The sequence below is a fragment of the Lolium perenne genome, chromosome 5, assembly GCF_019359855.2.
Source record: "Lolium perenne isolate Kyuss_39 chromosome 5, Kyuss_2.0, whole genome shotgun sequence".
NCBI classification, from domain to species: domain Eukaryota; kingdom Viridiplantae; phylum Streptophyta; class Magnoliopsida; order Poales; family Poaceae; genus Lolium; species Lolium perenne.
Window position 1 is genome coordinate 130,193,992 of NC_067248.2, and position 71,706 is coordinate 130,265,697.

Consider the following 71,706-nt stretch of genomic DNA (forward strand, 5'->3'; position numbering starts at 1 on the left):
TGATCTTTTTTCAGAATTAAGAATGTTGCAAATGACCTTACCAGATGAACCTATGTGTGCTGCAGAGATGTTTGAGTTTGTTAGAAGCATAAATTGTTTTCCAAACATTGCTGTTGCTTATAGAATTTTATTACCGTACCCGTGACAGTAGCTTCAGCTGAAAGAAGCTTTTCAAAACTGAAATTGTTAAAAAACTACCTACGATCAGCAATGTCACAAGAGAGATTGAATGGTCTAGCTACTATATGCATTGAGAAGGGCCTATTGGACCAGATTAATGTTGATAATATTATCAATGACTTTGCCTCAACAAATTTTAGAAAAAAACGGTTTACATAATTCTTGTCTATTTTGCAAGTCAATACAAGATCAGAGTACAAGATGGAGTGTTGGCAGGAGACCTGGAGTGCAAGAGCAAGTGTGAGCAGGAGCACGAGCTAGAATTTGAGCTGAAATGCAATAAGATGTGAGTAGCGGCCAAAATTGTATTCAATGATTAAATTTCTATGAAATAAAACATCAGAAATCATCTCTATTGCTTGTGTATGGGGGGCTTTTTTTTTGTCTTGCACCAGGGCCCTGACATGTTAAGGCCGGCCCTGCGTCTGACCCGAGAGCTCAAAAATGCTGCCGTTTACCTATCACGCCCTAAATGTTGCAATTCAGATGAAGTCGGCATGCGTGACAGTACCATGGTACGTACAGTGATGGTACTGTACTACTGTGCCGCTTTGACCATGACGCGTTTCTGCCGGGACGCCGTATAGAACTGTGCTGCTGCTCATCTAACAAACCACGTGATTATGGTTGTGATCTCTTTTTTTTTTGCGGTTGAATAGAGAGCTTTTATTCCTTAACACAAGATCCTGCCTGCTCAGCCAAAAGGCTAACGACAAGAAAATCCGGTGGTACATCAAGCCAACTACTCGTCACCTCTAGAGTGCAAGCATGTTTCGCACACAGATGAGCCGAGAGATTGGCAGTTCTAGCAACATGTTGAATAACAAAGGAAGAAAAAACACTAGCTAGCTCTCTAACTTCAGAAAGAATCGGTGTCACGGCTGAACGAGAACCATGACGAATGTTCCAGAGATCAACAATCTCCAGGCAGAGCTGCAGCTCGGCAGCTAGAGCAAACCGACATACATATCCCTAGTTCCCTACTCACCGATGTGTATACTCTTTTTTCTCGATGCCACACTCGGAGTCTATCGGAGCTACGAGAGTGTGCGGCCCATCAGGCCCAAGACGCCATGAGAGAAAACTACAGGCGGCCGTGAGCCGCCAAGTCCTATTTCCAGCCCAGCTACGGGTTAGATTAACCCCCGCACGTAGGGATGTAAACGGATCGGATCGGATCGGATATTGCTCTTACCATATCCTTTACCATATTTTTGTAACGGATTCGGATCGGAGCGGATAATGGTCGGATGCGGATTCGGATGCGGATTATATCGGATTACGGATATGGAGCGGATTCGGACCGGACTCGGATCGGATGCGGATTATTAAGAAAATATGCACATAAAAAATAGAAGTATGGTTTTTTATGTAAAATATGTTTGTAATTATAGACTATAGCTAAATGTACACACTTGTTTCTATAATAAAGCAAATTGCGTGCTAATAGAATACATATTTTGGCCGATGAACTAACTATATTATCTAAATGTTTAGGATTGGACTAGTTTTTTCGGATTATCCTCTTTGTGGACCTCGGATAATCCGCAAAAAATGGCGGATAATCCTTATCCGTCGGATAGTATCAATACCATATCCTCTACCGTATCCGTCGGATATCCGCGTGATCACTATCCGCATCCGTATCCATATCCGGCGGATTTCTAAAAATGCATACCATATCCTCAAAAACGGATATGGATGCGGATTCGGAGCGGAAATTATCGGTACCATTTACATCCCTACCCGCACGCGTGCGGAGCCAGCGAGCCGCGGCCCATCTGGGATGGCTTTTCTTTTTGTGTTTTTTGTCGGTTGTTGTTCTGGTTCTGTTTGTCTTTCTTTTGTGTTTTTTCTTCGGTTCTTGTTTGGTTCAGTTGGTTTTTCGCTTTTTCTTTGTTCTTTCTTTTTCGTCCGATTTGTCTGTTTTTCCTTTTTCTGCTTTTTTTTTTCTTTTTCTGTTCCGAGCATTTTTCATATTAGAGCAAATTTAAATTTGAGTTTTTTCAAATTCAAGCAAATTTTAAATTCATGCATTTTTCAAATTTGATTTTTTTTATTTGAGCAAATTTCGAACTCGAGCAAAATTCTAAATTTGAACATTTTTGTAATTCGATTTTTTCAAATCCGAAGTTGTTGAAATTCAGAATTTGTGTCAGATTTAAAGAAATGGTGGAAATTCGTCAGCACTAGGGTTCGAACTTGCATCTCTTCAGCCGTGGGGAGTCTCCAACCAGTGAGCTACTGCTCCGTTTTTGTACAACATGAGAAAATATTATAGTTATATCGCTACCAAATTCTGTGAGGTGTCTCTCTCTTTCCCAGGAGGCGAACCCACTTTTCGCTCTCGGCGACCAGTTTTCCGGCGGTTCCTCTTTGTTGTCGACCTCCCGATCGTCGGTGGAGGGGGACCGCCGGATCCCTCGCTCGAATTTGTGTAGCTCTAGGTGTAGATAGCCTGTGTAGATAGCATTCGTAGTTAGGTGTTCGGCCGGTCGTCGCTCACAGGCGATGTCTTCGGTTTCGAATAAATTCCCTTCAGTTATGGCTCCAATGCGGCGGTTTCTACTGCTGTCAGGATCAGATCTGGGAGGGCTTCGTTCCGGGCAGGCTCGGCGTTGCGGCGACTGTTGTATTGTGATCCAAATTCATATACTAAAGAGAGGCTAACTTCTGACGAGCGGAGCGAGGCCCGTCGCCGGAGGCTTGCCAGAAACAAGTGCCCTACAGGGACGCCTGCGGGGGCTGCAGCCCCCCACGGTACGGTACGGATCGTTGGCACCGCCTATATATATACATCTTGTAAGCCGCCGGCTAGGGTTTTATCAGAATATAAGATAACCCACGGCGTTTGTAAACACCTCCCGATATAGTGAAGTTTTGCTGGCTGGCGCCCGTGGTTTTTTCCCCTTCTGTGTTGGAAGGGGTTTTCCACGTTAAATCTTGTGTCCCCTGCGTGTGTTCTTGTTTTGTTCTTCGTTATTTGCTTGTCGCTTTTATAACAGCGGCGGCGATTCCGTGGCGGATTTTGGTTGTCCATCTCGGCCGACGCGACGAGATGTACTCCGGCATCGTCGTGGAGCTTGCAAGACTCTATACAGGAGTATCCTGACGCCCACCGCTTTCTGTGACGGGCGTGGCCGGCGGGGGTTGGTGTTTGTTCCAGAGATGGGAAAGGGTTCGTGGTCGGCGGATTGGTGCTTCTTTATCGACGACGTCGACGGAGGGAGGCTGGTCAGGAGCTCGGGGAGTGTGAGGATTTCCCTCGGCCGACACGCCACATCGACAAGTTCTCTGCCATTCACGGTGGAGCTCTCTAGAGGTCCACAAAGCAGCTTTTCTACGATGGCGCTCCGACGGGCTTGGTTTTCAAGTTCTCCACCCCTGTTCCTCCGGTCGGTGCTCCGACGGCGGTGGGGATTGGGGACGAGACATGTTGTGTTGCACAAGGATTCTAGGGGCTTCTTGGTAGTTTTTATTCTTTTGGGGTCCTTTGTGTATTTTCTCTCGGACACCTGTCCCTCTAGAGCCTTCTTTTGGCTGTGTGTGTTGTACTCATGTCTGCTTGTTAGCTGAATGAATGAACACGTGGTTTTTCTAAAAAAAATGTACTTACCTTATCAAGCTAACAAATTAACGGGCCAGCCCACCCGGGATGGCCTTCAGACGATGCGTCGTCGCTCTCGATAACGGGCGGGAGATAGACGCGCCCCCGGGAGCCCCTATTCGCCGTTGTGCGGGAGTGAAAGGACGAGATGTCGCCTACAGGGGATGAATAGGCGTTTTAAAAACTCTTACGGATTTGGCTTATAAGAATGCGGAATTAAACTAATGTTTATTTTACAAACACAAACCGTAAATATGTTAGGCTCAACTAAGTGCAACAACAACTATAGCTAAGCAAGATATGCACAATATATATATATATATGAAAAACAAGTGATAGCAAGATATAATAAATACTTCAAGCTCGATGGCTATCACAAGGGAAAGTAAACACTGATATATAAATAACCGAAGCAAGCAGAGACGAAGATGTATTCCCGTGTTCCCTTCCTTTGCGAGAAGGTACTTTACGTTTGGAGAGGTGGATATCTCACAAAGGATTTCCCAACTCCACGAAGGATCACCTACTTCTCCGAGCCTATCCCACAAAGGAATAACCCATTTCCTTATGGTTAGTGATACGTCCATAACGTATTTATAGTTTTTGATGTCTCTATGCTAATATTATGCTTTTGACACTTGTTTTTATATAAAGTTTATGATTTATTTGGACTAACCTACTAATAGTTGCAAAAGTGCACAATGTTCTTGTTTACACTTTGATGTGTAGAAATTACCAAGAATACAAGAAAAAATCTTGTTGGAGTCAAATCGGGACTTTCCAGATATCTGTCCCAGAAATTTTTGCGAAGATGGTGATGCTACGGGTCGAATACAGCGTCCAACGGAAAACTCCCCAACTACAAAATTGTTGGAAATTTCGCGAGGAACGTCTAGACATAAACTTTAACTGATTTCGAGTCCGGACGGCCGAAAAAAGCCCGATTTACTACAAACATAGATGGAATGACGGAAATCCGATAAGCTATATAAAGGGAGAAACCTAACTCGTGGGGAACCTCTCCACCCACGAATTACAGCCACCAAAATCCACGTTTTTGCCTCCCCCATGGATCCCATCTCCATGGGGAGGGTTCCCAAGAAGCCATGAAGGAAGGGGGCTATGGGGCGGCGCTCCCCCATGATGCCGGTGGCAGGAAAGGAGCTCCCCGTGCCGCCGCCCTGCACCTCTCGATGCCCCCTTCACCGTCTTCACGGCCATCTCCATCACCAACTCCTCCTTGTATACAGTGGTTCATCCTCCCACGCACCTATGTACCGTCCTATCTAAACATGGTGTTCGATGCTATAAGTTATAATCCTATGATCTATGTTATGTTTGTATAGTCTATATGTCTTTTGATTGCTTAGTTGAATGTCTTTGGTTCATTAGCGTTGTATGTTGATATGGTACAGTACTTTGGTGTCCATTATATTTGTGCGTGCATGGATTAAATATCATAGGGTTTGTATATGTGTAAGAGGAGGGGGAAGTTAGTGACGGATATCTGAGGACGCGGACCGGAACGCTGCACGCATGGGAGTAACATGACCATTAACTTAAGGCTATGGTTGGGAAACCTTAATGCATTGTTAGTATTTACGGATGCTTTCTAACAATCCAATCATATAGTACTTGTAATTCCAAGTAGTGAAACGCATGTATATTTAGCCTCTCCCACATAGAAAACTGAATCGAAGGAATCCGATTTATTCGCTAATTAAATTTGGACAAAGCCACCACAATTACCACCACTATTCCTCACCCATGGTTCTGTTAGTTTAGTGTATTTTGTTTCTGCAACAACTTACTTTACTTTCTTGTTATTTATTTTCATCCAAAGCTATCTCTAGTACCCGTATTGTTGCTCTAGTTTTATTTCCTAGATAATGCAAACTTTTAGTGTGCGTAGAGTTGTATCAGCGGTTGATAGAACTTGAGAGAACATTTATCCTACCTTTAGCTCCTCGTTGGGTTCGACACTCTTACTTATCGAAAAGGCTAACACGATCCCCTATACTTGTGGGATATCAAGACCTTTTCTGGCGTCGTTGCCGGGGAGCAATAGCGCGTGGGTGAATATTCTTGTGTGCACTTGTTTGCTTTATCTCTAAATAATTTTTACTTCCAGTTTTAAGTTCTTCTCTATCTTATATGCATAGGTAATGCAAATTACAAAAAAAATTAGTTGTACTTGCTACCTAAAACATTTTCAAAAGGAAAGTGATTGAAAAGATGAGTAATGGTTAAGTGGGGGTCGACCTTTAACACTTGTGTTCATGCCTATGAAATCAAAACAAATCTTTCCATGGAAGATTTTCAGTTAAAAATTTGTACATATTATGTATATTGTATATATTGTACATATTCCTCTGTACTATAAAAGTAAATGATAATTGTAATTTCTAGTTACTTGGAAGTTGATAGTTTTACTTTGTTGCCCAGAAGCAGATTTTTTGTGCTTAACTGTAGAAAATGTTTAAAATCACCAGAAAGTGATATTGATCTGAAATTTCTTGAGTGCAAAGTAGTGATTATTATCTTTCTTTCATTAGACTAACTTTTTCCTATTTGAGTTACGTAGCTGTGTCAAAAAAAATCGATCTTCATCGACTGTTCAGTTTAGATAGATTTATGTGATTCACTGTAAACAATCATGATAAATCTCATAATAGTATTTGATCTGAATTTTTTGTGAATAAACCTCAGATTATGATATGTCTTTCATTAGTTTTGAGTTTTTAAATTTGAGATACCTAACTATCTCGTTGAGTACATCTTTACAGACTATTCAGTTTTGACAGATTTCTTAGTTTATTCAATATTGTACTTGGTGTTGTTAGTTTTATTAGTTTTTCGACAGACAACGGAAATCATGAATACCTTAGTATATACAATGCCTAATCTTGATTAAATATTAACTTGTCAATGCTTGAACATTAGTGGATTTTATTTAATGAGTACTAACCCTACTAATGAGTTTTGTGAAGTTTTATGTGTATGTAACTTATAAGTTCTAAATCAATATGGTGATATGACATGACCAATAAGATGCAAGAGCTCAAGCTTGGGATTTTTAGGTGCATCCCAAGAACATATTAAAGAAGATACAAACATGTAAGCTTGGGGATGCCCGATGCACCCCCCTATCCATCAACTAACATGAGGTTGTCTCCTTCATACTCTATATTACTCATCCACATGATATGTATTGCGTTAACTTGTATTATAGTTGCTTTTATATGTCTTGGTTTTATCGTCTTTAGTTTTATTAGGCTCTTTATTTCATTTGTATTACTTCTTTACATTCACTTATAATTTGAAAGCAATAAAAATAGTTTCTTTGTTTGGTTCTCTATTTTGATTTTATTTGGCTTTTTACTTTTGATTTTTTTATTTAGAGTTTTCCTTGTTGTAGCTAGCATGTTTAGATCTTGTTTAGCCTCTGGTTTCTTAGTTCATCAAAAATAAAGTACCAAGTTTTACCCATTTGTCTTAGTTGATGCATATGTAAAAAAATGGCTTTTCTGTTTTCAGCATCTACTGCCCACTGCACGATTTTTCATATTTTTCTAGAAACTCGAAAAGTCAACGTAAGGTAGATAGATTATGTATCACCTAATCCTGTGCACGCAAAAAATGGAAGAAATTTCTGACATGTTTAAGTGTACCTAAAAATTATGTTTTACAACTGTTGTTTTTCTGAATAGATTCTAATTTTTGTTGCAAGAGTGGCCTCTTTGCGTTTTTATTTGATTCTTTTTGGATCTTACCTTTTATTTAGAAGTTGGCCACTTAAGCAACATTTCTGTAACTCTAAAACAAAATTTGATTTGATTTAATAGTAGAACTTTGGAAATATTATCTATTGCACTAATGTCTAACCGCAGAAAAGAATGGGAAAGGTTTTGTGTTGAAGTTTTTCACATAGAATGAAGGAACACCAAACAGAGAAATATTGAAGAATGGCCAAAGTCATAAGCTTGGGTATGTATCCGCATCCCTCTTCATCAACAACTCCTCGGTTGCAAACCTTTACACTTTGTTTTTCGAGCAACATAGAAACTTGAATAAACTTGGAGCGTATGTATGTTATTATTTATTTGTCTTAACATCAAACACAAGCTGCATTAATAAGTTGATCGTCATATCTTTTATTTATCTCTTGTTTGGAGAGGTGGTTCAAAGTTTAGTAAACTTAAAAATGATGTTTAAATGATATTGTTTAGTAGTTTATGTTTTCTTATGGTTAGTTTCAACTAGCTAATAGTGTATATTATGTCATTTTGATCTTAACATGCATTGTCCTATTCATAAGATGGTACGGCATTGTGGTATTATCCTTTAATGTTTTATTTGGGTTGACTTGGCGCATTCTTACACCATGTTATGACTACAAACCATTCACCTCAAGCCTCTATGATCATTTAGTTTTTGACTTGTAATATCACTTTATGCTTTGATTAATAATGTTTTGTCGCTATGCATGATTATGACCATTATTGCGCTCTTAGTTGGTCGCTCCCAGTCTCTTGCTAGTCTTCACCTGTACTGAGTAAGAGCTCTACTCATGGATCAAACTCCTAAAAACCCAAAGTTTGACAAATGTGTCCACCATACCTACCTATATGTGGTATTTCACCGCCACTCCAAAGTAAATTGATTTTATGCTACCTTTAAAACCTTCAAAAGATATTACATGTTTTGTGTTCCTGTTTTAGCTCATCAGGAAGTGTTGGATGCTTTATTGTCTCTTTCATGTTTATTTGGCTTCACACCTTGACTATCATGCATAATGTGCTAGTCCCTAGTATTGCAAAAAGAGCAGGCAAACGGATGCCCAGCCCACTAAATATAAAATAAACAAATAATCAAATAAATCTCCTACACTATGGGCTTGAGAAATCATGAACTTAGCTTGTTGAAACAAAAGAGAAGAGGAACTTTATTGTTCTCTCTATGGGAACCGCTCTTGAATCCATTAAACATGAAAGGATAATAAATCATTTGAAGCCTTTCGTTGACATAGACATGCATACCTCTCAAAATTATATGTTCAATACCTTTGTTTTATACAAATGAAAAGCTATAACACATGATTAATCTCTGCTTCCTTCTGCGAATGGCCTTTCTTTTACTTTTATGTTGAGTCTTCATCCTCTAACATTATGCACCAATTAAGAGAGCATAGTTGTCATTTTGAGTATAATGTGCATAGTTCAAAAATTTATTATTGATTGATTCATGATATGTTATTGCTTGTTCTCAAATTAATTGTATCTGGTCACCCTTTGAACTTTGAAGGTGCCCGTGCATTTATTTTTTGCTGTACAAATTCAGGCAAGCGAGATATCACTCTACCATGCTTTATTATGGTCATTACAATCTAGTTGATGTTTATAAATTTCATACTATGAACTCTTAGTTCGTTGATATCTTTTCATTAGGTAACATGATTGCTAAATTTTATTATCTATACATCATTTGTTCATTTTTTATACGATTGTTAAAGACCTGATCATAGCATTCAACATCAAAAATTATAATGTTTTTATCATTTACCTACTTGAGGACGAACATGAGCTAAGCTTGGGGATGTTGATACATCCATAACGTATTTATAATTTTTTATGTATTTATGCTAATATTATGCTTTTAACACTTATTTTTATATAAAGTTTATGATTTATTTGGACTAACCTATTAATAGTTGCAAAAGTGCACAATTTTCTTGTTTTACACTTTGATGTGTAGAAATTACCAAGAATACAAGAGAAAACCTTGTTGGAGTCAAATCGGGATTTTGTTCCAGAACGTTTTTCGAAGATGGTCATGTTACGGTTCGAAGACAGCGTCCAACAGAAAACTCCCTAACTACAAAGTTGTTGGAAATTTCGTGAGGAACATTCCTAGACATAAAATTTAACTGATTCCGAGTCCGGGCGGCCGAAAAACCCGATTTACTGCAACCCTAGATGGGGTGACGGAAATTCGATAAGCTATATAAAGGGAGGAAATCTAACTCGTGGGGGACCTCTCCACCCACGAATTACAGCCGCCAAAAGCCATGTTTTTTCCTCCCCCATGGATCCCATCTCCATGGGAGAGGGCTCCCAAGAAGCCATGCAGGAAGGGGACAAGGGGCAACGCTCCCCCATGATGCCAGCGGTAGAGAAGGAGCTCCCGTGCCGCCGCCCTGCACCTCTCGCTGCCCCCTTCATCGTCTTCACGGCCATCTCCATAGCCAACTCCTCCTTGTATACAGTGGTTCATCCTCCCACACACCTCTGTATGGTCCTATGTAAACATGGTGTTCGATGCTATAAGTTATAATCCTATGATGTATGTCATGTTTGTATAGTCTATTTGTCTTTTGATTGTTTGGCTGAATGTCTTTGGTTCATTAGAGTTGTATGTTGATATGGTACAATCCTTTGGTGTCCATTATATTTGTGCGCACATGGATTAAATATCATAGAGTTTGTAGTATGTGTAAGAGGAAGAGGGAAGTTCTATCGGAGTGACAAAAACCTGAGGACGCGAACCGGAATGTTGCACGTATGAGAGTAAGAGGACCATTAACTTAAGGCTATTTTTGGGGAAACCTTAGTGCATTGTTAGTATTTGCGGATGTTTGCTAGAAATCCAATCATATAGTACTTGTAATTCCAAGTAGTAAAGTGCATGTATATTTAGCCTCTCCCACATAGAAAACTGCATCGAAGACAATGAACCCGATTTATTCGCTAATTAAACTTGGACAAAGCCACCACAATTACCGCCACTATTCCACACTCATGGTTTTGTTAGTTTAGTGTATTTTGTTCCTGCAACAACTTTACCTTACTTTCTTGTTATTTATTTTCATGCAAAGCTATCTCTTGTATCCGTATTATTGCTCTAGTTTTATTTCCTAAATAATGCAAACGTTTAGTGTGTGTAGAGTTGTATCAGTGGTTGATAGAATTTGAGAGAATGTTTATCCTACATTTAGCTTTGCCCTTTGAGGCTTTGCCATTATTAGTGACCTTCTTGTTCTTATCTTGAGCGGGTTTCTCCTTCTTGTAGTTGTTCTTCTTGTGAGACTTGGGAACATATCCAAGTCCAAACTTTTGATTGTTTGACCTTTGCTTACTCAAAAGGTCATCCAATCCCATCTTGTTCTTGGCGGTGGTGAACTTTGCAAGTTCCTTTGTTAACCTAACATTTTCCTCAAGAATAGATGCTTGCTCACAAGAAGATTCATTAGGATGATAGTCAAGACCATATTTGGTCACCAAGGATTCAAGATATGCATTGGTCTCAACATGCAAAGAGAGTTCCTCTTGTAAACGAACATGTTCCTCAACAAGTTTAGCATGCTCACTAGTAAAGGAAGTGGAGGAACAAGCAAGCTTTTTAACAACAATGGGATCCTTCATTGATCCAAGAGCCTTTTTGTAGGTTTCTTGGAGTAGGTCATGGTTCTCTCCAAGTTTCTTGAGCTCATCCTTAACAAGCTTGTTAGCCTTTTCAAGGTGGTCAAGATCCCTAGTGAGAGAAGCATGAGCAACTTCAAGCTCCTCCTTTGAGGCATTGAGCTCTTGAGTCAATGATTGAGCCCTATCAATAGTTTCTAGGTCCTTAACTTTATCAAGTTCATAAGTTTCAATTTGTTGCTTAAGACCTTGAGATATGCACCTTTCGGTTTTTAGCTCTTGTCTTAAGAGATTGAATCTCCGCTCCTTCTCATTCAAATGATATTCTAATTCCTCAATGGACTCATCCTTTTCCTTGAGTGAGTCCATCAAGAAATCAAACTTGACAAGAGCTTCACCACGAAGGGTGCATCTAACATCATAGAGTTCCTTAAGCACAATTAATTCTTCTTGATTTTCGTTTTCATCATCAAGAACACTAGATAGGGAAGGTGGAGGTTCCATTACCTTGGTTTCCCTTGCCATAAGACAAGAGCCAACGATTGTAGAGGAGGGAGAGTCATCGGAGTCATCATCTTGAGTTGTTCTTGCCATGAAGGAAGATCCAACATCATTCTCTGTGGAGTAGTCCTTGGAGTAGTCATATGTGAAGAGTGACCCGGGCTTAGAGAAAGCCAAACCGGCCACCCCGGCCTCCTTCTCCTCATCTTCCTCTTCATCATCAGACAAGTACTCGGCCCCAACAAAGGCTCTTCCCTTGTTCTTCTTGTATCGATCGTTGATAGGATTTGGCTTCAATCTTGGCTTGACCCCTTTGATGAATCTTGGCTTGTCTACCCTTTTCTCATACGGGCACTCATTTGCAAAGTGGCTATCTTCATCACAATTGTAGCAAGTTCTCTTCTTCTTCTTGTCATTGAGGAGCATTGGGAACTTTGCCTTATATTTCTTGGCAAAGAAAGCAAAGTCGGTAGCAATGTCACTAGTTGAAGTCATCTCTTCATCTTCTTCAATTTCATAGTCTTCTTTGCTTCCATGATCGGCCCTAGCTTTGAGAGCAAGGTTGTGTGGCGCTTCATGGTTGTGTGAGGCTTCATCAACACGGTTCATTGCCATGAGCCTCTTTCCCGCTTTGGCCATGTTTTCATTGGCGACCACATAGGAGACTAGATCATCGGAGTTGAGATCGGCACTCTTGGTCATGATTTGCAAGTTGAGTGCAAGGTTGGTGTCTTCTTGATTGACGGCAATCATAGCAATGACCTTGGACTTTATGAATGCTTCATTCATCTCGAAGCCGTCATTGTACTTCTCAACTCCTAGTCCCTTGACCCTCACTCTAAGAGCACCTAGCCTTGCATAAGCATCGGCCACGGATTCTCCTTCTCGGATCATGAAATGATGGGCCTCTTGCTTAGCGGTCTCATAAAGAGCTGATTGGATCAAATCGGTTCCCTCTTGGAGTACTATGATTCGATCCCACAACTCTTTAGCGGAGTCCATGTCATTGACTTGATCAAGGAGCTTGCGGTTGATGCCACTCCTAATCTTGTCACGTGCGGAGGCATTGAGTTGACGGTTGTAGAATTCGGTGGAGGTCAACCGAATGGGATCTCGTGGCTTCCAGTATCCATGAACAATGATCTCCCATAGCTCCACACTGCAGCTGCGAATATGAGATTCCATAGAAGATTTTCAAAAAGGAAAGTGAGTTCCATCAAAATGGGGAACATTCCCACTATGGTTTATATGAGGCATGGGTGAAGTGTTTTTGGGATAGTCATGGTTGACTTCACGATAGCTCCCTAGGGAGGCCGAAACCGTACTAGGAGGCCCGCTAGTCAAGTTCTTAAGCATGGCAGACATCTCTGCCATTTGGCTTTGTAGTTCATCCTCCTTCTTCTTCTTCTCGGCATCATATGCCAAGAATCTAGATTTCATCTCTTTAACCGAAAAGTTAGAGTCTTCATCTAGACCCTCGAATAGTTTATCCATTTCACTCTTAAGGCGGTGAAGCCCTTAATAAGAGTCCAGGCTCTGATACCAATTGAAAGTATAGAGATGGTAAACCTAGAGGGGGGGTGAATAGGTTTCTACAGATTTTAATTCTTTCTTTGCAATATTAGGCTTTGCGGAATATAAAGGTGAGCCTAATGCAAACTAGGTGAAGCAACCTATATGAGGATACAACTAACTCGAGCACGAAGGCTCTCACAGGCAGTTAAATCACAAGTAAGGAATTCGGTTAGAGGTAACCGATAGCACGCGGAGGCGAGGATGTATTCCCGTGTTCCCTTTCTTTGCAAGAAGGTACGTCACGTTTGGAGGGGTGGAGGTCCCATGAAGGATTCCCCACGCCACGAAGGCTCACCCTATTCTCCGGAGCCTATCCCACGAAGGAATAGCTCACTCACTTGTGGTAGACTTTGAGGTAGCCTCCAAACCTTCACAATCTTGTCCGGAGCAAATCCACAGCCCGGATGCTTCCGGACTCCTCTTGCCCACCTAGGGTTTCCAAGGAACCCTATGAAGCAAGCTTCTCGATGAATACAAGGGGGAATGAGATTTGGCTCGGTAGAACAGTAGATCGGGTCCTCCTCTAGTGATTCCCCGGAGGGATTTGAGTTTGGGTGGAGGAGAAGGGAGATCGGAGGCTTTTGATGTTTCTAGCAATGGAGTAAGAGAGAGAGAGAGCTCAAGAACATCTTGTAGTGTAGTGCCTAACTGTTCAGAGGTAGGAGAAGGCCTATTTATAGTGTTCTTCGAAATATGGCCGTTGGTCACTTGCCACCTCATCGTTTCTCTTGACAAACCCGGTCAGACCGGACCAGTGACCGGACCTGCCGGTTGTGACCGGATGGTAGACCGGACCCAGACCGGAGACACTTTTGCGACGTCCAGGAGGCTCCTCCGGTTGGCGCCCGGTTGGCGCCCGGTCGACCGGACCACACGCCGGACCCGCCGGTCAGGAGGCCGGCAGACCGGGCCGAAGGCCGGACCACTTAGGCGCTAGTTTGGGGGCCGGTTGGCGCCCGGTCGACCGGACCGCACGCCGGACTCGCCGGTCTAGAGGCCGGCTGGCCAGGCGGCAGACCGGATCTCTGCTGTAGACCCCTTTTCGATTGTTGTTGAAGTGGGGGGTCTCCTTTAGCCTTCTTGTTCCTTTGATACACCATTTATGCCTCTTTGCCTAATACCTGAGATAATCCTTGTAAACGTATTAGGTCAAATACTCTAGCACGGTGTCATTGTTACCAAAATAATGGATAAGGGTAAAATACCCTTACACTTTTCCTGTAAACATTGTGAACAATAATCAATAAAGTGGATGGAGTTCTAAAAAAAGTACGTTCTACTGGGCAGCTGCATTTTTTTCTGCTGGTTTCTTGCTGCGTGCTTTTCTTTTATATTTTTTATTATTTTTTTATTCTGTTTTATATACCATAGTCCTATATTTTTGTGAGAAATGAATTTTTTTTGGTGTATCGAGAAATGTTTGAACCTTTGAACAACATTCAAACTTGAGACGATATTTTAATATGTGAATTTTTGAATCCATGAAAAACTTAATTAAGCCTTATCAATTTTTACAATTTTAACCCTATTTTGATTACATGACCAATTTAATTCAGAATCATGATTTTTTTCAACTCAGTGCTGAGAGCTCCCGAACCTGGGACCTCTCGGTCACAGGCGGTGAGGCTCTACCACTGCATCAGGCCCGCCCTTCAAATTTTTTCAACTAACTAACCTAATTTTAGAATCCATGAACAATTTTTTTTAATCCCCGTGAACATTGTTTTAACTATGTTAACAATATTAAATATAGAAGAAACATAAAAAATAAATAAAACAAAGAAGTAGAAAAGAAATAATTAATAAAAACAGAGAAACATAAAATAGAAAAAAAATAAATGAGAAAAATAGGGAAAAGGAAAAAGGAAAAAGGAGGAAAGAAAAGACAGAAAGAAACCCAGCTCTCCCTTTCCCAGCCGCCACAGAGTGCGTCGGCGCGAGGCGAGTGGCCGACGCGCCGTCACCTTCCTCCAGATCCGCGGCGACCCGTGAACGAGGTACTATCCCGCCACACGCGCATCGCTCTTCCTTCTCGTTTCATATCTCATCTGTTATGCATGGTTTCTGTGTGTGATCAAGTCTGCCCAATCTTGCCCTAGAGTACCGATGAAATTGTTAGTCGCCCGCTTCTCGCTCCCTACATAGATCATTATTACTGTCGCATTGTTCTTCATTGATCCAGTTTCCGATATGTAAACCTCACTGTGACGGTTCTCTAATAAAGAGCTAATGTCTCTAAAAAAAAGTTTTATTGATACTTCCCCGAAAAAAAAGGTTCTACTGATACTTGACTGTTGAGTCACAAGTTCCTTACAAATAGATGCCGCGGTTTTGAGATTAAAAAAGAAGGCGAGAACAAGAAACTACTCTGGCAATTGTAACCTTACAAGTTGGGATCGGCATCTGTTGGTTACAGCCCTCAGATTCCGTGATGTTCCTCATAGTGTCAAAGTGTCAAATCTGAACCTTGGACTGAAAGCTTAATTTTCTTGCACCTTGTTTTGTCGGCGCAGTATTTAGTCTCAGTTGCTTCCTAGCCATCTGTGTGTATATCATGAAGCGTTTTTTTATATGAAAGTAAATACGATGCTCAAAATGCGACCACTGTTGTTTGTTCAGTTGGTAATGTTCCTTGCATGTGAAGATATCCCATTGTGCTTCAGGTGGCATCAGCCAGGGCAATTTAATTATTCATCTTGGAGTCATTACTCATTAACCAGTGAATATTGTTTATACTTCTTGTTGAACTGTAACATCAAATTTACTTTTTCGTTTCTGAATTTCCATAATGTCTATGCACCAGAGTTTTTTTTCTTAGAGCAACAGGGGTATCTCATCCCCGGTTCCATTAATCAGCTCAATGAAACCTTGGCAGAGCAGGTTCAACAACTTACATCACGCACAAACATGTCTTTGTAAAGGAAATAAGGGAAAAGCAGCAGTGACCAGGACCAAATGCACCAGAGTTTCTATCACCTGGTTCAACTTGTATTTGAGAAACTTGTGTGGCCCTTCATTTCGCATTCAGCATTGTTACGTTTCTGGTTTTACAGAGTAAATACATCGTTTTATATTTGCAGCGTATGTTTATGTTTCAGTGATCCACGATCCATTTTGGATAGGACTAATTTTTACCTCAGGATCTTCTGGATCATGTTTGACCATTTCATGCCTTGTAGTAATCTTGTTTGGTGCGTAATTCGAGATTTAACTTCCATGTTTCAGGAAACAAAATGGTGGAACTGAAATTTGAAGCACCCCGGAAAAAAGAGTTACTTGCCCTGCACAATTATGGTGATAATGGTAAGGATGAATCGATTACAGTAAGAAGTGAGTACCCACAATACCCTGTCCCTCGTATTGAAGTTACTGAGGGTTTTGATTTCAAAAAGGTTGAGGAGGTATGATAACTATCCATCTGTGTGATATTCCTTTCCCTTATTTTTTATTTCCCAGTGCTGACTCTTGACATTCTCTCTTTCAGATTGTTCATGAAAATGATGTTAAGATTGCCAAGTCCATAAAAAACGACATAATCATCCCAGACCCTGCTCCACAGGTTTGTGTTATTATCATTTACCTGATTTGATTGATGCGTCATTCCATTATATTAGTTATTGTTCGTTTAACCCTGTAATATTATAGGGTGGTTAAATCTACGGAAACAGCATGTGTATTGTTGTCATATATGAACCTTGGATAGGGAACATGTGGATTTACATGCCTGAACCATGCTAGATTTGGATCCCCTTACTTTGTCTTCCTTCCTTGTTGGTTCCTCATGCTTGGTTCTATCTTTACCTAGACCGACTTGCTTGGGTTACAAGGTTTTGTTGTTTTCATTGTTGTTGTCATACATGCACCTCCATAGACCACAAGACAGTTTGTTTTGTTGTGCTTTTAGTTAAGTAACTGACGACTTTCACGTTTTTCAATTGTGACGGATCCATCTAGATGGTGTGCGATACCTTCTTCGACAAATATCCCAAATTCGAGCCCATCCTTGTAAAGGATAATGTCCGGTGCTTCCTCCGATTTTTCAAGAAATGTGGACATGGCATGTCATGGGATCTTACCATCACTGCACAAACCTTAACCTGCATTGTCAGTTTCAATGCCCTCCGATGTGCAAAAGTTGTATTGAAGGGCATGGCACCTGAGCTCTATGGGATGCATGCTAATCCCAACTGCATAAACCATTATGGATACTTTGCGCTCCACGAAGCTGCTGATAGGTTCTCTGTTGACATGATCAAGCTGCTTTTACGCCATGGTGCATCACCCAATGTGCGCACAGTTGGCAATGAAATCATTGAGAATCTACTCCCGCTCCATGTCGCAGTTGAGAATACTTGCCTGCATAAGTATCTGGAGGACAATCTTTCTCACAGCCAGAATCATCTAGATTATATCTACAAGCTTATTCATTTGTTGTGTCTACCTGAAATGGTCTGTTTCTCTTCCTTCCCTATGCGAATTACTACTTCTGCAGCATGACATAAAGAGTAACGGTGGTCATGCCATAGACCCTGATAACTGTTATTATGAAATTAGTGGTACTAAGTATTGGGCATCCTTTCATCTCAACTTGCAAGAGAAAGTAAAGTTTCCATTTGTTAATTATTTTTTGTCTTATGTGTTGGTGCATGTTCTTATAGTAAAGGATAAAAAGTCATCAATAAAATATACAAAAACTGTTGCTAGTGACTAATTTTATTTTATTTGCCTTGGAGATTGTCCTTAATCCATATTTACTTTGATAGGAGGAAACACAGGGATATATGGAATGATTATTCAATATTTCTTGCATATGAATGCTAAATGGACTTAGATTTTTGTTCCTTGTTGTTTTACAGAAGATCTTCTTGGATACAACTAGACTGCTTGCAGAAAAAACAAATAATCTACTTCAAGAGGTCTGGAATTACATTGAGAATGGAAAAATTATCCAGTCTGCAGTTCTACTACTGGCTGCTCAAGACAAGATCCGTGGGGGCAGTTCTTCCAAGATAAATGGCAGTAGTAAGCAAAATGGGTTTGACATTATCAATAAATGCATAGTGAGGCTTTCATTTGCCTTGAAATGGGAGAAAGGTTTAGATGGAATGGCACAGGATGGTCTGGAGGAAAGGAAGAAACTTATTGATTGCGCATGGCTGCTTGTTGATGTAATTTCCCATGCCGGTGAAGATCTTTCTGCACACATTCAAGCGTATTCTGAGGTAAGCGTTTTGGTACATTGCGTCTGGGGTGCCTCAGATGCCTTTTACTTATTTTTTTACTATTGTTAGTGATGTTGTTTAAAAAGATATATGCCCTATTCTTAGCAAGAAGAATGTTAGCAATTCTCACCTCAACTGAAAATAACAATGTTAGGGCATGTACAATGGTAGCTGCTTATGTGGACTCTAATAGAGAAAAAAATAAATGTCAAAGGTTTTGAAATCCTCTAACGCAGTAATGGCGATGCCACGCGTCCCGCGCCCGTTGCCTGCCTCCGGCCTATATAAAGAGGGCGCACGCTCTTCTTCCTCATCCACTCCACACAAACCCTAGCTGCCACGAGCTCCACCGTAGCGCCGCCTAGCTCTTCCCGCAACGCAGCCAGCCCCGCGAGGAAGTCCATGGCGGGTCCAGGTGGCCGGCCGGCGAGGTGGTTGAGGCCGCAGGCCTGGGCGCCCCCGGGGCCGGGGCCGCCGAGGTGGAGCAGCTAGAGCCCCACGGTCGTCGTCGCCTACTCACTCCTCGTCTTCGGAGGAGCTGCCCAGTTGCAGCTACAGGAGGCCAGCTGCAACTTCTGCCGGTGGCCTGTCAAGGTCTTGTTCGACGGGCAGGGAAAAATGTACCTACACATGGGGTGGGACAAGTTCGCCCGCAACCTCGCGCTCGAGCCCGGCTGCCAGCTCACCTTCCTCTACGAGGGGGACGGCGAGATGATCGTCAAGGTGTTCGACGATATATCCTGCCGCAGGCACTACCACACCGGCGAGTCTGGCTCGGACACCGACAGTTAAAACTGTTGTGTTCTTTCTTCGCAGCGAATATGGCCACGAGCCAATTGAAGCCAGTAGTGGCGGTTTCTTTATGTTCCCCCTTGGAGGACCAACAGGGCTATAATTACCAGCTGGATTTTTCAGTTTGCGTGATTGAGTGTGCGCGAGAGTGTTATTTCTTGGCAGCGAACATACGGAAACCAACAATACTTAGGTTTCCTCATTTTGCAATGTTCTAATTTGTGTAAACCATGTTTCAAACTATGTATTAGTTTGTGCAAACCATGTTCCCAATTATGCATTAGTTTCTGTAAAACCATGTTCCCAATATGTATTAGTTTGTGTAATGTTTGGAACTATGTTTATAAATGGAGAAGAGGAAAAAAAACAAGTAGAAAAAAAATGTGTCGGGCCACTGGAGGCACCCCAGGCGCAAACGGACGCGCGGACAAAAACGGACATTTTCGCGTCCGCGGGCCGACGCAAACGGACGCGCGCGGACAATTTGGGCGTCGAAATGCATCGCCCATGCCCTAATGCAAGAGTTGCTCCTGGACCTGTATTCTGCACATGCATTGCCAGCATGCTCCTGATTTTTATGTGTTGTGGATTTGTCTCCTCTTAATTAGCCAACCAACATATCTACACATTTTATGCGGACCTAATTAAGTGGCCTAATAGGAACCGGTGGGCCTAAGCTGCTTGCTGAACCACTAAGCATGGACAAAGGCAGTATTTAACAACTTTGTAATGAGTGTTCATTCTGTTCAACAAATCTATACAGAAATGAACTTAGTAAAATCTAGCACTTCCTCCAGATCATCGGTTGTTTCACATCATGCTGAGTCTTCTTTCGTTCTGTTTGGTGGAGTTTCAACTTCACATTAAAAACATCACAAGATTATGCTTCCACAAAAGTGGTGTGCATAGAGATATCTATTTATCGTCAAAAATATTAGTAACAACCAGCTTATTTTTTGTTATTCACCCATACACGCATCTGCATCAGATCCCCTGTTTGGCTACTTATTTACTTTTATCTTCATCATCGAATAGACAAACAAAACTGTAAGAACACCTTTTGTGCTTCATCTTCTAAGACATTGCTTGATATTGTTCCATTGCAAAGGAGATTGCTATTCGAGTTCATGATCGATACAATTATTGATGATTTATGCATTGAAGTCACACACAACAACTAGAAGGAGAATGTTAGTTCCTTTTCCAGTACCATGTGCATTTTTGTCATGGAAATGTGAATCTTACAGTGAATACTTAATGCATGCATAAATAGTAAAAACATTGGCGACAGAAACACCTGGTCTACATATTAATATTATCTGACATGCGTACAATGTGAACTGCAAATTTTGTTTGTTCTTGGCTTCACTTATGCCTATTTTCTGGTTTTGCCACTGCCTTGTATCCTTTTAGCAGTAAAATTGCCAATATCAACATCAAGTGGTTTGTTAATGCTATTGCATGGTGCATGAATAGAGAACATGAACCAAGTAGTGAATTGAGTGTGATAACTTTGTTTGCACTCTATTGCCTAACAACTCATATTCCATAATTGCAGTTTTCTCCTTCAAACAATTTTTTTCCATCATCTTGCTGGTTACAATTGGTTATGTAATCGCTACATTGTAGCGATATATTGCCTCATACAACAGGCTTGTATGTCATGTAGGTGTCCCATGTGGAGGCCTTTCGACATGTTTCATCAATCCTCAAAGAGTACGGACTTTGCCATACCGGAGATTTCTTGGACACTCTGAACCTGTATGACTCTTTGTATTGCTTCACACAATATAATTTCCTATGTGAATAAATGGTTATTTTCTGATTATTTTATGTCCTCCATTTCTTGAAGCCGGCCTTATGACTGCAGAAAGTCAAGCGGAGAGTCATGCAAAGGTGTGTCAGGCTCAAGCGATTCATTTTATATTAGATAAACTGATCCCTAATCTAATCCCCCTTTTCAAAAATGGATAATAGGGCTTACAGATGCAAACATGGCAGTTACGGGAACGGCCAATCTGGATGCTGCAGAGGAAAAGGTAAAGATAATCAAATTTGGGGTTGATCTAGTTTTGGATAGACTGATGGTGTTGGGTAACGCAATCTATAAGAATATTTGCCCTTTCCTTGTTCTAATTATTTTACATCAACATTTCAATTTTTTTGTAAAGAAGTAAAATTTTTACAAATTGAATGATTTCAGATACATAATAAAATCTTTGTTTTAAGGCGCATTTTCTTGACTTTTGACCGTGCTCATCTTGCCCTAATATCGAGTCCAGATCACAACTGTTGGAAATGACAGCCTCTCCCTCATGGCACGGTAGCACATTACACAAACAGAGGTAGCCCATTATACCTTAATACTGATTTTGGTGCAGCAGCACCAAGCAGCTTTGCCTACACCTTATGGCAGCACAAATGGGTCACTAACTAGAGCACAAAGTGATGGTTTTGGTGCTGCAAAGCTGAGCAGCTTTGTAGAACTGTATTCAGCCAACATGTATTCATATTCTAATGGACTTTGGCTACTGAACCTGGATAGGTTCAAGCTGCTTTTACTGCTCATTAAATGAGCTACACAAGTACACAATACCTAATGTGTGTTTACACACACATGTATTTTTCGCGAAAACGCAAAAGCCTTGCGTTTCGATGCATTGATAGATAAGAAGGTTATATGTACAAGTCCCTGAAAGGACATACACCCCGCCTTACAACTCGACCCAAGAAGAAGAAAGCCCTATTCTAGGGGAGTAGCTGGCGGACACCCGGGCTCCCGCGTCCGCCCATTGCCGTGCCTCGGCCCTGATGTCGTTGAACAGGGATGCCACCAAAGGTTGCGCATTGTCGAAGACCGCAACATTCCGGTGTTTCCAAATCCACCATGCAGTAAGCATGATTATCGATGAAGTGCCCTTGCGCAGCTGGCGAGGGGCGGTCCGCACCACCAGCGACCACCACTCAGCGAAGTCACCCTCAACCGTGGGAGGACCTGAGGTGGATGGAATCCACTAGAAGATCTCGTACTAGACCGTCCTGGAGAAAGAGCACCCAATGAGTAGGTGCGTCATGGTCTCCACGGAGCGGGCATCTAGGCGCGTGCGGTAAACCACGCCGCGCTAGCCTTTCGCCCGTCCAACACCTATCGAGGCAGGCCAGCTAGATAAAGAACTTCACTCTTGGTGGCGCCTAGGATTTCCAATTCAGCCTCCAAGATCCTGAGATGACTGCTCCTGGAAGAGGGTGTCATACCAGGATCGAGACGTGTACTGGGCATCCGTTATCCAACGCCAAATCAGCCTATCCTGGTCCGTCGACAGTTGCATGCCCCTGAGCCTGCCCCATAACTGCACGTACTGCCAGGGTGCAAGGGATCCAAGCACGTCCTATCAGCGCTTCGCGGCGTTTAGGCACCAACGCGTAGACCTCAGGCACCACCTCCTTGAAGGACTTGCCATCCAGCCATCTGTCCTCCTAGAAGAGGGCGGATTCCCCATTGCCGACCACCATCGAAGTGGAGGCCGCAAAGACATCTAGTTTCACCTTCGAGAACTGCATATCGAGCCCTCGCTAAGGTCGCAGGCTGTACGCGTCCTCCAAATCCAATGCTCCCTGAGACTGATCGCGCAAGATTAGGGATCCCCAGGCCTCCAAGCCGCAGTGGCCGGCACACCCTGGACCAGTTGACGTGGCAATGGCCATCGTTGGCGTCTGCCCTACCGGCCCAGAGGAACCCTCGCAAGATCTTGTTGACCTGCTTCAGCGTCTTCCTATTAAGGCTTAGTATCATTAGCTGGTGCAGCGGGATCGCTGCTAGTACCACCATGGATGCTGGGGAGTTTGTTAGCTAGCCGGCCCACCAGCGGTTGGAATGACGCAGCTGACAGCCTCCCAGACCTCCTCAGTGAATGCTGCCTCAAGCTGGGAAAGGTCCTCTGAGTGGGTGCCTAGAAAATCCAAGTCCAGCGAGTGTAGCCGGTCTGCCGAGGTGCCGAGCAGGCCCTCAAAGTGCGTAAAGGTCAAGTGCGTAAAGGTCGCTTCAGCCATGGCCACATGGTTAGAGACAACCGCGCATCCACTTGCAGGCTATGAATCACGTTCTTTTGGCGCATGTATGCCGCGTGCTGATGGAAGAAGGCTGTGTTGGCATCCCCCTCCCTCAGCCATGCAATCTTAGTTCGTTGGCGGGCCATTGCGCTCGAGGGAGGCCAGGCTGAAGTAGGCATGCTTAAGGTGGGCCCGGAGTCGACACTCGTCCGGAGACAATTGCCGTGATTCCATGGCGATGTCCAGCCTCAGCACCACCTCCCGCAGTATCATCAGCTGCAGTTTGACACAACCGACCTTCTTGTCGCTCCAGCTCAAAAGGCTGCGCACCGTGCGTTTCAATTTTGCGGTGAGCCTCCGGAAGGGGTCCGGGTCTCCCTCAACAACATCCCAGGCGTTCTGAACCACCTCACTAAACCCATCCAACTTCAGCCAAAACTGTTTAAACTAGAGCCGTTTTTGCTCCGCCGACCGTGTGGTACGGTCTAGGAGGAGAGGGCAATGGTGCGCCACCACCGTCGCCAAGCAGCGCAACGTGCATCTATTGTGGAGCTCCTCCCAGGCAACCATGAAAAACACCCGATCAAGCCGAACGAGGGTAGGAGTTTCCCTCTTGTTGGACCAAGTGTAGCGTCGCCCGTGCAGGTAGATCTCTTTGAGCTCGCAGCAGGAAGCGACGGAATCTGCCCATCATCCTGCGGTTTAGATTCCCGTGGTTCTTATCTTCATCACGGTAGATCATATTGAAATCCTCGCATAGAGCTCATGGTCCCTGGTGAATCCCGCAGATGTCGAGAAGTTCAGCGAGGAAGGCGACCTTGTCAATCTCAGCCTGTGGACCATAGACACACGTCAACCACCACCATGGTTCCCCCTAGGGAGACACCCTCGCCGTGACACTGTTAGCACTGAAATGCGCGCTATCTAGCTGCACCAATCTGCTCACCCATGCCACAATCACCACACCTCGCGTGTCAGTCGTTGGCAAGCAGCATAAGTAAGCATCAAAATCCGCGCCTAGCTTCTCCATAACAATGGCATGAGTTACAACTGAAAGCTTTGTCTCCTGAAGGCATACAATGGACACACTCGAAGTACCCACTACACTCATAACACCCGTACGCCGTTCGCGATCATTAAGGCCTCGCACATTGGCCACCATTATCTTTGGTTTGTACAACATTGGAACTGCGCTAGCACGCCCGTAGATCAACGTCAGGGCCACCCCCTTCAACAGACATCGAATGCGTTTTTCCTGATCATCAAGCGACTACCAACATAACTTCTTTTTTTGCGGAGAAGGGAAAGCTAAACTCTGTCAACAACCTTGAAGTGCTCTTCATCACACACCAGCATGAAGGCATTGTCCGCCAGAAGCTGTAATCTTGACACCCTCGCCCTCAAAGCAGCTTTGGTTCATCGACTCCACTTCAGCAGATGTCATCATCTTCTTCACTGGAATCAGCCAGGATCCAGCCACAACAGTAGTGGTGGAGCTTGAGCTAAGGCCTCCAAGGAAATCACCTTCATACTCATATTTTCTTTTTTGCAATCCATTGAGCAAGGAAGTAGGTTGTCTTCTGCCAGATGACCTGTAAACCCATCCATGGGGTACGATTAAAGCATAGCTCATTAGTAGTGAGCCAGATAACCCATAATACTGCAGCATTGATCATATTAAGCATTTTATGAGTTTTATTCTGCTCCCAGAAAGCAGCCAAGGATTCTATTGAAACCTGGGAGGATCCTAACCTAGTCACATGCAAAATCTCTTGCCAAATAGCTCTAGCAACCACACTCAAAAAACAGTTGTGTACTTGTTTTAGGTTCATTGCAAAAGACACAAGTCAGATCATCCACGTTTGGTCTCTTAACTAGATTATCTCTAGTGAGAATCCTATTATGAGACAACAGCCATAAGAAGTGAATTTTTGGTGGTACTTTAATTTTCCACACAATTTGTATATAAACAAGTAAAATCCCCCTAAATTTGACCACTGCATATAGGGATTTCACACTATATAAGCCATTTGACTCAAGCTTCCATGTCAGATTAATCTGGAGGGTCTGTGCAATCTGCAATACCTCATACCATAACAACATTTGTTTGTGATCAAAGCATCTTCTAAAGGTCACTTTAAGCTGTGCCCCATCCCACAACTCAGCAATAGTGCCATTCTGAAATAATTTCCTAGTATTGAATTGCAAGACTGGAAGATCCAAACCAGCGGTCCTCCCAGAACTTGATCTTCTTACCATTCCCCACTTTCCATTGATACCCAAGCTTAGCAGCTTTAGCTTCCCAAACAACTCCTTTCCAAAATGGTGAGACACCCACTAAGGTGGAGGAGAAAATGTTTGGATTATTGACATTATACTTATAATCTATCACTTGTTTCCAAAGTTTGATATCATCTAGCTGGTATCTTTTAATTCAGGAAGCAAGGAGGCACATGTTCATTTCAGCTAAGCTTGGAATGCTAGTCCTCCAAACTCCTTTTTTCGTGACACCAATCCCCAATTTGCTAAGTGATACTTATAGTGTCCCTCATAATTATCCCACAGACAATGGGCTACAATGGGCCATCTGTGAGTTAATCAAGACTATTGCCCATTTAGGGAATTTTATAACACACAACAAATATAAAGGGATACTAGCAAGGGCACTTCTAACTAGCTCCAACTTGGCAGCATGGCTAAGAAGTTTTCCTCTCCAACCAGCAGCCTTTTTTAAAATTTTATCAATTATGGGCTGTAAGTCTTTTTTTCTCAACTTCTTCTGGAACTTAAAGTCCGAGAGACCACCTGTGCCTCATGTTCATCAACCCTAATGGGAATTAGGTCACATTTGTGGAAGTTAATCCTCATCCCACACATTTTCTCAAAGCAATATATCATCTACTTTAAGTGGGTTGCAGAGGTTAGGTCATTTTTCAAAAATAACAAAGTATCATCAGCATACTGCATGCTAACAACACAACACCAGTATTATTTAAGCCTTGCATCAAGCCATTCTTGTAAAAACATCAACCATGAAATTTGAAAGAATGGAGGAGGCAGGATCACCCTATCTCTGTCAAGAAAAACTCACTATTCTCACCATTTAATCTCACCCCCACAGAGCCTTTTTCTTGAATAGTTTTCAAAATATTAAGCCATCTGGAGCTAAAGCCCCCCTTTTCCTTAACATTTCAAACAAAAAATCTCTATTGACTCTGTCATAAGCTTTCTCATAATCAAGTTTGAAGATAAAGCCAGACTGATCACTAATTTCATGTGCGCACACAACACTCTCTAGTATGTTACCTACCTTTAATAAAAGTTGTCTGGTTAGGAGAAATAAAGGCCTCACTAACCACACAAAACCTATTGGTTGCACATTTCAAAAAAATTAAAACTGTAGTTAGTCAAAGCAATAGGCGCATCAACCTCTTTTGAAATCAAAGTCAACAGTGAAAAGTTCAACCGAAATAAATCCAACTCTAGTCATGAACCATTGCCATTAAATCATCTTTGATCAAATCCCAGAAGTGTTGATAAAATAAAAAGGAAAACAATCAGGGCCAGGGGCTCCTTCAGCATAAGAGCCAAAGATAGCTTCCCTGACATCATGCCATGTTCAGTAAAATCTGTGTGTAACATATTATAATGCTCAGGTGTAACCATCTCATCTTCATGCCAGAAGTCATCTACCAAATCAATGTCTAGTCTATTTTCATAACCAAACAATTTTTTATAGTAGTTAGCAACAATGTCAAGCATACCTTTGTTATCTTCCACCATCCCATCAGAGCCTTCAAGCCCACTGATTTGCTTCTTCCTCCTTCTCTGGTTCGCTACAACATGGAAAAAAAAGCAGTGTTACAATCACCTTCAAGGATTATTCTTTTCCTCGATCTCTGTCTAGCTTTAATCTCTTCATTCTTCCAAATTTTAGTTAAATCAGAAGAAATGTCTATTATTCTTTTCTTAGAATTAGGAGACAAAGGAGTGGATTCAGCAGCAATGTCCAGTAAGTCATACTCTCCCACCAACTCCCTATTATTCCTATTTTGACTAGCTTCAAGATTGGCATTCCAACCTCTCAAACCTTTTCTTGTATTCCTAATTTTAAACTGCCATCTATCAATAGATTTTTAAAGGGAACAAGGAGCTGACCAGAACTTGGCCACAACCTGATCAAACCCCTCTACTTGAAGCCACCATTTTTCAAACCTAAATTATTTAGTTTTTGGTGGCCTAATGGCACCAGTGTCAACAACAAGAGGTGTATGGTCACTCCCCACCCTTGGTTTAGCAGACACATTACTAAACATATTATCCCAGCAGGTAGATACAAAGACTATATCAAGCAAATTCATAATCATATTCTCTTGGTTATTACCCCAAGTGAACTGTCTAGTGACATTTTTTATCTCCATGAGTCCAAATTTATTTATCCATTCATTAAACAAATCAGCCCAATGCTGATTAATATTCCCAGTGTTCTTCTCACAACTTTTTCTAATGAGATTGAAGTCTCCTCCAACTAATGTTGACCCCATCCAATTAGCATAAACATTATGCAACTCATTTATAAAATCTAGCTTATGGTCCTCATAAGCAGAACCATAGACTGAAATAATTATCCACATTATCCCATCCTTCTTATTTTTTATTAAGACAGAGACATAATATATATGAATGTCCCATCTAATAACATCAAAGAGGTCAACACTAATTCCAACAATAATACCCCCAGCTGTATCATTGGCAAAGAGCCAATTCCAACTGTATTTATCATAAGGGTCTAATTGTTTAAGCTGTGTTGGGGTGAATTCCACTTTTTTAGTTTCTGAGAAACAGATAATATCAGGGCATGTCTATCTAATGAGATCATGCACATGAATAAGCTTGTCAGGTCTATTCAGACCCCTAGGATTCCAAATTAAAGCAACTACCATTTTTTAAATCTTAGTTTTTTCCTACTCCTTCTCTTATCAGAGACCTCAATCCAAGCATTCTCATTAACATCTTGATCACTAATGTAATCAACATGCTCGCTCTCATGCATGCCATAGTTGGCATCACGGTGATCTTTTTGGAAATTATAAATTCTGTCCAGTTCCACATTTTTTATTGTATTAATGTTATCATCAATTTTAGTACTGCTACAACCCAGGTTAATACCTGCAGCTTTAGCTTTTGCATGCAACACCTCATTATCTAAAGCAGCAAAAGAATTGTTAGGCCAGAACGTTTGGATTTACCTAATGGGGCCTCCAGGTTCTTGACTTCTTTTATATCCTGAGCCTTTTCAATAGCTGTTCTTCCATCCCTTTGGATCCTGCTGCTCATACGAGGCAAGCAAAAAAATAGTGATCAAGACTTCTCTTTACGGATGGGAATTCTTTTTTATCTAGGATTTTCCTCATATCTGACGCACTCGACATCTACCATGGTTGGTTTGCCTTCCTTTGAAGCAGATATAAATAGCTACTTTAGCACTTGTTTGAGTTGCCTCCAAATGCATATCACCTATTGCAATGCCCACATCATTCCAACTATTTATATAAAAATTACAAACTATGTACAGACGATGTACAACAGGAACCAAAAATTACAAGAGTGTGCTAAGCCATGATGACAGGCTCTCATCAAGAGAACTTTTCACCCTATGCTTAAGCATGGTGATATCTAAGACAAAACCCACTTTCCAGCCCTTGAAAGAAGGTTATGCTCAAAAATCTAATTATTTCTTTGTTTCCAAATATTCCACCAAGCTAGGATTACCACCTCAGTAAAACAAGGACCCTTTGCAAACGCCAGACTCTCCTCTATGGAATAGTTCCTCCATTAAATCTGAAGATAAGTCCATATCCTGGAACAGGCATGTAAAGAACAAATGTTTCCAATCCTCAAGAACATGATGACATAGCACACAGTCATTATTATCTGTGACCTTCCACTGCCTCTGGATAAGCATATCCTTAGTGTTAATCCTGTCATGAAGAATCAGCCATGCAAAAAACTTGTGCTTGGACATACATTTAGACTTCCAGATCATTTTGGACAGCAAATGGTCATGCATCAATACAAACTGCTGTTTGTAGAAAGATCTAGAAGAGTTTATTCCATTATTAAACTGCCAGGACCAAATATCATTACCATCCTGGATAGGTGTAGTGATCAAGATATCTTGGAGCTGATTATACTCATCAAAAGCTTCCACAGATAAGGGCAAATGGAAAGCATCATGTGCAGCTAGTTAACTCAAAAACTCCTTAACGGAGATCAGTCTATCCTTAGCAAAAAAGTATAACCTTGGTAACTTTTCAGATAGAATGTCATCTTGCCACTTATCATCCCAAAATAAAGCAGAGGACCCTGAACAACCTTGCATAATGTCATGTCTCTCCACAAATCCACAAGGCCAATCACCCCTCTCCACCAAAAAGACCCAGATAACGTCACAACATGTGGAACAGTATCATAATAGTATGATTCCTTGATCAACTTTACCCATGGTACATCAGCATTATTATAGAACTTATCCAAATGTTTCAAGAGCAAGGCCTTGTTTTGAAGTTGCAAGTTAATAATACCCAGCCCACCCTTGTCCTTTGGTTTACAAACCATACTCCAAGCAGCCAAAGAATTTACTCTCTCTTTGTTCTTATCCTTCCTCTGCAGACATCTTCTAGCTTTGTCAATTATTTCAATCACTCCCAAAGGAATGACCAAAGTGCACATGAAATAAGTAGGGAGAGATGACAAAACAGAGTTGACCAAAACCAAAATGTCCCCATAAGAGAGAAAAGACAGTAGCCGAAAGCACGGCATTCCAACTATGGTTCATCTTTGCCATCCTAATGTGTTTCCCATCAGTTTTTTTACCAAAAAGGGGCAAATGTAATAAAAAGTAGGCTTAATTAGCTTAATAACACAGCTGAACTGTGTAGCTTACAAGTAACATCAACATTGGGGCTTCACCAACGGGGCTTCCACATTATTGTTATTTCCTACACCTTAATGTTCTTAAATGTCTGTTGCATCTGAAATGTATTTGGTGCCTTTGAGAAAGATTCTGATAGAAGATGCAGTGTAACATAGTCTTTAGAAGCAATAACAAAAGCATGTTTCAGCTCAGATGTTTGTGCCATGCATTGTGCTGGTTCGATAGCTTTTTATGTTGCTTAGGCATGCTGCTTAAGTACTAAACTGCGGTAACATCATTCATATCTAATGAAACACCTTTGTTTTGTATTGATCAACATAAAACATCTCAAGAGAGAGGTGTTGGCTGGAAGTATAGATGTTTCTGTTCTTTTATGATGTACCTCTAATGAAATATTTGACAGGCTGTGAGAAAGAAAGGAGGCGGAGGATGGGATCCCACATATACAAAGAGAAGTTTTTACCCTTATTGGAGATCAGTATTACTAGCCCGGTTTCCTATGAAGGTGTATCCAGCCTATGATCCTAGGTCTGGGCTTAAACCTGGACAACTCCGTGTCTGTGTGAGTAAAAAGTTAATGGCCAATTCATCTTCTCCATCTCCAAATCATAAACTTGGTCCAGCGCAAAAAATCTCGCCACTTAAAAGAAATAACCAACCCAGAAGGTGCTTTATCACTGCTGCTACTGGTGCATTCAGGCTCTTGAAGGCGCTAAAGTAGAGTAGAAAGGTATGCCAGGAGTTTTCATCTCCCTGTCCCAAGTTTTCTGAAGATGCCCCACATAAACGGACACTATTTAAGTCTGAAATGGGTCGCGCCCTTGGAGACCGGCTGCCATGTAAGAGGCAGCCGCTAAGGAAGCCCCTCTGTTTGCTGAGGGATCCATGCGGCCACTAGCTCGAGTTGTGGGGCTGTGGGGGTTCCTCAACCTCCACGTATTGATGCCAGGGGTGCCTTCGCCTTGCTCGTGCCGACGACTCCCTCTTCCCTCTCTCCCTAGTTTCCTCCATGGTTGGTGAACTCAAGGACCCCTTCAACCCGGACTTCCATCGAGCTGCTGAAGGATCCTTTGGAGTTCAACTGTTACGACCCTTTTACTGCACAGGCTTAAGCAATTGTAAATTCCATGGTGAAATTTTGTCACATTCAAAGTGTATATGCCAATGCGACTCAGGTTATCGTGATCATTTCTGTATTGATCATGGAGGATGTAACTCAATTTTTTATACGTCTACCAGGGTGGAGTTTGTTTAGAAGCTTATGCAGTAACCATTACTCTTGCTGTTCCGATCTTCTGAGCATGCTTTCCTCTGCAGAAACAATAGTTCTAATATTTGCCTGTTGCTTTTAATTCTCCTGTTAATAAGTAGAAAACAATTTTCCATTGCCTTGTTGATGGATACAATCTCATATCCTGTGTCGTGTTCAGCTATTCTAATCTAAATTCAGAAGTTGATTGTCATAATTTGGAACTTGGCAGTTTATGCATATTCCCCCTGTTCATGCTTGGCTGGTTGAAGAGGAGAAGCAGGTGACAAGGAACTGTATGCTGACATGCATGAGTCATTGGTGCCTTGTGAACGTAGCAACATATGAAATAATTTCGAAGCAACTCTGAAGAACACTCGAGATCACAACAGTATCGAAGCTATCTGAATGTAGATCTTATTGCAAATTTGCAACCAGGGTGTCAGCAGGCGCTTACATGCTTTCAGTACTCACTCATTGAGGATAGTGGGAATGAGTGTTGTATCAAAGCCGTCACGCAAATGGAGAATCCTCCCACTCCACCCCTTCACCTCCGGCGAAAGGTGCAGCTGCGTGAAGCCCGCACAACGGACGGAGCTGGTAGGGCTTGCTCTTTCGTGCGGCTAATCTTCCTTAGAGCATCTCCAGCCGCGTCGTCAAATCGTCCCCCAAAAAGATTTGAAGCGCGCCGGACAAAAATTCATGCCCAGCCGTACGCCCTAAAGTCTACTTCCGTCCGGTGGGGCCCAATACGGTGTTCGGCGCCCGATGCCATCTCCGCTACATAGGGGACGCTCCGGGCACGCTGGACACAAAGAAAAGCGTGACGGGCTCCCACCTGTCGGCCACTATTTCCATAACCGTTGGCTTGCACCTTTTATTTCTCGTCGCTCCTTCCCTCCCGCGCCTCCCACCCCTCCGCCACCGCTCGATTTGCTGGCCGTTTCGACGGAAGATCTCTTCTGATTCGGGCACCGCCGTTGCGGCTGGCTCTCTCGCCGGCCTTTTCGCCGTCGTCGCTTCGCAAGGGCGTCCCAGAACGCAGCATCAAATCCGCCCCACCTCCGCGCACATAAGGTGTTTGACACCTTGTCAGGTAGGCGCAATAGGCCGCTGTTCATTGTCTCGTCAGCCGCAGCTGAATTTTAACCATTAATTTTGCTTCAGACATGGATAGCGGTGACGAGATGCTTGTCCGAGTGCTGGAGGACGAGCAAGCCTTCGACGATGACATCCGGGAGCATTTGCTGATCATCGCGTTCCTCCAGTACATGCTTGACGCCGAGGAGGAGAAGCGGAATAGGCCGCACCGCGGAGGATCAAGGCCGGGGAGAAAGAAGTCAAAGCCCTGGCAGAGGATGGACGGCCATACCATGCTGCACAACGACTACTTCGTAGATGACGCAACACAGGCCGACAATTTTCGGCGCCGGTATACGATGAGCAAGGGTTTGTTCATGAATATCCTCCACGGCGTTCGAGAGTTCGACCCCTACTTCAAGCTGGAGCACGACGCTGTAGGTGTTGCCGGGTTCTCATCGCCATGAGGATGCTTGCATACAGAGCACCTGCTGATACACATGACGACTACCTTCGCATGAGTGATTCTACTACCATTGAGTGCATTTACAGGTTTTGTCGAGCTGTGGTGGGAAAGTTCGGCAAATACTACTTGAGAGGGCCAACTGAAGAAGAAATTGCAAGGATCATGGCACAAAATGCTGCAAGAGGATTCTCTGGGATGCTTGGAAACATCGATTGCATGCACTGGTCATGGAAGAACTGCCCGTTTGTTTGACAAGGTATATACAAAGGGCGTCATGGATATTGCAGTGTGATTCTTGAAGCTATGGCAGATTATGACATGTGGATTTGACATTCTTTCTTTGTTATGGCGGGATCACACAATGACATCAACGTGTTGCAGCAGTCTCCGGTGTTCAGCAAAATAGTGGACGGTCATGCTCCACATGCAACAATGAGATCAATGGCCACCAATATACCAAAGGCTATTATCTAGACGATGGTATATATCCAAAATGAGTCACTTTTGTCAAAACAATCTCGGCTCCATCAGGTCAGAAGAATTGCCACTTTGCTTTGCGACAGGAGGCCTGCAAGAAAGATGTCGAGCGGGCATTTGGTGTGATTCAAGCTTAATTTGCAATTGTCTGGTGCCCTGCTCTAAGCTGGTCTCACGACGAAATGTGGGAGGAGATGCAGGCTTGTGTAATCATGCATAACATGATCATCGAGGATGAACGCAAAAAATCATGCCAGGACACATGTTGGTCCCTAAGTGTCAGGGCTCTCTTGCGGAGGTTGATCATGAGTTGCCTGCAGATTTTGCTGATTTCCTCACCATGCACGCAGAGATCCGTGACAATAATGTTCACGAGTAACTTCAAAATAATCTCGTTGAGCATGTGCGAAGGATCAAAGGATTATCAGAATGCCGCGACGCCTTGATCTACACATTTATTACATTTGTTTAGTTGTTTCATTGTTTGTTGTATTTTAATTTGAAAACATATTTGGCAAACATATTTATTTGTATGCTATATTTAATAAATGATTGTGTTTTCGAAAACCCTATAAAAAGTTTGAGGGCGGCGTTTGGAGACGCGGCTGGGGAGCGACATCCCCCAAACCGGCACGAACAAAACACGTCTACTAAACGCTCGATCCGACGCCATTTGGGAGACGTTTTAGGGACGTGGCTGGAGATGCTCTTAGGCCTCGTTCAGTACACGTGTTGTGTTGATTTTGTAGTATATTTTCCTTGGCCAGCCCAGTGTAAATAACAAAAAAATCGCCGCCCCACGTACGGACCGGCAGGCCTGGCTTAAAAAGGATGAGCCCGGTAATCCTCCTGAAAACTCGTCTGGTTAAAGAAGATTTAAAACGCAAAAAAAGAAGATTTAAAACGCAAGTACCCCCTCGCGTTTTGGAAACCTGCGATTGCAACGGCGAAATCCCCGTTTCAGCTGTTAGCTCGTGCTTTTGGAAGTAGCTAGATTCCAGCACTGAACTGACTGACTTTATACAGAGACAGAAAAGGCAGCAATCCAAGCTCTTTTTGAATCGGATGTTGGATAGGCTAAGCTAGGTGTAGCCCGCTTTCTCTACGGTTTTGCTGAACTTGTCAAGCCCGGGGGCCTTTAGGGAATTTTTGAGAATGATATATTCTAGGATAAAATCATTATACAGAATAATTGCAGTAGCGATAAAATGTAGGAAGGAGAAAGTTGATATTAGTTTCAATGAGTCATGTGAATTGTAGAAAAAATAGGTAAACAAGGCGGGTTAATATATATACGTTGAAAAGCAAGGGGATAAATTGAACGAAATGAAGAGCAATCCAGAATCCTATCACTGGTAGAAAAACAGGCTTCCGGTGAGCCCCATAAGTCGCGAAGCTATAGGAACCGCGACTAATGGGACCTTTAGTCGCGGTTCGGGAGGCGAACCGCGACCAAAGGCCTGGGCCCAGGGCGCTCGGTGGCCAGCCGGTGCACGTGGGGGGCTTTAGTCGCGGTTGGCCAGGCCAACCGCGACTAAAGGTGCCCGAAGGCCTTTAGTCGCGGTTGGCCAGGCCAACCGGGACTAAAGCCCCTCCCCTATATATACCCATCCAACAGTCAACACTTAGCCATTTGGAGCCATTCTCTTCACAAACTTCACAAGTGGGTGTTAGGTTTGCTTTTGGTTCCTCTTATGCACATAAGGTGTTTGATGAAATGCCCCAAGAGCATGAAACAAACATGATATGAAGTGTTGGAGCCACACTTGAGCTTTCTCATTTATTTTTTCCTCCTCGATCGCGGTTAGCAACTTGAACCTTTGATGTGTCATTGATAAAATATGCATGTGTGTGTAGTTCATTGTTTAATTTATATTGTTTGTAGCTAGTTAGTTTAACAAATGCATGATGGTTAATTATATATTTTATATTATAATAATGCAGATGAATCGACAATGGATGTACGGTAACCGACTCTCCGGCGAGTTCAGTACGGGTTTGAAAGATTTCCTCGTAGTGGCTAATGCGAACAAGAAGGGGGGTTTTGTTATCTGTTCATGTGTTAACTGTAAGAATCAGAAAGGTTACTCTTCCTCAAGAGATGTTCACATGCACCTGCTTCGGCACGGTTTCATGCCAAGCTATAATTGTTGGACCAAGCATGGAGAAAGAGAGGTTATAATGGAAGAAGATGAAGAAGGGGATGATTTCATCGATGAAAGCTATCTTGCTCATTTCGGTGATACTTTCATGGAGGATGCTGAAGGTGAAGGGGAAGGTGAAGGGGAAGGTGAAGAAGAGGCACGTGATGATCCCGTTGATGATCTTGGTCGGACCATTGCTGATGCACGGAGACGCTGCGAAACTGAAAAAGAGAGGGAGAATTTGGATCGTATGTTAGAGGATCACAGGAAGGCGCTGTACCCCGGATGCGATGATGGTCTGAAAAAGCTGGGCTGCACACTGGATTTGCTGAAATGGAAGGCACATGCAGGTGTAGCTGACTCGGCATTTGAAAACTTGCTGAAAATGTTGAAGAATATGTTTCCAAAGAATAACGAGTTGCCCGCCAAAGACGCACGAAGCAAAGAAGGTTGTCCGCCCTCTAGGTTTAGAGGTTACGAAGATACATGCATGCATCAACGATCGCATCCTCTACCGCGGTGAATACGAGAATTTGAATGAATGCCCGGTATGCACCGCATTGCGTTATAAGATCGTAGAGGCGATGACCCTGGTGACGATGTTGAGGGCCGTAAACCCGTGAAGAGGGTTCCCGCCAAGGTGATGTGGTATGCTCCTATAATACCACGGTTGAAACGTCTGCTCAGGAACAAAGAGCATGCCAAGTTGTTGCGATGGCACAAAGAGGACCGTAAGTCGGACGGGGAGTTGAGACACCCCGCAGATGGAACGCAAATGGAGAAAGATCGACAGAGAGTTCAAAGATTTTGCAGTGACGCAAGGAACATAAGATTTGGTCTAAGTACGGATGGCATGAATCCTTTTGGCGAGCAGAGCTCCAGCCATAGTACCTGGCCCGTGACTCTATGCATCGACAACCATCCTCCTTGGTTGTGCATGAAGCGGAAGTTCATTATGATGCCGTGCTCATCCAAGGTCCGAAGCAACCCGGCAACGACATCGATGTGTACCTAAGGCCATTAGTTGATGAACTTTTACAGCTGTGGGGCAGACCTGGTGTCCGTGTGTGGGATGAGCACAAAGAAGAGGAATTTGACCTACGAGCGTTGCTTTTCGTAACCATCAACGATTGTCCTGCTCTTAGTAACCTTTCGGGACTGTCAAATAAGGGATACAAGGCATGCACGCACCGCTTACATGAGACCGAAAGTGTACATTTGCCAAATTATAAGAAGAACGTGTACCTTGGGCATCGTCGATTTCTTCCGAAAGGTCATCCAAAGAAGAAAGAAAGGCAAGCATTACAACGGCAAGGCAGATCACCGGCCGAAGCTCATGGAACACACTGGTGCTGAGGTATTTGATATGGTCAAGGATTTGAAAGTCATCTTTGGAAAGGGTCCTGGCGGACAATCAGTTCCGAAGGGAGCTGACGGGCACGCAGCCATGTGGAAGAAGAAATCTATATTCTGGGAGCTAGAATATTGGAAAGTCCTAGAAGTCCGCTCTGCAATCGACGTGATGCACGTTACGAAGAATATTTGCGTGAACATCCTAAGCTTCTTGGGCGTGTATGGGAAGTCAAATGATACAAAGGAAGCACGGCAGGACCAGCAAAGTTTGAAAGACCCTGATGACCGGCATCCAGAACGGTTTCAAGGTCGTGCCAGCTACGCTCTGACCAAAGAAGAGAAGGTCATCTTTTTTGAATGCCTGAGCAGTATGAAGGTCCCGTCAGGATTCTCGTCCAATATAAAGGGAATAATAAACATGGCGGAGAAAAAGTTCCAAAACCTGAAGTCTCACGACTGCCACGTGATTATGACGCAATTGCTTCCGATTGCTTTGAGGGGCTCCTGCCAGAAAATGTTCGAGTAGCCATTGTGAAGCTATGTGCATTCCTCAATGCAATCTCTCAGAAGGTAATCAATCCAGAAGTTCTACCACGGTTACAGAACGATGTGATCCAATGTCTTGTCAGTTTCGAGTTGGTGTTCCCGCCATCCTTCTTCAATATTATGATGCACCTCCTGGTTCACCTAGTCGATGAGATTTCCATTCTCGGTCCTGTATTTCTACACAATATGTTCCCCTTCGAGAGGTTCATGAGAGTATTAAAGAAATATGTTCGTAACCGTGCTAGGCCAGAAGGAAGCATCGCCAAGGGCTATGGAAATGAGGAGGTAATTGAGTTTTGTGTTGACTTTGTTCCTGACCTTAAGCCGATTGGTCTTCCTCAATCGCGGCACGAGGGGAGATAGTCCAAGGGTTTGAGGACCTGGACATTGACATTGCTACACCTGAAGGGGCGAAAAGACTTGGAGATGTCAAGCGCCAGTTCATTCTATGGCAGAAGAAGTTTATCAAGTTTCCAGGCGAGGCGCCAACAAGTCCACCCCCCTACGGTGGTGGTGGTGGCGGCGGTGGCGGTGGCGGTGGCGGTGGTGGTGGTGGTGCTTCACCTACACCTCCTTCACGTCAGCCGACGCCGCCCCCCAATTCACCTCCGGCGGGTGCGACGCCGCCCCCGCTCCTCGTCCGGCGGGTGATCGACACCGCCCCCAATCCACCTCCGGCGAAGAAGGTACAGTCCTGGGTTATTAACCCGGACCCTTATGTACCTAGAACCACAAAGATACCAGAGCCATCACTGAAGCCTCTCCCCACAAGGCCTTGGGAACGTAGTGCCGAGGAAGTCGACGCACACGCGGCTGCTGATTATGAGAAATGGAAGGCGGACTGCAAGAAGAAAAGAGAGCCCGAGCCCAAGCAAGTATTTTCTGACAAGGAAAAGAGCTGGGCTAAGTCATTTTTGAACACACCGTCCCAAGCCGCGAAGAATCTGCCTGACGACTATTTACGTGAACTTCGTAGGCAAGCACTCGCGTTCAAGAGGAACCAAGAGTTGGCGGAGAAGAAAGCCTTGGAGGAGGCCGAGAAAAAATTAGAAAGGGGGAAAGAAGTTGCCCAGCTCGGGGAACAAAGTAAACAATTGATCGCCCCGCTCATAGTGCAAGCCGCCGGTCCGGATGCCCCCGATATCATAGCAGATGCGGCAGCACATGGATTGACTGTAACGAGTGCCAGAGAACAAGCGGCCGACTTAGGTATCACTCTTCGTGCACTGTTAGGCCTTGATGAGGCGCCAATGAAGGACGTAGTATTTACATATGTGAAGAATGGCCCTCTCGTCGAGCCTGCGCAGGAAGAGGATCTACCTCGACAAATGAAAGGTCTGCTAAATTGGTACAAGGGTTACATAAAACTTAAAAACGCCAAAGACTATATTTATGCGGAAGTTAGATATGAGCATCACTTCAAACATTACTATATAACAATTCATCGGAGTGAATTGTTCCAGCTGTTCAATCTGCGCGACCTCGACAAATCTATCATCAGTTGCTACGTTCTGTAAGTGATTTATTAATTTCTACCCCATCTCGTTCATTGCCTGCACTATATATATATATATATATATATATATTGTCCTAACTATCTTGTTGTGTACGCTATTATGCAGAATGAAGAAGCGGGAAATGCGAATAAGGAACATCCATGATGTTGGGTTCATTGACCCACAAATCGTTAATTCATATGTGTTAGAACACCACCCCGCCGACGTGGAGGATGACCTGTGGCGGTTTTTTAGAAAACAGGAACTCAAAAGTGATATTCTATTTCCTTACCATTTTGGGTGAGTGTTTCTGTCTTGAGCACATTCTCTTTTGTTTACTCCATGCATGGTATGTGGCTAATCGATGAGTTATGCATGACTGTGCATGTATCGTGTCCGCAGGTTCCACTGGATTCTTATGGTAATTCAATTTTACACCTCCACAGTTCTCGTCCACGACTCTCTGAATATGGATCCGGCGCTTTGGGCCGACATGAGAAAAATGATGCAAAAGTAATTATTTTCATTCATTTGCGCTCTATATCGATCGGCCTATTTCGTTCATCATTTCCTAATATCAAGTAACTAATTAATAACTCTCTTGTTCATTTAATTTTCTTTGCCTCGTAGGGTTTGGAGACGGTTCGTAGATAAAAAGGTCGGTGAATTCAAAAAAGAGCTACAATTTAAAATGTCAGTGCGGACGACTGGGGATATTCAGCCACCGGGGACCAATCTATGTGGATACTATGTTTGTGAGAGGATCCGGAGATACTGCAATGAGCGGGACCAGCAGTGTGAGAACAACATCATGAGGAATAACCTCCGGAAGACGCTTAGTCCAGAAGCTCGCTTCCGACCACTTCAAGAGGAACTAGCTGGATGGTTGGCGAGGGAAGTCATCGATCCTAGAGGAGAACACTATGTAGAGGACGTAGAACTTCATATGCACTAAATTATGGATGGAAACTTGTTCAAAATTGTATATGGTCATCCGATATTGAATATATATTGTATATGGTCATCCGATATTGAATATATATTGTATATTCCTCTTGAATTCTTTTTGGTTCTAATTTCAAATTTGTTTGAAATTGTACATTCATATGCATGTATGTAGTACCGTAGAATATGTGAAACTCCTTCAAAATTAAAACCCAAAAGAAATAAAACAATACAAATTAAAAAGAAACCAGATTTAGGGGGAGGGGGGCTAAACCCTAAACCCTGCGGAGGCCTTTAGTCGCGGTTGGCCAGAAGAACCGCGACTAAAGGTCCTCCGCCCTGGCGCTCGCCTGCGGCCCACGTGGACGGGCCTTTAGTCGCGGTTCATAAGGAACCGCGACTAAAGGGGGGGGGGGCCTTTAGTCGCGCTACTTTGGTCGCGGTTGCGCAACCGCGACTAATGGCAGTTGCGAACCGCGACCAAAGGCCCTTTTTCCACCAGTGTATTTTATATACTATGAGAAAAATGCACTCAAAACTTGGAAACTGAAGATGTTCTAACTGATATAGGTAGTGCCATCTTGTAGTGCGTGACTCAACCGCTCATCGCACCTCAGCTCACTGCTCAATGACCAAGCGGGAGCAAACAAGGATAGGCTACTACTTGACTTTGACTACACTTGAAAGCTGCCTTAAGAAACTCCAATTTAGCCTCTCTCTTTCGAGGTGCTAATTCCAGTTCCTCAGCTGGCAACTTCTTCTACCAAACAAAGGAGGGCTTGCTTCCATTTGGATTGACATCTTGATACAATGATTTACCTAAATAATAAATTGAGTCAATGGTGATAGAGCCGAGGAAACGGATGCGCGAAAGTCGTTGCGCTTGTTTGTGTCGTAGCCGTTTTCTTGCTGGAAGAAGAGCCGCTTCTTTTTTTGTGTTCATGGCTCGTTTCAGCCTATCCTTGATATACTTCTTTTTTTCGAGAACCGAATCTATTAATAATCATCAACATTAGTACAAATAGTTCAAAAAGTAAATAAAATTATAAATTGGTATTCAGACTACCTGACGACGACTACAGACACTAGCACGAGCCAAAGACGCGCCACTGTCCTCGCCCCTCCATCGCTGGAGTTAGGAAAAGTTTGTCGCAGTAGAGCTTGTTGTAGTAGACAGACGAGAAGTCGTCGTGCTAAGGTCCCAAAGGCCCAGTGCACCAGAGCAGCAATCATCGACAATGATGACAACCGTAGATCGAAAGAGACTGACATGAAACCACACCACCAAACACGAAAACCGATCGGATCCTAGGATATCCGATGGGCACACAACTACACACGCCCTCCGTCAGCGCTAGATACACTACCGGAGCGAGGATAGAGCAGGGAGGACCTTATTCTGACTTCAAGATGTAGCCGCAGCCTCACCATCCCAAAACAAGACCGAAAAGCAAACTAAATTAAAAACGTAAACTCCCCGCTGGCGAGAGACCGTGGTCCGCCACACACTCCAAGGCCCCAAGGCCACCGGAGGCGGAGCGGACCAGCGGTATCACCGGCGAGGCGGATGGAACCCTAGATGGGTTTTGTGGCTTTTCCACCGCCTCTTGGTTGTTTCACTGCACGTACCAGTTCGTAATATCCCTGATATACAATACTCGCCAAAACACCTAAAAACGCTCGTGCCGAACGAGCCCTTAAGGGTTCTACGCCATGCTCTGTCCCTATGGATGGGGGATAGACTACGGTTGTCGGCTAGGTGACCAGGCCCGTCAGGGTCTTGGAAGGCAAGACTGTTGGGTGTTGGCTAAAAGTTGACGATGGGCACTTATTCGTTTTTCATAACCTTGTTGAAGGCGTCGTGGTTGTAATTTTCTTATCCCTTCCTAGTTAGCTTCGGGGGCAACCCTAGATTTGGGTCTCTCCGGATCAGGCAATGGTGTCACGTGGTGTCATGCTCCCTCTTGGTGGCATTGTTTTCGGGATTGATCTGTGGTTCGAGGATCCTTCTTCTCTGTTTTCCCCTTCTTCTTGAAGTTAGTAGTCTAGGAGACTTTGTTCTTTTCCTTGGACTTGTGGACATTTTCAGCACCATGATGGGAGCAGAACATTTCTCGGTTCTACTAGTGTGTTTGTCTTTTTCCATCGCCTTCTTCTCAACATCCAGAGGGCCAATGATATTCTCAACATGAAACTCATGTCTATGATGTACCAGAGAAGTGGCAAAGTTCCTCCACGAAGAGCAAGCTTAGCGTCAGTGCATCCTACGACAAATTTATCCGGAAGCACACACTTATGGAGCTCGAGTTTCTTTGCCATGATCTGTAGCTCATGAGCTTGTTCCACTATAGTTTATATATCAAATATTCTATACTTATTGAACTGATCCATATCATGCATTTAAGCTCTGTCATCAGAAACACCGAACTTAGCGTCCAGTGCATCCCACAGTTCCTTCTCATCTCGGATATGCAAATAAGCATCAACCCAACTTGTCTCCAAGCACAGTTAAGATGACACCCACAAAGAGCATGGTGGCCTCCCTGGACACTTTATCCTCGTCAGGAGAAAGCGGATCTCTAGGTGTACCAACCGAAACCCAGTGCACGCCCATCAAAGTGAGCCACAATATGGTTTTAGTCCGCCATCTCTTGAAATGAGAATCCATAAATGGGCTCAGCTTTAGAGCAGCAGCAGAGCCATGTAGTGAAAATTGCCTAAACATATAAGATTTTTGGATTGTCAGACAATTTCCATGTGATTTTAATTACCAAAAAAACATCATATATGCACTAGCATAATAACCATACACATCAGACTAAACACATCTGCTATATCTGAATATGGAGCAAGATCTAGTGCAAACCGAGAGAGGGTAAGGATGCACATCACGACTGAGGAGGTCGCTCCAGCAGAAACATCACCATGGTTGTTGTTGATGTCGCCCATGGTGTTGTTGAAGTTGCCAGATCTACCGAGAGAAGCAGACATACCAACGAGGAAGAACTCCAACAACAGTGAGTTGTCGCACCGAGACGCTCCCTAAAACCCTTATCGCCTGTCTCCCAATGAAGGATATCTATGGATGGGGTTTTGGAGGCATGCATGCTCTTTCGAATAGCTGTACACACGGTCACCGGGATGGGGCAGACTAGATGACGACGCAACAAGAGAAAGAGGCAACTAGAGAACACTAGATGCATTATGTCTCTGGTCTCGTGGTATAGCCTGGGAGGGGAGCCGCCGAACGAAACCACCATGCCTTCAAAGAGAGGAACAAGCATCGAATATGCACACGTATGCCGACACATACCCAACTTAGTTGGTGCACTAAGAAAAAACTTAATCTTCTACAAAACATTGTTTCTAAGTCTAATTCCATTCACAAAATGTAATGCCAGTGCGTGCGATGTGTGGCGAGCCGAGAGGTGGAAGAGGAGGAGTGTGTAAACTTCTTCTCTTCTCACTCACTTATAAGAGCTAGAACAATATCCTTTATAAGTTGCTCCAACTCTCTCCTAACTAGCAATGTGTGAGTAGATTTAATGTCCCGCGGCTTCCAAGCTGCCATTAAATTTAAAGTATGATATTTCTAAATTTATAGGCTATAGAGGTCGTTCATCTAGGTTGTAGTCCATCTACATCTAACAATAAGTATCGGGCATCCGTACTCACCCATGACCGACGTGCATACACACACCACACAGAGGGCCCCTTTTTCTTTTTCTCAAGGGCACACGATAAGTCTAGGTTTTTTTTTTTTTTTTTTTAGAACCTAGGAGGAGTCTAGCGCAGCAGCAAGAAAAATTGATCGCTAACGTGTTGGAATTTTGGCTAATGTAGGACCAACCCATCAAATTTAGGCCACAATTCCTCAAAATCCCAAAGGTCTGATTGGCCCATTCATGCTTGGCAAGGGATGGGATAAAAATTTAGTCCCACCTTGCTAGTTTGGAGAGAGTTGGACCTCCTTATAGGGAGGCTGGTGTACAAGCATGAGAAGAGGACTCCCACACGCGCTCCTCCTCCTCCGTCGTCCGCTAGTTTCGTCGCGCCACGGTTTGGGGAATGGCTCAATGAATACCGCTGCATGTTCAGTTCGCCACGAAACGCGCGTGATCAAGACCACGCCGGGCCAAGCGGTCAGCGGTCCAACATCGATAGTGGGGCCAACGAGGTGGAGCCCAAGTTCTCCATATTTCCTGCCAAGGCTCACACTCAATAACCCCCATGAAGAAATGACGATTGGCTTATCTTGTCGAGAAATTTCCAGATGAGGAAGGTGCCCACAGATGATGATCTTTGGATTGAGGAGTGAGATTGACCTCATATAGGATTGTCCCATATCTGGAGATAATCAAGAATAGCCTCAGTTGACAAGCCAACCCTGAACCGAAGTACCATCCGATTGGAGCCTCCCTCTTTGGCTTACCACCCTTTTAGCCACATGAATATAGAGAGATGCAACACTTTGCGAATCAGATATTTCAGTGTATGCACATTCTCAAGGGGAGGAAATTGTCACACCTAGGACATCCTCTGTGGACATCCAATCGTTAGGCTAAGCTGCCAAGTTTGTTGGACTCATTCGGCTGGTCCAAATGTTGGTTAGTTGGGTCTATTCTGGTGTGTTAGGCCATGGTCCCTTTTTGTAGTGTGTCATAGCCACCTTAGGTTATAAGAGGCGTGACGTGTATTGTTCTATCATCCTCTGTCTATTTTTCTGAACCTTCCTTTGCTCAGCTTTTTCCGTCCCAAATTTGCCAATTCTCCCACGAGACCCCTAGATTCTAGCTGCCGTGATACTCCCCATCACGAGGATATCACAGATTTTCTGATTCGGTGCCTCCAGTAGTAGTCTTAATGAGCATTATTACGGAAAAATAAGTATCAATGTCAGATCACTATGAAAAATGCTAACTGTAAAAAAGTATTATAAACTTGAAAACCCGTGGAAAATGCAGGGTCAATGAATTAGTTTGAAGAAAACAGTATGCACAAATCCAGAAGCGGAAGAGAAGAGAGAAAACAGCTGAAAAAAAGTCGAAACACGCCCGCGAACGGCACGCGTTGGGCCGGGATGTGGGCCGTTCGCTCGCTCAGCGGAGGTCGACCATTGGGCTGCTACCCTCGACAAGAGAAGAGGTTTTTTTTTTTTGAGACAACAGGAGAAGAGGCTGAGACATCAGCTCCGGCAGACCCTAGCTACCGGCATCAGCTGCGGCAGAGATCGAGATGGAGGAGGAGGCCACAGAGAGGGCGGCGGTGACGGAGGAGATGGAGACAGTTGCCAGGCACAAGAGGTTGGCTTGTGTGCAGGAGACGGTGAACGAGGAACCACAGAGGCCGCGCGACGGCGACGAGGAAGAGCTGGAGATGGTCGCTGATCTTGCCGAGTGGCGAATCAATTGGGTGGCATGGTCGTCCCACTGCAGAAGCATCGACGAAAGGAGTGAGTAGACTTCCCCCATGATCACCGATGATCCCAATCTTAGATAGTGATTTCTCCCCTAAAACTAGTCACTTTATTACTTATTAGTATTATCTTTGTTGCTCTGTCGAATTCGTGACGGGGATGTACAAGAATGTAGACGTGGGGCATAGCTAGGACTTTTGTACAATATACAGCGAGGGGGAAAATGGTAAAATAATCCCTAGATATTCCAGAGTATTATCAGTACCCAAGCATATTGATATGTTCAATTGTGGATGTATGCAGCTGAGGTGTTGTCTGAGCCGTTTTCCATGGATATGGGGACAGCGAGTGCGCTACAAATATTTTCCGTCAAGGTCATCGAGCTGAACATGAGTCGCTGGCCGATAGATGTGTTTGGCTTCATCGCTGTGCGTGATTCAGTGGATGGCTACCGCAACTATATATTTGAGCGTACCCGGGACAACTGTCAGACGCTCACTGCACAGGTACCTCCACACTCCCTGGCCTTCCTAGCTTTGATCGGGTTTACTTAATTTTTCCTTATTTCCATGATGGTTCTGGATTGCTAGGAAAATAGATTATAATTATGTGGTCATAATCATCGTTCTTCGGAGCTAGTTAGCTTCAAATCATAATAATTGCTAAATGCTACTGCACTATGGGACTTTTTTTTTCTGAACAAGTTAATATTGGGCAGTAAGATGTGTGACTTACTTCGGTGTTGCATGGTACCATGAAAAAACAGTCGAAACTTGGGTGTACCATGAATGGTCAACAATAAGGACTGGTCCATATGAGCGTCTACTTGTGGTAACTGCATAAAGTAAAGAATATTTTCAATACTGAATTATGAAATATTTTCTTTGGTTTCTAAATTTCTGTTTTATTCATATCCAGTGAGTCTCATTTAGAGTGTTGGATGCATATCATGACACCCTGCATCAAGATATCAGTTGTGATTAATATATTAGACAATATTTGTCCATTAGGTTTCGAACATTCTGCAGTTATTTGTTTAAATAGTTTTAAAATTCTAGTGAAGCTTGTGTTAAATATCCTTTCTCCCATCTACTAACAATTATTAAAGGAACGCATCGGCTTAAAAGTAGTTCTGGATTGTATATATTAAAATGCAGCAGGGATTTAGGGCATCAATCAGTTCTTTGTGCAACGCCCCTCAAGGTCTTGGCATTAAATTTCTGTTAATAATCCAATTATTTGTAATGGAGATCCCTAAATGCAAATGCAGAGTGAATTATTTGAGAGGACACCATAGACTGCAATAAATACTTAATGGTGTGGTATGAAAAAAAACTCATCGACCCACAGTGACAAGTGTAGTGCAAACTCATTTTGTGTGTTCGTGCTAGATATGGTTGTATCTAGACGCGTTTGTAGTGCGTAGATACATCTGTATCTAGAAAAGGTGAGTCACTTATTTTTAAACAGAGAGAGTACAAACGAATGGTTGTATTTTGTTTTTATTAATCAAAAACTAATGCAAAAATTCTGAGGGGAAATATGTGTGTGAGACAATGCATAGTTACCGCACCATGCATAATGGTATTGGTTATCTCTTTACATTTTATCGATACGCATTTCCAACGGATTATACGCTGTATGTGGTTGATACCATGTTGATATTCTGACAAATCTTATCTCACATGATGCCATGAATGCTTGTAGGACTCGTCTCTTGTCCTCACTGGTCCAATCCGTGCAGTCCAATTGTATGACCCCATTACTTTTGAGATTGAACTACGAGTTAAAGGAACAAGGCCCTCTGAAGATAAGCCATTAAGCGCTCAAGTCTTCGAGTATAACTGCATCGCTCAGTCCTACAGAGCTGGCTCTCTTCTGAACTACCTGGTGTCAGCTCCACGCAGCACCCTGGAGTTCAAGTATGCACATCTTTGTTCGGCATTGGAAGCCAGAGTTGAACTCTGGTTTTCAGAAGGGTCAACCAATTTCAGCGTGAAGTTTTTTGCACGTACTGCTAGCATTGATCATCAGGACGTCACGTTGATGGACTCTAAAGGTGCCAGGGTGGCTCTCCGCGATGATGGGTTTATTGATCTCTCACGCAATATTGTTGTCGTTGAAGGACATAACGGAGAACTGATCATTGGTGCTCACTTAAGGCAAGTTGGTGGTGAAGAGGCGGCCAAGATCTACACAGAGATCAGCTTTACCCCGGCAATAAATTCTGGTGAAAGTCATGGTACTATTGACGTTGGGTTTTGCAAGATGAGTGTTGTTGTTGCTTGGTCACCGCTTTAGAAGGTGCTATGCGTTTGCATTCCTTGGTGACATGCTATTGTTCTACAGTATGACAATGATCTAATGATGTTGGTTAGTGGTATTAACAGTCAATATATTTCTCGCAAAAAAAAACAGTCGATATATGACTACCTTTGACTTTGTATTAGTGTGCAATATATCTCTGGGTTATATTGTATTTACATTCTACTGGATTATGTGTGAGCTGGTCAATATATTGGTGGTTTATGACCAATGAAGTGAACTTTGGCCGATCAATGGATAGTTCAAAAGTATATTACTCTTGAATGCTCACTTGTGGGTGTGACCGATTATTCTGTGGTATATACCTGTAAGTGGACATGCTAGCGGTGGAAAGAAACAATCAAACTTAGTACAATGATGTTATATCCCCACTATGTCACAATCATGCACCTCAAGCAAAACATCACTTAGAAGTTCATCTTACTAAGTCTCTCAGAGGTCCAGCTGTAGCAAGATAAATGTACATACTCCAAACTCAGTTATACCGGATCACTTAGAAGGATTGATTTGAATTTGTGCGGTGCAAAAAACAGGACATATTCCACAAGCACTGCAATCTATATACAGAATTTGTGCGGTGGCCCCTCGGCTTGCGGCATCGCCAGGCGTGCAGCTCCTTGCTCCCGTCCTGAACTCCTGATATTGAGCAGAAATATACTTGATAATGAGTGATGTAACTCCTCAGCAAGTTTAATTTACATGTTCCAGTATTCTCAGTATCAAATGATAAAAGGCTTAATTGAGATGATTGGATCAAGGAATATCAATTCTTATCTCCAAGATATAGGCTGGAAAGAGCATGAGCACAAGTACGCATCGACTAGCCATATAAGAAACTTCAGAGGAACAACTAACCAACAACCACATAAGGTATTTTGTGGACTTATTTGCAGTTAAATTCAGAGCTTTCATTCTGAATCAACCGAGAAAAAACACTATAAAATATACGTGAAAAGAACACATTAGATTATGCCGTCAGAGTATGTTAGTATTATTTTGGCGCATTAAAAGACAGATTGGCAGCAACCTAGTATCAGAACAATTCTTGTAGAGCCTTGTGAACTTGGCAACTGATATACACAATTCTATACTGACTGGACACTATGGCAAAGCTGCAGACTCAATGACTATGTAATTGAACATGTATTAAAGCATTTATCAGCTTCTTCCTTTACAAGCAAGATGCATTTTCAGATTCACCATAGAGTAGCACATGACAGGATAGGCCATGGACCACAGACGGTGCTAAATATTGGACCATGCTTCGGCCGAAGTGAACATACACTTTCAGAGAAGAGTGGTTTCGTTTCAGAAGCTAGTATGTACAGTACAAAACAGTAGGAGCAGCAACCAAGGTAGCGTGAATGTGTGATGATGGACACTGATCTAGTAGCAACCTGGATCTCGGCGGAGCTTACCAGAGAACCACCCAACAAGGAGGCAGAGCTTTCATTCTGGATCGCAAACTGGATAATTACATAGATAATGGACGAGTAATCATGATCTTACCTGCCAATTCCGGCTGCTGTCGTGCTCCTTCTGCCGCCATTCTCCTCCTCACGGACATGGACGGGCTCATGTGGTCCTCCACAGATCTCGCCGGATACCGGCTACTCAATGGACGGGATGGAGGCGCCCGGAGAAGATGAGTTCAGGGGAGGAGCAGAGGGATGGGGCGCCGGCGGTGGAGCTAATCCTTGGAAGAAGGAGAGCTGAGGGAGGGAGCGGACGGATGGGGCGGCGACCGACTCCATCGCCATGGAGGGGCCAGGAGTGGCGGGGCGGCGGTAGCGGGTGATCCGTGAATGGCCTCCACGATTTTTTTTTGTACTCGATGTCTACTTGGCAAAGTAAATGGGCTTTGGCTGGCGGCCCCGTGGCCTACCGTTTCCATTTACAGGTATAGTCCTGTACAGTGAAAGTGTCCTACTACTCCTACGTGTAGAGAGTAGAAAGTAGGAGAGGCAAATACTCCAATAGTTTTTTTAGGATGTAGTCTCTCCGTCCCATAATATAAGATGTTATTATAACAAATATACTTGATTGTAAATAACACATTATATTATAGGATGTAGTGGCGGAGCCACGTTGTAGCTGTGTAGTCATTTGACTACACAGTTTTTTAGAACATAGGTAGAAATTATGTAAAAAATTACAAAAAAAATCATATAACTAGATATATTTGACTACACAACTGTAAAATAACTACACACCATTAATGTCCTGGCTCCACCACTGATAGGATGGAGAGAGTACATGCTAAATGTACATTTATGGTTTGTTGGGGTACTTGAGGAATGGCTGTCCACATATGTTGCATTTGGCAGCAAGCTTTTGTATCAATAAATTAGATTCCTATGCTCAATCATCCGTGGAATTTTCGTTCTTGAGGTTAATGAGGAGCTGGGCTGAAGGAGACCCAGGACGATTAAGAGATATAATAAGCCATCCTTCCGCATTAGTTGTGATAGGTACACCCATGTAAGTGTTGTCTCCGGAGCATAGCGTGCCCTAATACCATCCATAAGGTCATCGTATGTCTCTCTCGTGAGATCCGTCACATTTAGATTGTGGATGGGTATGTTCTGCACAAGAACTTACTGATGTTAACATCCCATTAAATCTTCCAATATCTTTCTTTAAAAGTTCAAATAATCATTTTTTCACAACAACAATATTTTGGTTGTCATACAGTCATAAAAATACCAAAAGATGTATATCATGTAATAATAAATTTATGCTTTCTAAGTAAATATATTTCAACCAAGAAGCAAGTGTTTAATATGCCTTTAGTTACAAGAAATACAGAAATCAGGAAAACCCAAATATGTACTCATTCTTTTCCATCTACCCGAGCCCTTCCCACTTTCTCTTTAGTAGTCGACCATCGCATCTAGGTGCCCAGGTATCAACTCCGGATTCCTCTCCAGCACTACTCCTGTTTCCTCAGGTCACATGGTCATAACTATTTGGTATCATGGACGTTGATTTCCAGAGACTGGAGCTATGCTCCTTGATAAAAAAAAAATGGACGTTGATTTCGAGCCTAGGTATTATGGTTCCTACGTGAGAGACAAGCTGCGATCACGCTAAAGCTGCAGGCTGGGTGAATAGTCTCGTAGAGGAGGTGAAAGGCAGAACCACCAAGCTGGATGAGGAGAAACACTGCCTCATTTTCGAAGTCAAACAACAGCAGAAGGGCGACACCTAAACCATGCATCCTTTGCCTAGAGATGGTGATCAGGAGCAACAAGCGAACTGGTAAGGAATTGTTGTCACTGACAGGACTTGGGGCTTCGATGTTGTGCTGGGCATGAATTTGTTGAACACATCGAGTCATACTCTTCTTAGGTTTCAACTTCTCATCACTGTTGAAAGTGCATGGAGCCCTCATGTGTGGTTTTGGTAATTAATGATAATCCCTATGGACTAATGTTTGCATTGAGTTATATTTGTAGGAGTTGTCCATAGGCAATTCTTGAACCATTTATTGGCTTCAAGGTTGCAATAAGAAGAATTTGATGAAGGATATCAAGTGTCAAGTATGTCTTGAAGATGAAGATGAAGTAAGCCCTCAAGTTACTTCAAGACATCAACATGTTTGTATTAGGTTGCAATAAGAAGAAATTGATGAAGGATATCAAGTGTCAAGTATGTCTTGAAGATGAAGATGAAGTGAGCCCTCAAGTTACTTCAAGACATCAACATGATGAAGAATGAAGAATAAAGTGCAAGTTCAAGATGAGCCAACTCGAAGAGTTCATAAGCTTGAAGCTTGCCATGGAGAAATAAAGTGCAAGTTCAAGACGAGCCATCTCGAAGAGATCCTTTGCTTGAGTCTTGCCATCCATATGGTGATCATGGATATGTGAAGATGCGCCGAAGAAGAAGCTCTCCCATGGTGGATTATGGGGGAGCAATCCACATGGTGGTCATGGTTATGTGAAGATGCGCCGAAGAAGAAGCTCTCCCATGGTGGATTATGGGGGAGCAATCCACAAGACTTCGTCAAGCAGGCACAAGCAAGAAAGGCGTTCCATCTTGTTGAGGTCAAGATCGTCGTCATCAAGCTCAAGTGGAATGCGCAAGTATAAGGTTTGCTCTTGATAGGGTTTCTTTCTCACCGGTCTCATAGTGTAGTTGGAGATCGGTTTATAGTTTAGTTGCCGTACTATCAAGAGGGCTCTCGAGTGAGTAATTCGATCGTATCGTTCGGAGAGAGCTCAAACCTTTGCATCCTTGCATCATCTTTCTTGGTTGTTATTTGGACCTTATCCATGTGATGTTTTAGAGCTTGTGCTTATTCTCATGACAAGCTCTAGTTCATCGAAAACAGATTCCGCATAAATCACTTGTTGCGTTTTCGAGTTTGGTTCATCACCTTTCTTGGTTTTATTTGGATCTTATCCATGTTATGTTTTAGAGCTTGTTCTTATTCTCATGACAAGCTCTAGTTCATCGAAAATGGTTTTTGCATGGGCAACTTGTTGCATTTTCAAGATTGGAGGTTTTACCGGTATGTCTTTTTTAGATATGTCAAACCTTTCATCATTTGTTTCTATCCTCCCTTGTTGTACTATGATGGTTTCCTGCATGATCTTGTAGAGCTTGTTCCTAGCTTTAAAACAAGCCCAAGATCATCAAAATCGGAGTCCGGATGATAAAGTTATGCCTATTTCAGTTTGATGTTTCTGCCAGTTTTCAGGGGGGCGGATAGTCCGGTGATACGTCTCCAACGTATCGATAATTTCTTATGTTCCATGCTACTTTATTGATGATACCTACATGTTTTATGCATACTTTATGTCATATTTATGCATTTTCCGGCACTAACCTATTAACGAGATGCCGAAGAGCCAGTTGATGTTTTCTGCTGTTTTTGGTTTCAGAAATCCTAGTAAGGAAATATTCTCGGAATTGGACGAAATCAACGCCCAGGATCTTATTTTTCCACGAAGCTTCCAGAAGTCCGGAGAGTAAACGAAGTGGGGCGACGAGGCGGCGACACGCCAGGGCGGCGCGGCCCAGCCCCTGGCCGCGCGGCCCTGTTGTGTGGGCCCCTCGCTGTCGTGGATGTGACCACGGCAGATGCTACAGGGGGTAGCACTTTGTTGATGCGAGGGCAAGGGAACATCGCCATCTCCGGGTCGAGGTGCAAGGGACGCAAGGTTTTACCCAGGTTCAGCCCCTCCGGAGAGTAAAAGGCCTACGTCCTGCTAGATCTTATTGCTCAGTGGAGAATTACAATTGGGGGGGGGGGGGGGGCTCAGTCGGCGTCGAGCCAAGAGCTTTACAGGGGAGATCTGATCTCAGATGATGTGTCGTCTAGGGTTTATCCCGGGGGTTTATATATCCACCCCCGGCCTAGGGTTACAAGGGGATAACTCCGAATCGTATCAGTTACTACTAATCCGGGATACCACACCCTTTGGCAAGTAATCTTCTTCTCCAGCCGAGCAGATCACCTCCTTGGGCCTTCGGCCCAGTCGCCTTCGGGTCCAGTCGGCTAGGCGACTGGCGGTCCTTCCTGGGCCTTCGCCCTCGTGGCGAGTGGGACTGGCGACCCACCCCCTATGGGCATATCCCCATCAGTAATCCCCGAGCGCGGTGCTGATGAAGCGTAGATCCGGCGTGGGCCACGAAGAGGCACTGGGGCGGAGTAAGATGAATCGCCGCCGGGCTCCCCAAGTAAACATCAGCTGGCCGCCAGTCTTCAATCGCCTGAACTTGATGAGCCAGTCGGCGCATGACAGTCGGCGTATGCCAGTCGTCGTATGACAGTCGGCGTGTGCCAGTCGTCGCAGGCTAGTCGGCGTAAGTCCCGGGTGCGGACACGTGGAGGAGCCAACGGCTAGATTTCACGTTGACCGAGGCGCGAGCCGTTTGCGCGAAGTTGACCATTGGGCCTGATGTGACCGCTAACGGCTAGTTTTAACGTCCGTTCCGCCGATCCCGTCGCTGATCTTGACCGTTAACTGCAGGGCGATAATCTCGCGGCAGATCAACGGGCGGATTTGATGCCTATCTTGAGCGAGTGCGGCGATATAAAAGGTCGGACCCGGGGGTTAGGGCTCACCATTCTGCCACATTCTTCCCCCATTCCTATTCCATCTGCTTCCTGCCGAGAGCTCCCGAGCGCAACCATGGCGGCGAGAGAGTGGGGCAAATCCAAGGTCACGCGCGAGTCTCTTCTCCCGTACGTCGCCTCCGGGGTCATCCCCGAATTCAAGCAGGAGCGCTGGCGGGTCCCGCCGGCGAACGAGGTGGAGCCGCTCTCGAGGCCGGGCGAATTCGTGCTCTTCCTCAGCTTCTTGGATCGCGGATTCACGCTCCCCTCCTCCAACTTCATCCGGCAACTGCTGGCCTTCTACGGCATAAAGATATGCGACCTGGGGCCGCATAGTGTGCAGCAGATCTCTCTGTTCGTGGCACTGTGCGAGTGCTACCTGGGTTGCCCGCCATACTTCCCGCTGTGGGTGTCGATCTTCCATGGGCGGGCGACCCGGGCTAGCAAGAGCAGCGAGGCGCTCATCCCGAATGGCGGGATTACCTTCCAGGTGAAATCCGGGGAGAGCTTCATCGACATGGCGCTCCCCAAGAAGGCGTAGTCGCAGTGGCGCCGCTTCTGGTTCTACGCCAAGGAGTACACTCCCCCGGGCGAGGTCTGCATCCCTCAGTACGACCCCGAGCCCAGCGTCCCGCGGCGTCTCAACGTCCGGTCGCTGCCACGCGAGCAGGAGGAGGTGGTGAAGGGGATGCGCCAGGCGATCCAGGCTCTGAAGGACAATGGTCTGACGGCGGCCAACATGTACAACTGCTGGCTCGGCCGCCGGCTGATCCCCCTGCGGTGCCGAGCCCACCCTATGTGGGAGCACCGGGGGCAAAACGACTGCACTCGGTCGACGACGACCGAGTGGGACGAGGGCGAGTACCGGAAGGCGCTCGCCAAGATCACCACGGCTGCCTTTACCTCCTTCGAGGACGGCCTGCTGCCCTTCTCCGAGGACAACCCGGCGCCTCAGGTATTGATTTGTTCAGTGCTGCGGCCCCGGACGCCTAGGTAGCACTTCTCCTTTCTAATTTATTTCCTTGATCCGAATGTAGCGGTGGCAGAAGATCGCCGACCATCTCCCCCCTCTCGCCGGGAAGGAGCCTCCGGAAATGACCGAAGGCGAGGAGGAGGAGGTTGACGACGAGGAGGAGCGCACCGAGTCGGACTCCGAAGCGAGAGACTTCATCCGACTCCCGCGCGGATCGAAGAGGGGCGCCGGATCTTCATCACAGGGCGCTCCGAAGCCGCAGGAGGGCGAGGGGGATGAAGAGGCGACCTCTCACCCAGAGGAGGGGGAGCCCTCAAAGGAGGGGCCGAGCCGCAGCCCAAGCGGCTGCGCCCGACTATCCTGGAGGGCTCCATAAAGCTTCAGCGCCCCCTGAAGGATGCGATCGACGCTGGAGCCCAAGCCGGCCCGGGCGTAAAGGCGATCCCCACAGTGAAGTAAGTACTCCTTGTCGAAGTTGCTCCCTTCATGGCGAGATTGGCTAACGACCCGCTCTGCTCCCCCGCAGGTCCAAGAGGAAGGTCTTGGCAAGACCTGCTACAATTGGGGCGGCGGCCACAAGGGCGGCCGAGGCGAAAAAGGCGGCGGAGCTGAAGAAGGCCACGGAGAAGAAAGCGGCGCCTTCCGACCTTGGGGGCGCGGGGTCGGCTCGGGAGGAGCTTGTCGACGCGAGCCAGGCCGAGAAGGCGAGCACCGGCCGTGCCGACCCCACCGCTGATGTTTTCCCCTTGCCCAGCGTGGGTCGCGGGGGCACGGCGAGTGCGGCGATGGGGCCGAGCGCCGCTCCTCCCGTGGTAGAAGAGGAGTCGGTGGGCGTCGGGTCGACTGAAAGCCAGAAGGTGCCCGAAGTCAAAGATGACACCGCCGAGGAGGGCGGCCTTTCGGTGCCGATGAAGGAGCGCCGGTCCAAGGCCGCCAGGGACCGAGTCCACCCCAGCGACCCCGAGACGCGAACGGACGGGGCGCCATCGACCGACGCGGTGATGCAGGGGGTGAAGCGGCCGAGTCGCGCCGTCCTCCGCCTTCTCCTTTGACCTTCACTGAGCTCCACACGGCGCTCGGTGAAGCGCACGTGGTAAGTACTTCTGTACTCGCAGTCCAGTCGCCCCCCAGTCCCCGAGGGTCGACTTGGCCTGGAGGGGCGAGTCGAGTCTCTTCTTGCCTTCCTGGACTGCCATTATTGATCTTTGCGTTGTTTTTTTGTGCAGGCGGAGGTTAAGCGACTGACGTCGCTCGTGGAGGAGGCGGCGCAGAAGAACCGGAAGCTCATCGCTCTGGGCAGTAAGTCGCACCCACGCGCTTGCCCCTCCTAGTCGCGCTCGTGCGGTTGTACTTTTGTTCTCACTGCCCCCCTTTTTTTGTAGCAGAGGCGCAGGCGAAGGCGCTCGCCGAGGCTCGGGAAGGATTCGTCAAGGAATCCTTCTACCACGAAGCCGAGTTCTGGGCGAAGCAGGCCGAAGAGGCCCGGAAGAAGGCCAAGGCGGAAGTGGCGGACCTGACGAAGGTCCTGGAGGAAAAGGGCCGGGAGCTGGAAGACGTCATCGCCGAGTACAAGGGGAAGCTGGAGGCCGCGACAGATGCGCGGGATGCCGCGCGGGGGGCTGCTGCAGCCCTGCGAGAAGAGGTCGCGTCCTTGAAGCTGCAACATGCCAAGGAGTTGGCCGCGGAGAAGGAAGCGTCCGAGGGCATCGTCCTGGCGGTGCAAGCCGAGAAGACCAACTTCGAGGCATTTGTCCGTGAGATGTCGCGGTAGCTCCTTGGTAAGTTTCCGTGTCCCTTCGCTGTTTTATGTTCGATTGTCTTGGCGACGAGTCCCCGATTATGGTGAGTCAGCGTCGGGGGCCAGTCCCCGAGCATGGCGAGTCGGCTTCGGGGGCCAGTCCCCGAGCATGGCGAGTCGGCTTCGGGGGCCAGTCCCCGAGTCATGGCGAGTCGGTGTCGAGGGCGAGTTCCCACGTCACTTTCTTCTTGTTGTTGGTGGCAGGTACAAGCGACTTCACGGAGACGGCGACCCCGCGGGAGTGCCTGTCGACCGCGACCGCGCGCATCATTGCCTGCGCGGGGGAGATCTTGGCGGCGCTCCAGTACCTGAGTCCGCGGGAGGTGATTCCGCGGGACACGCCGTCCGTCTTCAGGGCTGTATCTAACATCCCTGCTGTCGTCGACTGGCTTCGCCGCTCCTCCTGCCGTGTTGGTATTACCATGGCGTTGAGCATGGTGATGGCGCACTACTCGGAGGGGTTTGACGTGGAGGAGGTTACTGCTGGCTTCCCCTCGGAGACTGGCGAATTTGACGTCGCCGAGGTGCTGCGCTTGATGGAGACAGTGCGCCCCTACGCCGATCGGGTGCTGGCGACCGCTGACTTGGAGACTCACATCCCCAGCCAGGCGGCGCCTGGGGACGCGGAGAAGGAGGTCGGCCCGATGGACTTCCCCGCGGAGCGTCTCTTCCACGCCGCGGCCACCAACTCCTTGTCCACGTACCCGGTCGTCTTGTACACGCCGAAGTTTCGTCATGGCGATGGCGGCGCCGAGCCTGTTGTGGAGGAAGCTCCGGGGCCTTCCCAGTAGAATCTTGGACCCCTGTGTATGATGTAACTCAAATTCCCGCGAGCGGGTGTTAGTTGTACATAAAGTGTCAGCTTTTGCTTGATTATAACTTGGTGATCATCTTTGAATTATGTGAGAGTTACGGCGATGTTTTCGTTTTGGAGTTGGATCCGACTCTCCATGGCTAACAGGCCAGTCGCCACGCGACCCCGATGAAGGCTATCGACTTGACTGTTTTCCTGGTCGAGCTGGGCGTCCCCAGTCGCAGTACGTAGTCATTATAGCGCGAATAGCAGCCTCATGGGTGGAGTAGCGGTTGGTTTATAGTTGCGCTGTTTGCATGTAGCGCGCCGCTCGTCGTGGCTCGGTGAGCCAGTCGCTAGGCGACTCCAAAGGGGGTTCTTGCGGGCGTTTTTCCTTGGCGAGCCGCGGGTCCATTTTTCGGGGTCCCTGGTCGAAGTACTTGGCCATTCAAGTCACCAGCCTAAGGTAGAGGAGGGCATTGGTGTGCTGTATAGCGTAGCACGAGACGGTCGCCGTGGCCCGGGGGGCTTGGTCGAGCATGCGACCCTGCTTGTCATGGCGACTGAGCTGGTATGTACCGAGATGAGAGATGGAGATAGCTAGCGGGTGATGGAGAGGCGATCGGAGTTGGAGATCGATGCAATCGGCGACTTTGATTAACCTCTGAATTTGTGGGTTACACTTTTTTCTTAGGTGTAAAACCGTCGGAGGAGGTTGACGTTCCAGGGGCGCTCCACCTCTCTGGTGAGCGGTTCGCCTTTGTCGTCCTTGCGGACGTCTGTGAGGTAGTAGGAGTCGTCGCCGAGTACGCGGCTGATGGCGAACGGTCCTTCCCAAGGCGGGGATAGCTTGTGCATGCCTTTCTTGTCTTGAATTAGCCGGAGCACGAGATCTCCAACTTGGAAGGAGCGACTCCGAACGCGACGACTGTGGTAGCGGCGGAGATCTTGCTGGTAGATGGCGGTCCTGGAGAGTGCGAGGTCCCTGGCCTCGTCAAGGAGGTCGATATCATCTTGGCGAGCTCGCTCGTTGTCTTCTTCGGCGTAGTTACCGACCCGTGGCGAGTCGTAGGCGATATCCGTGGGCATAACTGCCTCGGCGCCATACACCAGGAAGAAAGGCGTGAAGCCGGTCGATCTGTTTGGTGTTGTGTGGATGCCCCACAACACTGAGGGGAGCTCTTCTGCCCAGCAACCGGCTGCGCGCTCCAGGGGCACGACCAGGCGTGGCTTGAGTCCGTGGAGGATGCTCTGTTTTGCTCTTTCTGCTTGGCCGTTCGACTCGGGGTGTGCGACTGACGCGAGGTCGAGTCGGATGCCTTTTTCCTCGCAGAAGTCGGCCATCTCCCCTTTGGCGAAATTGGTGCCATTGTCGGTTATGATGCTGTGAGGGTAGCCATATCGATAGATAAGCTCGCGTAGGAACTTTGTGGCTGTCTTCCCGTCGCACTTCTTTATGGGTTTTGCTTCTACCCATTTGGTGAACTTGTCCACCGCGACCAGGAGGTGAGTGTACCCGCCGGGGGGCCGTTTTGAACTTCCCTACCATGTCCAGGCCCCAGACGGCGAATGGCCAGGTGAGGGGGATGGTCTTCAGTGCTGACCCCGGCATGTGCGACTGGCTTGTGTACTTTTGGCACCCGGCGCACGAGCGGACGAGCGCGATTGCATCTTCGTGGGCTGTTGGCCAATAGAAGCCGTGACGGAAAGCTTTGGCGACTATGGAACGCGCGCCTGCGTGGTGGCCGCAGTCCCCTGCGTGGATGTCGCGCAGGATGTTGCGCCCTTCTTCGGTGGCGACGCATCGCTGGAACACTCCCGAGACGCTGCGCTTGTATAGCTCTTTATTGATAATTGTGAAAGACTTGCACCTGCGTACGATAGCTCGTGCTTTGGCTTCGTCCATCGGCAGGATCTGGCGTTCGAGGTAGCTCAGGTACGGCTCCGTCCAGTCGACGCTGTCGGAGGTGAGTGCGACTAGGGTGGAGTCGGGAGCAGGAGGTTCAGCAATGTCCAGCTCGCGAGGTGCGCGCACCGAGGGGTGGCTGAGGATATCCAGGACGACGCCTGGAGGAGGTTGGAGTCGCTTGGACCCGATTCTGGCTAGCGCATCAGCTTCCTCATTCTTGCGCCTGTCGACCCATTCGACGATGTGGCCGGTGAAGCTAGCGCCGGCTTGATCGACCGCGCGCTTGTATGCAATCATGTTGGCGTCGGTGGCGTCGCAAGTGCCGGAAGTCTGGCTGGCGACCAGGTTGGAATCGCCGAGACAGCGCAGCCGCGTTGCGCCCATCTCTTTTGCTACTCGCATGCCATGTAGTAGCGCTTCATATTCAGCCATGTTGTTGGTGCAGGGCTCGAACCTGAGGACGTATTTCACAGTGTCGCCCTTTGGCGATGTGAGGACGACTCCCGCGCCTGCCCCTTCGAGGTTCTTGGAACCGTCGAAGTGCAGTGTCCAGTGCTTGAGGTCCGCGGGGGAGCTTGGTTGCTGAGCCTCTTCTCAGTCGGCGAGGAAGTCAGCGAGTGCCTGAGATTTGATGGCGTGGCGCGACTCGTAGGTGATGTTGTTGATGCCGAGCTCGACTGCCCACTTGGCGATCCGGCCGGTTGCGTCGCGGTTACGGATGATGTCGGCGAGTGGTGTTGAGGCGACTACCTTGATGGGGTGCTCGTGGAAGTAGGGGGCCAGTCGCCTCTGGGCCCTGAGGACTGCATACACCAGCTTTTGGTAGTGCGGGTACCGTTGCTTGGATTCGATTAAGGCTTCGCTGATGTAGTAGACCGGGCGATGTATCAGCTGCTCCTTTCCCTCTTCCTTGCGCTTCTACGACCATGACCGCGCTTATCGCGCGGTTCGACGCGGCGACATATAATAGCATAGTCTCTCTTGGTAGCGGGGCCGCGAGGATAGGGGCGTTCCGAAGGGCGTGTTGGAGTTCTTCCAGAGCCCGTTGCGCTTCGTCTGTCCACCTGAATGACTCTGACTTCTTGAGCAAGCGGTAGAGTGGCATGGCCTTGTCGCCGAGCCGGGGTATGAAGCGACTGAGGGCGGCGACCCGGCCGGCGAGTTTTTGTGCGTCGACCAGGCAGGTTGGTTGCTTGGTGCGCATGACTGCCAGTGTTTTCTCCGGGTTGGGCTCGATCCTCGCTTGGAGACGACGTAGCCGAGCAACTGTCCAGAAGGGACCCCGAAGGTGCACTTCAGAGGATTGAGCTTGATCTTGTATCGCCGTAAGTTGGCGAATGTCTCAGCGAGGTCGGTGATGAGGTCGGCCTGGTGAGTCGACTTGACTACCACGTCATCGATGTAGATGTGTACGTTGCGGCCAATTTGGCTTTCCAGGCAGCTGTTCATGCACCGTTGATAAGTCGCTCCGGCGTTTTTGAGGCCGAAGGTCATGGATGTGTAGCAGTAGGCACCCAAGGGCGTGATGAACGCTGTCTTCTCTTGGTCTTCCTTGGCCATCTTTATTTGGTTGTACCCAGAGTAAGCATCGAGGAAGCACAGCGACTCGGACCCGGCGACCGCGTCGATAATCTGGTCGATTCGCGGCAGGACGAATGGATCCTTGGGGCATGCGCTATTGAGGCTGGTGTAATCGATACACATTCGCCATGTCTTGTTCTTCTTTAGCACCAGGACTGGGTTTGCCAGCCACTTGGGGTGTTTGATTTCAATGATGAAACTGGCGGCGAGTAGTCGGTTTACTTCTTCAGCGATTGCGCGCTGCCGCTCTTCTCCTACATGGCGCATTGCCTGCCTAACGGGGCGTGCGGAGGGATCGACGTGTAGTTTGTGTTCAGCAAGTTCTCTCGGGACACCCGGCATGTCAGATGGTTTCCATGCAAAGATATCTCGATTCTCACGGAGGAACTTGATGAGCGTGCTTTCCTATTGGGCGGACAGGCCCGTCCCAATGGTAATTTGCCTACTTGTATCATTCTCTACAAGATCTACTTGACGAGTGTCGGTTGCAGGCTTGAAAGCTGCCGCGGACGAGTCGAGCTCGGTTGGTTTCTCCAGGATGGCAGGGTCGTTGCGGTCGACTGGGTACTTGGCGAGCTCGGCGGAGTTGTCTTGTTCGTCGGCGATGACGGCGTCGGCGAGCTTGGCGCTGACGTCCTCGCATTCCAGTGCCATCTCCGGGTCGCCGTGGACGGCGATGACGCCACGAGGCCCTGGCATCTTCATCATGTTGTATGCGTAGTGGGGTGCCGCCATGAACCGGGCGAACGCCTGCCGGCCGAGCACACAGTGGTAGGAGCTGCGGAAGTTCACCACCTCGAAGGTTATCCGCTCGGTGCGGTAGTTCACGGGCGTACCGAAGGTGACTGGCAACGTAACCTTGCCGATCGGGAAGGCCTTCCGCCCGGGGACGATGCCATGGAACATGACCTTGGTGTTCTCGAGGCGTGAGTCTGGTAAACCGAGTCGCTGGAAGGTCTCGTAATACAGGATGTTGATGGAGCTTCCTCCGTCCATCAGTGTTTTCGGCAGCCAGTAGTCGGCAACCTTGGGCCTGACGACCAGTGCCACTCGGCCGGGATACTCGATGCGGGGAGCGTGGTCTTCGCGGCTCCAGGTAATGCTCTGCTCAGACCAGTTGAGCCACCGGGTACGTCAGAGAGGATGACCGCGTGTACTGCCACTGCCCTTGCGAGGACCTTCCTGTCCCGACGATCACCGACCCCGGTGAAGGTGTGGAGCGAGCTGGCGCTGCGACCGAAGCCTTCTCCCTTGTGCTGGTCTGGGTCCTTGGCGCGGTCTTTGTGCTGGTTACCGCCATCGTTTTCCTTGGCGCGGCGGGCCTTCTCTATTTGCTTCAGAGAGTAACAGTTTCCCGTCGTGTGAGTTGAGGGCTTGCCCTCCCTGCTGTGATAGATGCACGGGGCGTCTAGGAGGCTGCGGGCGTCAAAGCGCTTAGGCTGAGGCCGATCCTCCTGTGGTGCGCGGTTGTCGCGCCGGAAGGATTTTGGCTCGCGCTGCTCGTAGTCGGTGTTGGCGACGAGCTCGTTGTGTCCTCCGTCGGCGCGACGCTTGCCGTTGTTGGACCGGCTGGTGAACCGGTAGTCACCACGTCGGGGCTCCATGTGCACGGGGCGGCGATTGCGTCGCTGGCCGTACTCGTCGTCCGAGTCGACTGTAGGGTCTTCGTCAGCGTAGCGGGTGGCGATGTCGAAGAGCTCGGAGATTGAGATGTTATCTCTGCTGACGCGACGGAGCTTGGCGCTTAGCGGTTCGTACCGGCAGCATCGTCGGAAGCAGTAGATTGCCGTATCCGTGCTGATGCCGCTGGAGGTCGTCCACATGTCCTGCCAGCGCTGCACCCACCGACGAGTCGACTCGCGCGGGCCCTGGACACAGCGATCCAGGTCTTCTATAGTTGTCGCCCGAGTGTACGCGCTGGCAAAGTGTTGGATAAATGCAGCGCGGGCTTCTTCCTAGGAATCGATGCTGTTGGTGGTGAGGGTGTTGAACCAGTGGCGATTGACGCCGTCCATCATGAGAGGCAGGTAGCGTGCCGCGAGCAACTCGGAGTGGCCTTGGATCCCCATTGCCATGGCGTACGAATTGATCCAGACCGTGGGGTCGATATGTGTGTCGTACTTCTCGATGTCGCGGGGCCCCTTGAACCCAGCGGGGTATGGCTCGCCTCTGATCATCGGCCCGAAGCAGGCGGGGCCGACTCGAGTGAAGGCGCTTTGGCGTGGGGCTTCGTCGGCGTAGCGGTCGTTCAGCCGGTTTCGCGCCCGCCATTCTTGATCGTTGACAATGTGAGTTCGCGCATCAACGGGCTGTCCGTTGGCGGCGACCATCACTCGCGCAGGGCGCGGCTCGATTCGGTTGTTGGTCGAGTGGGCCGCGCGTGGTGCTGGAGGTGGACCGTTGTTGGCGTTGACGACTACGCGATTTGCCGCGCCCGATGACGCCGCGCGACTGGCGGACGTGCGCGAATAAAGTCGCCCTTGCGAGTCGGCGGCGGCATGTTGCTGCTCCAATGCCTTGGCAACCAGGGCCTTGGCGTGCTGGACGAGGATTGCGCCGTCTCCCGTTTCAGGGAGCCTCGCAAGGACGGCTTGAGCGGCCGCGACGTTGTCGGCTGGAGACGAGTGCAATGGTAGGCCATTGGCATCAACTTCCGCCCGCGGGACTTCGGGTGGTGGTGGTGGTGGTGACGGTGCTCCGTGTTCCGCTCTGTCGGCGGCAGCCCGACTTCCTTCCGGGATGTCGGGGTTCTGGACTCGGGCGACCCGAATTTCTCCATCTGGGTCGTCGAAGTTAAGGCGCACGCTGGGGAAGTCGTTCACGCGGGCACGCTCCATGCACAGGCGATTGCGCTGCTGGCGATAATGGGATACGGCTCTCACTTCGTCTTGTTCGAGACGAAATTTCTGCCGTTCGGCGAGCTCCTTCTTCCTCTGCTCTTCAAGGGCCGCCCGGTGCGCCTCGATCTCGGTCGCGGTGGCGGTTGCAGGGAGGGGGGTGGTGAAGGCGTCGACCGGAGGCTCCTCCTCGCCTCCTGCCATGAAGACTGCGGTCGGGTAGCGGTAGCGTGGGGCCTCGACGGTGTCCGAGTCGGAGTCGCTGCCGAAGAGGGAGAGGACGGAGTCGTCCTCGAAGTCGCTTGGGTGAGAGACTAAGGAGATGGAGTCCTTGAACGACGCCGCGGCGATAGAGCCAGTAGTCGGGGACACAGCGGCGGACCCGGCGACCGATGTCGTGGCGACGGAGTCGGCGTCGAACGTCGCGACGCCGAAGTCAGCGGCTGGGATGGTGACGACGGAGTCGGTGGCTGACGCGGTGACGATGGGGTTGGCGATCGGTGCCACGGCCGCCGAGTCGGCGTCGTCCTCCAAGGCCGACTCAGCCTCCGCGTACACCTCGCCGGTAACTGGGCGAGTGGCGGTGAGGAGTTGACCCTGCGCGAAGGGATCATGCGATCGACCAGGGCGGGGCTCGGTGGGGTCGCTGACGCCGGCGAGCCCGACGGAGAGGTTGATGGAGCCAATCGGCACCATCCAGGCGTGCTTGAGAGGTGACGAGGCGGGCCGGTAGGTGCTTGGCTGGATGTGGAAGAAGTTGCCGGTGGCGATCATCCTGCCGGAAGCGACCGGCCGCCGTACTGGCGAGTAGGGCCTCGCCGTAGCTCGGAGGCTTGATGTCCCATGCCCCACGGTGGGCGCCACTGTCGTGGATGTGACCACGGCAGATGCTACAGGGGGTAGCACTTCGTTGATGCGAGGGCAAGGGAACATCGCCATCTACGGGTCGAGGTGCAAGGGACGCAAGGTTTTACCCAGGTTCAGCCCCTCCGGAGAGTAAAAGGCCTACGTCCTGCTAGATCTTATTGCTCAGTGGAGATTTACAACGGGGGGGGGGGGGGCTCAGTCGGCGTCGAGCCAAGAGCTTTACAGGGGAGATCTGATCTCAGATGATGTGTCGTCTAGGGTTTAGCCCGTGGGTTTATATATCCACCCCGGCCTAGGGTTACAAGGGGATAACTCCGAATCGTATCAGTTACTACTAATCCGGGATACCACACCCTTTGGCAAGTAATCTTCTTCTCCAGCCGAGCAGATCACCTCCTTGGGCCTTCGGCCCAGTCGCCTTCGGGTCCAGTCGGCTAGGCGACTGGCGGTCCTTCCTGGGCCTTCGCCCTCGTGGCGAGTGGGACTGGCGACCCACCCCCTATGGGCATATCCCCATCACTCGCGTCGCCCCTAAACCTACCTCCTCCGCCTACTTAAGCCTTCGTCGATAATAACTCCAGTACCGAGAGCCATGATACGGAAAACCTTCCAGAGACGCCGCCGCCGCCAATCCCATCTCGGGGGATTCAGGAGATCGCCTCCGGCACCCTGCCGGAGAGGGGAATCATCTCCCGGAGGACTCTTCACCGCCATGGTCGCCTCCGGAGTGATGAGTGAGTAGTTCACCCCTGGACTATGGGTCCATAGCAGTAGCTAGATGGTCGTCTTCTCCTAATTGTGCTATCATTGTTGGATCTTGTGAGCTGCCTGACATGTTCAGGATCATCTATCTGTAATGCTACATGTTGTGTTTGTTGGGATCCGATGAATAGTGAATGCTATGTTATGTTGATTATCAATTTATTATCTATGTGTTGTTTATGATCTTGCATGCTCTCCGTTACTAGTAGAGGCTCTGGCCAAGTTTTTGCTTGTAACTCCAAGAGGGAGTATTTATGCTCGATAGTGGGTTCATGCCTCCATTAAATCTGGGACAGTGACAGAAAGTTCTAAGGTTGTGGATGTGTTGTTGCCACTAGGGATAAAACATCGATGCTATGTCTAAGGATGTATGTGTTGATTACATTACGAACCATACTTAATGCAATTGTCTGTTGTTTGCAACTTAATACTGGAGGGGGTTCGGATGATAACCTGAAGGTGGACTTTTTAGGCATAGATGCATGCTGGATAGCGGTCTATGTACTTTGTCGTAATGCCCAATTAAATCTCACAATACTCATCATAACATGTATGTGCATGGTCATGCCCTCTTTATTTGTCAATTGCCCAACTGTAATTTGTTCACCCAACATGCTTATTCTTATGGGAGAGACACCTCTAGTGAACTGTGGACCCCGGTCCATTCTTTTAATCGAATACAATCTACTGCAATACTCGTTCTACTGTTTTCTGCAAACAATCATCATCCACACTATACATCTAATCCTTTGTTACAGCAAGCCGGTGAGATTGACAACCTCACTGTTACATTGGGACAAAGTACTTTGGTTGTGTTGTGCAGGTTCCACGTTGGCGCCGGAATCCCTGGTGTTGCGCCGCACTACACTCCGCCGCCATCAACCTTCAACGTGCTTCTTGGCTCCTACTGGTTCGATAAACCTTGGTTTCTTACTGAGGGAAAACTTGCCGCTGTACGCATCACACCTTCCTCTTGAGGTTCCCAACGGTCGCGTGTTGTACGCGTATCAAGACTGTTTTCTAGCGCCGTTGCCGGGGATCTGAAGAAAAGTTACACCACAAATATCTCTAACTCCCACGTCAACTACACGCCAGCAACTGTTTTCTGGCGCCGTTGCCGGGGAGATCAAGACACGCTGCAAGGGGAGTCTCCACCTCCAATGTCTTTACTTTGTTTTGTCTTGCTTTACTTTTATTTATTACTTTGTTTGCTGCATTATATCAAAACACAAAAAAATTAGTTGCTAGCTTTACTTTATTTGCTATCTTGTTTGCATTCTCCATATTAAAAAAACACAAAAAAATTAGTTACTTGCATTTACTTTACTTATTTCATCATGTTTCCTCCTAATTTTACTTTAAAACATATACATGTGGGACAAGGGTCTATAATTGTAAGAGATAATATAGAAGAATTTTTCACCCATGTTAGTATGCATGAAGATCTTGAAGATATACCCCTGGCAAAAGCCGTCCCTACTTATGAAGATGGCTCTGTCTGTTTGGTACGCATGATGAAACTAGATTTATTAGTCTCAACCCCATGATACAACACATGTTTCTTACACTTTCTGATATGGAGAGGGGAGAGAAGAGAGATTTTGTTTTAAAAGTCCTTGTTAGAGAATTTGAGGATATAGCTAAAGAAGCTAGAAAAGTTTTTATTAAGCATAAGAGGCTTGGTATGTTCACCGATTTTAAAAGAACACTTGAAAAAATGGATATGAATAGAATTAAGTACACTAATAATGTTAATGATGGTGGGGAGATTAAAGCACCAATGCCTTGCAAGCTCCTAGGAATGCATGAAGCTCTAGATGATAATTATGCTTGGCTTGTCCCTCAAAATTTGTTTGATGAGAATAGCAAGCCTAAGACTAATGAAAAGGGAGCCTCTGAACCTTATGTATACAAAATACAATGCATGATTGAGAAAACTCCAAACTCCGCTGTAGATGCATCATCTCTTGATAATACTTGATACACACTTTCTGCGCCTAGCTGAAAGGCGTTAAAGAAAAGCGCTTATGGGAGACAACCCATGATTTTACTACTGCACTTTTATTTTATATTTGAGTCTTGGAAGTTGTTACTACTATAGCAACCTCTCCTTATCTTATTTTGTTGCATTATTGTGCCAAGTAAAGTCTTTGATAGTAAGGTTCATACTAGATTTGGATTACTGCGCAGAAATAGATTTCTTTGCTGTCACGAATCTGGGCCTAAATCTCTGTAGGTAACTCAGAAAATTCTGCTAATTACGTGAGTGATCCTCAGATATGTACGCAACTTTCATTCAATTTGAGCATTTTCATTTGAGCAAGTATGGTGCCTCTTAGAAATTCATCTTTACGAACTGTTCTGTTTTGACAGATTCTGCCTTTTATTTCGCATTGCTTGTTTTGCTATGCTTGATCGATTTTTCTATTCCATTAACTTTCAGTAGCTTTGTGCAATGTCCAGAAGTGTTAAGAATGATTATGTCACCTCTGAACATGTGAATTTTGATTGTGCACTAACCCTCTAATGAGTTGTTTTGAGTTTGGTGTGGAGGAAGTTTTCAAGGATCAAGAGAGGAGGATGATACAATATGATTAAGGAGAGTGAAAGCTCTAAGCTTGGGGGTGCCCCGGTGCTTCACCCCTGCATATTTCAAGAAGACTCAAGCGTCTAAGCTTGGGGATGCCCAAGGCATCCCCTTCTTCATCGACAACATTATCAGGTTCCTCTAGTGAAACTATATTTTTATTCCATCACATCTTATGCACTTTGCTTGGAGCGTCTGTTTGTTTTTATTTTTGTTTTGTTTGAATAAAGTGGATACTAGCATTCATTGTGTGGTAGAGAAACACGCTCCGCTGTTGCATATGGACAAATATGTCCTTAGGGTTTACTCATAATATTCATGGCGAAGGTTGAATCTGCTTCGTTAAATTGTTGTATGGTTGGAAACGGGAAATGCTACATGTGGTAATTGGTATAATAAATTGGATAATGTGATACTTGGCAATTGTTGTGCTCATGTTTAAGCTCTTGCATCATATACTTTGCACCTATTAATGAAGAAATACATAGAGCTTGCTAAAATTTGGTTTGCATAATTGGTCTCTCTAAGGTCTAGATAATTTCTAGTAAGGGTCGAACAACAAGGAAGACGGTGTAGAGTCTTATAATGCTTACAATATGTCTTTTATGTGAGTTTTGCTGCATCAGTTCATACTTGTGTTTGTTTCAAATAACCTTGCTAGCCTAAACCTTGTATCGAGAGGGAATACTTCTCATGCATCCAAAATCCTTGAGCCAACCACTATACCATTTGTGTCCACCATACCTACCCACTACATGGTATTTCTCCGCCATTCCAAAGTAAATTGCTTGAGTGCTACCTTTAAAATTTATATCCTTTATCTTTGCAATATATAGCTCATGGGACAAATAGCCTAAAAACTATTGTGGTATTGAATATGTACTTATGCACTTTATCTCTTATTAAGCTGCTTGTTGTGCGATAACCATGTTCCTGGGGACGCCATCAACTACCCTTTGTTGAATATCATGTGAGTTGCTATGCATGTCCGTCTTGTCTGAAGTAAGGGCGATTTAGCATGAGTTGAATGGTTAGAGCATGCATACTGTTAGAGAAGAACATTGGGCTGCTAACTAAAGCCATGAATCATGGTGGAAGTTTCAGTTTTGGAAAAATATCCTCAATCTCATATGAGAACATAAATTGTTGCTAAATGCTTATGCATTAAAGAGGAGTCCATTATCTGTTGTCTATGTTGTCCCGGTGGATGTCTAAGTTGAGAATAATCAAAAGCGAGAAATCCAATGCGAGCTTTCTCCTTAGACCTTTGTACAGGCGGCATAGAGGTACCCCTTTGTGACACTTGGTTAAAACATATGTATTGCGATGATAATCCAGGTAATCCGAGCTAATTAGGACAAGGTGCGGGCACTATTAGTATACTATGCATGAGGCTTGCAACTTGTAGGATATAATTTACATGATGCATATGCTTTATTAGTACCGTTGACAAAATTGTTTCTTGTTTTCAAAACCAAAGCTCTAGCACAAATATAGCAATCAATGCTTCCCTCTGCGAAGGGCCTTTCTTTTACTTTTATGTTGAGTCAGTTCACCTATCTCTCTCCACCTCAAGAAGCAAACACTTGTGTTAACTGTGCATTGATTCCTACATACTTGCATATTGCACTTGTTATATTACTTTACATTGACAATATCCATGAGATATACATGTTACAAGTTGAAAGCAACCGCTGAAACTTAATCTTCCTTTGTGTTGCTTCAATGCCTTTACTTTGAATTTATTGCTTTATGAGTTAACTCTTATGCAAGACTTATTGATGCTTGTCTTGAAAGTACTATTCATGAAAAGTCTTTGCTATATGATTCATTTGTTTACTCATTGTATTACCATTGTTTCGAATCGCTGCATTCATTACATGTGCTTACAATAGTATTGATCAAGATTATGAATGCATGTCACTTCAGAAATTATCTTTGTTATCGTTTACCTACTCAGGACGAGCAGGAACTAAGCTTGGGGATGCTGATACGTCTCCAACGTATCGATAATTTCTTATGTTCCATGCCACTTTATTGATGATACCTACATGTTTTATGCATACTTTATGTCATATTTATGCATTTTCCGGCACTAACCTATTAACGAGATGCCGAAGAGCCAGTTGCTGTTTTCTGCTGTTTTTGGTTTCAGAAATCCTAGTAAGGAAATATTCTCGGAATTGGACGAAATCAACGCCCAGGATCTTATTTTTCCACGAAGCATCACCGCTCTGTTCCGGCACCCTGCCGGGACGGGGAAGTGCCCCCGGAAGGCATCTCCATCGACACCACTATCATCTTCATCACCGCTGCTATCTCCCATGAGGAGGGAGCAGTTCTCCATCGAGGCTAAGGGATGTACCGGTAGCTATGTGGTTCATCTCTCTCCTATGTACTTCAATACAATGATCTCATGAGCTGCTTTACATGATTGAGATCCATATGATGAGCTTTGTAATCTAGATGTCATTATGCTATTCAAGTGGATTTTACTTATGTGATCTCCGGAGACTCCTTGTCCCACGTGTGTAAAGGTGACAGTGTGTGCACCGTGTGGGTCTCTTAGGCTATATTTCACAGAATACTTATTCACTGAGTTATGATTTGAGTTGGATGTCTCTATGAAATTGTGGTGTGTTAGTACCTCCTATAAATGCTCACAGTGACAACATGAGGTGTTTATTAGTACTTGGGAATACATCTTTAAGGTTTTCCTACATGATGAATTAGAGTTCGTTATCTTGCCAGAGAGTAATTCAGAATAGCATAGTGAAGTGCTTATTTATATTCCTTTATGATTGCAATGTTGAGTGTGTCCACTAGTGAAAGTATGATCCCTAGGCCTTGTTTCTAAGCATTGAAACACTGTTTCCAACAAGTTCTGCTACATGTTCGCTTGCTGCAATTTATATTTCAGATTGCAATTACTACTCATATACATCCATATTACTTGTATTTCACTATCTCTTCGCCGAACTAGTGCACCTATACATCTGACAAGTGTATTGGGTGTGTTGGGGACACAAGAGACTTCTTGTATCGTAATTGCAGGGTTGCTTGAGAGGGATATCTTTGACCTCTTCCTCCCTCAGTTCGATAAAACCTTGGGTGATCCACTTAAGGGAAAACTTGCTGCTGTTCTACAAACCTCTGCTCTTGGAGGCCCAACACTGTCTACAGGAAAAGAAGCCAACAGTAGACAGCAGTGGACCACCGCTCATACAACCGCTAGGCAACGATGCTACATGCCGCTGCTGGGGTTGTTCTGACTGTTGCACCGCTTCTACTTGTCACTGGTGGCACCGCTGCGAAGATTGATGGTGCGTGCTACAACGGGAAGGCAGAGTTGCTGCAACCTCTGGCCAGCGGTGCTACATGCTGCTGCCGGCGCCCCGCAAGTTTGAGTAGGGAGACAAATCCTCGTCCGTCGTTCGGGCCCACTCCTCAACCTCTTCACCGTCCTCGTTGGCAGCCCTAGTGCGACAGATGGGGGCAGGGGCAGCGGTGAAGCCACACATAAGTTGTGGAGTGATAGCTCGAAATTTAGCACTATTTTACTGAGGTTTTTAAGTATATATTACTCATATTGTCACTTACTTCATGCTCCAGCTAGATACACCTAAGCCTATTTTGCATACTTGCGAGTTCTTGTTCATTTTCATATGAGCATCACATATTTAGTAGTTTTAGTAGGATTTTATTATGTTTTCTTTGTCTTTTACATGTTTGTAGGTGTTATGGACAACTATG

The 71,706-nt window shown here is 46.0% G+C and overlaps 2 protein-coding genes and 2 long non-coding RNA genes across 4 annotated transcripts in view; 3 read left to right on the forward strand and 1 right to left on the reverse strand.

The window, feature by feature from the left end:
• The window catches only part of LOC127302652 (uncharacterized), a 3,317-nt gene extending 2,782 nt beyond the window's left edge, over positions 1 to 535 (forward strand). Inside the window, exon 2 of the long non-coding RNA XR_011744994.1 lies at positions 1 to 535. This exon is cut by the window's left edge and continues 2,388 nt beyond it. This is a non-coding gene — a long non-coding RNA (uncharacterized lncRNA).
• Positions 536 to 15,153: 14,618 nt separating this feature from the next.
• On the forward strand, positions 15,154 to 31,616 carry LOC127302653 (uncharacterized). Its single transcript, XM_051333187.2, has 9 exons — positions 15,154 to 15,278; positions 16,507 to 16,682; positions 16,766 to 16,840; positions 17,236 to 17,730; positions 18,138 to 18,503; positions 20,965 to 21,056; positions 21,148 to 21,191; positions 21,273 to 21,334; positions 30,686 to 31,616. Exons 2-9 carry the CDS (start codon positions 16,515 to 16,517, stop codon positions 31,001 to 31,003), a joined length of 1,620 nt encoding a protein of 539 aa, XP_051189147.1. The 5' UTR covers positions 15,154 to 15,278; positions 16,507 to 16,514; the 3' UTR covers positions 31,004 to 31,616.
• Positions 31,617 to 45,241: 13,625 nt separating this feature from the next.
• Positions 45,242 to 47,813, forward strand: LOC127298346 (uncharacterized). The gene is made up of 3 exons (XM_051328232.2): positions 45,242 to 45,490; positions 45,758 to 45,960; positions 47,162 to 47,813. The coding sequence occupies exons 1-3, from the start codon at positions 45,274 to 45,276 to the stop codon at positions 47,753 to 47,755; spliced, it is 1,014 nt and encodes a 337-aa protein (XP_051184192.1). The 5' UTR covers positions 45,242 to 45,273; the 3' UTR covers positions 47,756 to 47,813.
• Positions 47,814 to 48,125: 312 nt separating this feature from the next.
• On the reverse strand, positions 48,126 to 49,599 carry LOC127298347 (uncharacterized). Its single transcript, XR_007849712.1, has 2 exons — positions 49,289 to 49,599; positions 48,126 to 48,415 (listed from the first exon to the last, which is right to left on the reverse strand). It is a non-coding gene; the product is annotated as an uncharacterized lncRNA (long non-coding RNA).
• Positions 49,600 to 71,706: the final 22,107 nt, after the last annotated feature.

Coding starts and splice junctions, on each gene's coding strand:
- LOC127302653 (XM_051333187.2), top strand. CDS start 16,515: ATGGTGGAACTGAAATTTGAAGCACCCCGGAAAAAAGAGTTACTTGCC. Junction 21,057..21,147: donor TTCTTGGACACTCTGAACCT/GTATGACTCTTT, acceptor CATTTCTTGAAG/CCGGCCTTATGACTGCAGAA. Junction 21,335..30,685: donor TGGATGCTGCAGAGGAAAAG/GTAAAGATAATC, acceptor AATATTTGACAG/GCTGTGAGAAAGAAAGGAGG.
- LOC127298346 (XM_051328232.2), top strand. CDS start 45,274: ATGGAGGAGGAGGCCACAGAGAGGGCGGCGGTGACGGAGGAGATGGAG. Junction 45,491..45,757: donor CAGAAGCATCGACGAAAGGA/GTGAGTAGACTT, acceptor GGATGTATGCAG/CTGAGGTGTTGTCTGAGCCG. Junction 45,961..47,161: donor GTCAGACGCTCACTGCACAG/GTACCTCCACAC, acceptor GAATGCTTGTAG/GACTCGTCTCTTGTCCTCAC.